A 58179-nucleotide genomic window follows, 5' to 3' on the forward strand; every position below is an offset into this window, starting at 1 on the left:
GGACAAGCAAGCAGTGCTCTTAACCACTGAGCAATCTCTCCAGTCCCAGAGGGACTTGTGATAATCAGGACAGTATCCCTAGCTTGCAGTTTGCCAGTTACCTACTCAGAGGGAGCCCGCAGGCCTAGTCTGTACTGGTCTCCTCTCCAGCAGGGGACTGCTTTGTGAGGAAGGTTCTGGAGAAAGGAGGGGTGGATGATGTCCTAGACTCAGTCCTTTGGTCTTCTCTAGAGTGACTTTAATTTGCTGTGGTGATTGGCCAGTGAGTGGGATAATCTGAGTGCATCCCGACCTCAAGCGAAGGCTGTACCATGACGCTGCTTCTTGGTTGTCCTATTTGGATTTGTTTGGTTTTATTTTGCTGTGTTGTATTTGGATTATTTTTACTTAAAAAATAAATTCGGCAATCTTACCAAAAGCAATATACAAATTCAACATGATGCCCAGCAAAATTCTTCGCAGGCCTCAAAAGAACAACTATTCAACTTCATATGGAAAAGTAAAAAACCCAGGATAGCCAAAACAATCCTGTACAATAAAAAAACTTCTGGAGGCATCACAATCCCTGACTTCAAACTCTACCACAGAGCTACATACTGAAAACAGCCTGGTATTGGCATAAGAACAGACAGGAGGACCAATGGAACTAAATAGAAGACCCAGATATCAATCCACACAACTTTTAACACCTGATTTTTGACAAAGAAGCAAAAAATATCAGATGGAAAAAGGAAAGCAAATTTAACAAATGGTGCTGGCATAACTGGATATCAACATGTAGAAGAATGAAAATAGACCCATATCTATCACCATGCACAAAACTCAAGTCCAAATGGATCAAAGACCTCAACATAAAGCCAGCCACAATGAACCTTATAGAAGAGAAAGTGGGAAATACACTTGAATGCATTGGCACAGGAGACCACTTCCTAAATATAACCCCAGCAGCACAAACACTGAGAGAAACAATTAATAAATGGAACCTCCTGAAACCGAAAAACTTCTATAAAACAAAGGATACAGTCAACAAGACAAAATGACAGCCTACAGAATGGAAAAAGATCTTCACTAATCCCACCTCAGATAGAGGTCTGATCTCCAAAATATACAAAGAACTCAATAAATTGGCCATCAAAAGAACAAATAATACAATTTAAAAAAAAATAGGGTACAGACCTAAACCGAACTCTCAACAGAGGAATCTAAAATGGCTGAAAGACACTCAAGGAAATGTTCAACATCTTTAGTCATCAGAAAAATGCAAATAAAAACAACTCTGAGATTCTATCTTATACCTGTCAGAATGACCAAGATCAAAAACACTGATGACAACTTATGCTGGAGAGGTTGTGGGGAAAAGGGAACACTTCTGCATTGCTGGTGGGGATGCAAGCTGGTACAACCCCTTTAGATGTCAGCGTGGCAATTTCTCAGAAAATTAGGAAACAGCCTTCCTCAAGACCCAGTAATACCCCTTTTGGGTATATATCCAAAGGATGCTCAATCGTACCACAAGGACATGTGCTCAACTATGTTCATAACAGCTTTGTTTGTCATGGCCAGAGCCTGGAAACAACCTAAATGCCCTTTGACCGAAGAGTGGATAAGGCCAATGTGGTATATTTACACAATGGAGTACTACACAGCAGAGAAAAATGACATCTTGAATTTTGCAGGAAAATGGATGGAGCTAAAAAACATTATTTTGAGTGAGGTAATTTAGACACAGAAAGGCAATTATCACATGTACTCATTCATAGGTGATTTTTAAACATAAAGCAAAGAAAGCCAGCCTACAAACCACAAACCCAGAGAACTTAGACAACAATGTGGACTCTAAGAGATACTTACATAGATCTAATCTACATGGGAAGTAGAAAAAGACAAGATCTCCTGAGTAAATTGGGAGTATGGAGACCTTGGGGGAAGGTTGAGGCGGGGAGGGGAGCAGAGAAAAATGTCAAGCTCAATAAAAATCAATAAAAAAAAAAGAAAAAAAATTTAAGAGCCAGGTACACACCCTTTAATTCCGGCACATGGGAGACAGAGGCAGGTGGATCTCTGAGTTCCAGGCCAGCCTGGTCTGTAAGAGTTTCAGGACAGCTAGGGCTACACAGAGAAATTGTCTGGAAAAACAAACAAACAAGTGTGTGGTACCATGGCCATCTTTCTTAAGTGGGTTTAAATGCAGGGCTTTATGTGTATAAGGTAAGTGAGGCATCCTCTGACTTGGCCATTGTCCCAGTGCCCAGCCCGAACAGAGGGAGAGGACTGGAGAAAGAGCCTGGAGGAGGGGCCCCCTGCAGATGTGGGGACACAGACCTCCTGTGAGGTGTAATTGGATCCCTCTGAGCTGCAGGGTTGAGGGCCTGTGTGGTCCTAACCCCTGGCCTGATCCTCCACCTCCCAGTCCCCTCCCCTGCCTTTTTACATAAGGCCTGGGCACACAGGACCTTGGGTAGAGCCCTTGCCATGGCCTTCACAGATCTGCTGGATGCTCTGGGGGGCGTAGGTCGCTTCCAGTTCATCTACACAACTTTGCTGCTGCTTCCCTGTGGGCTGCTGGCCTGCCACACCTTCCTGCAGAACTTCACAGCGGCTGCGCCCCCTCACCACTGCCAGCATTTTGCCAACTACACAGAAGCTACTACCAATGACTCAGAGGCCTGGCTGAGGGCCACCATACCCCTGAACCAGCATGGGATCCCTGAGCCATGCCAGCGCTACACAGAGCCTCAGTGGGCCCTTCTGAAGTCCAACACCTCCTCCCATGGAGTGGCCACAGAGGACTGCAAGGATGGTTGGGTCTATGACCGAAGCATCTTCCCATCTACCATCGTGATGGAGGTCAGAGGTGGGTGGGTGGCTTGGGGGCAGGGAGGCTGCTGCCTAGGGACAAGGTTTAGCATTGTTCTCTCCCTGATAGTGGGACCTGGTATGTGAATCCCGTACCCTCCGTGACCTGGCTCAGTCCATCTACATGTCTGGGGTGCTGGTAGGAGCTGCCTTGTTTGGTGGCCTTGCAGACCGGTGAGTGTTTGGGAGAGGTCCTAGTCACCTAGGGAAGCCCTCACGTTCTTCTGCGTTCCTTTTCACTCTCTCCTTCCTTTCTTCCCTTTTCTTTTTGTGTATATGTGTGTCTATATAAACGTAGTAAGTTTGTGTATGTATCCGTGAACATTTTTCCCTTCCTTCCTTCCTTCCTTCCTTCCTTCCTTCCTTCCTTCCTTCCTTCCTTTCTTCCTTCCTTCCTTTCTTTTTTTCTGGTTTTTCATGACAGGGTGTCTCTGTGTAACCTGGAAACTCACTCTGTAGACCAGGCTGGCCTTGAACTCACAGACATCCTCCTGCCTCCGCTTACCAAGTGCAGGGATTAAAGGCATGCACCACCACTGCCCAGTGAGATTTTTCTTTTAATTTTTTGAATTTCTGATCTTTCTGCCTCCACTTCCCAATGCTGGGATTACAGGCACAGACCTCAGGGTGTTTTCAAAATCTTTACCTTTCCCCAACCTGGACTCAGTCTCTGATTTTCTTCCACACGTCCCTCTATTCCTGACCAGCCTTGACCACCAGCACTGGGGTCCTGGCAGTTGCATGTGCTATTTACTAGGGTGGCTTTTACTGGGCATCTCATCTTCCCCTTGATTACTTGGTGTCTCCACCAAGGCAGAAGGGTCAGGCACAGGTTTTGCTCCCTTGTGGTCATCTGGCCAGCTTGGAATTCTCTAACCCCTCATTCTTTGGGCTCAGGTTGGGTCGCAAGGCCCCGTTGGTCTGGTCGTACCTGCAGCTGGCAGTTTCGGGGGCTGCCACAGCATACGTTGGCTCCTTCAGTGCCTACTGTGTCTTCCGGTTCTTAATGGGCATGACCTTCTCTGGCATCATCCTCAACTCCCTCTCCCTGGGTGAGTCCATTCAGGGGGAATCCAGAGGGACTGGGGTAAGGAGAAGGGGGATTTGCAGCCATCATAGGACATCTTTGTTAATTTTGGGGGTGGGAGGTGATTCTCATCCAGAAACCTCAACTCAAAAGCTCCACCCCGGGGTCTGGATTTAGAAGACCTGGGTTGGCAGATTGTGACCATGGTGGCAGTGGCAATGGACCCTGGTGGCCTCTCTTGGCTCTGAGTTTCAATTTACTAATCCGTGAACTACAAGGGTCAGGCTGATTTCATCTGAGTGTTACTCAACAATAGCCACTAATTGTCTTCAATGTGCCAGGCTTAGGAGGGGTCACATAGGTGACTGGGACACAGGGCTGTGAGATAGGATATCTCCAAGGGAGCCAGGTATGGTGGCTCACACGTGTAATCCCAGCACTTGGGAAATGAAAGCAGGAGAATCAGGAGTTCAAGGTCATCCTCAGTTACACAGCAAGTTTGAGTCTGTAAATAAGTAGGGGTGGGGGTGGGGGGCTCATACAGTCAAATGATCCTATTCTGGAAACCCAAACTCCAACTTTAGGGCAGGGTGCCATGGTGCATGACTATAAACCCAGCTCTCAGGAGGTAGAGGCAGGAGGATCACGCAGTTGAGGCTATCCTGGTCTACAAAGTGAGTTCCAGGCTAACCAAAAACTACAGAGGGTGAGACCCTGTCTATAATAAAGAAATAAAAAAATAGGCAGTGGTGGTGCACGCCTTTAATCCCAGCACTCGGGAGGCAGAGATAAGCAGATCTCTGAGTTCGAAGCTAGCCTGATCTACAGAGAGAGTTCCAGGATAGCCAAGGCTACACAGAGAAACCCTGTCTCAAAAAAAAACTGGAAAAGAAAGGAAGGAAGAAAGGAAGGAAGGAGGAAGGGAGAGAGGGAGGAGGGAAGGAAGGAGGGAAGGAAGGAAGGAAGGAAGGAAGGAAGGAAGGAAGGAAGGAAGGAAGGAAGGAAGGAAAGAAGAAAGGAAGGAGATGGTCCCGAAGACTACAGAAATCCCTGAGACTGTATGGCTTTAGGGAAGGTGGGCTCGCTAGTCTGCTTCATTGTAGAGATTTGAACTCCTGGGTGCTAAACAAATAGGAGTGTCCCCCTTCAGTGATAAGTGATAAACCGGAGCCTGTCGGTGGTCCTGGTGGAAGGCATCATGGGAACCCACCCTGGACACAGGGCTGCCACCAGTGTGTGTCTCTTAAACCACTTGGATTGCTTCTGAAGGCGTCATCAGACTCAGAAAGGGCCACCACCTTCACTGTCCATAGACAGATGGGCCTTTGACTTCAGGGGGGAGTAAGGTCTTGGGCTTAGAGAACCAGGTGTGCAGATCAGTATCCCTTTTCTGCTTCTTTCAGAACCAGCATTTGGGTGTTGGAAGATGCTAAGCATACATTGGGACCTCAGTAATCTAGTCCCATGTAACATGAGGGCCGGCTTGTTGGGGTTTCTGTCCCTCCCAGTACCCCAACAGCCGGCAAGCAACAAAGAAAATCACACAGGGACCTCTATAAGTTATAAAGCTGATTGGCCCATTAGGTCAGGCTTCTTATTAACTCTTATAATTTATATTAATCCATTATTCTCATCTATGTTAGCCATAATGGCTCCGTACCTTTCTCAGCTGGGCAAGTTACATGCTGCCTCTTCAGTGGTCTGCGCAGGAGTGGCAGAGGAACCTCCCTGTTTCCCAGAATTCTCCTGTTCTCATTGCATCACCTCTACTTCCTGTCTGGTTTTTCCACCTATACTGCCTGCCTGGCCAGTCAGTGTTTTATTAAAATATGATTGACAGAATACAGACAATTCTCCCGCATCATTTCCCTCTTTTTTTTAAAAAAAAAACAAAGGAAAATACCCATAGTCCATTTGTTGGGAATGTGGGCGTAGTATTTCAGGCTACTTTCTGCTGTGTGGGGGCGCTGATGATCTTATGGGGTCCTAAAGAAAATTTAGAATTATCATCAAGTCCTGACTGGAGTATCCTGTGAGTCTTGATCATCTCAGGCAGCAGTCTTGAACCTGTTCTGGATGAAGAACTCAGACATCTGGGCCATCTGTTCCTGTCGGAGATTTCTCAGGTGGCCTTCCTTGATCATACTGGATTTTTCTTAACTCAGAATGAATCCACAACCTAGCCAGCAAGTCCCAAGGAAAATCACACGGAGTCTACATTAGGTTATAAACTTATTGGCCCATTAGGTCAGGCTTCTTATTAGTTCTTACGACTTATCTTAACCCATTATTTTAATCTATGTTAGCCATATGGCTTGGTACCTTTTTCAGCTGTCAGCTTTACATGCTGCCTCTTCAATGGTCTGCACAGGAATGGCAGAGGAACCTCCCTGCTTCCCAGAATTCTCCTGTTCTCATTGTATCACCTCTACTTCCTGTCTGGTTTTCCCACCTATATTGCCTGCCTGGCCAATCAGCGTTTTATTAAAATATGATTGACAGAATACAGACAATTCTCCTGCATCAGTCACACCCATCTCCTTCTAGTACAGTCATGGCTTAGACCAGGTACCTGGGGTCCTTCAGTTCTTCTCATACTAGAATGGCCTCTACACCACACAAATGTTTGCATACTCATGTGCACATGCTCTTGAACACACACACGCACACACGCGCACACACACACACACACACACACACACACACACACGGAGGGGACATGCCAACAGAGGCCCCACACTCTGTCTCAGGACACCCAGCCTTACAATGAAGCCACTGTGGAGTCTGATGTCCTGTAATAACCAGCCACAGGCCATGTAAGAGTGTTGTCTAGGTAAATCTTGGTGTGGGGTTTAAGTTGCCACAGTCTCGAGGAAGGGACAGGTAAACTGAACAGCTGTGTGGCAGATGAGTCACTTAAGTTGGCTGCCTTTCCTCCACAGTTGTAGAGTGGATGCCAACCAGGGGCCGGACAGTGGCGGGCATCTTGCTGGGCTTCTCCTTCACCTTGGGCCAGCTTATCCTGGCTGGCGTGGCCTACCTGATTCGTCCCTGGCGGTGGCTACAGTTTGCTGTTTCTGCTCCTTTCCTGGTCTTTTTCCTCTATTCTTGGTATGTCCAGCAGAAGAGGGGATGGGTGGGTATGTGCATCTGTGTGGTTGAGTCCCAACATGGCATTTTATTTTGTTTTGTTTTGTTTTTTGTTTTTCGAGACAGGGTTTCTCTGTGTAGCTTTGGAGCCTGTCCTGGAACTCACTCTGAAGACGAGGCTGGTCTAGAACTCACAGAGACTTGCATGTTTTTACCCCCCAGTGCTGGGATTAAAGTTATGAGCCACCACCACTGGACTCTGACATGACTACAGAGTGTGTAGTGTCTGTGATGTACTGGACACAGAGAACAGAGTGTCGTGAAGGTCACAGGGGTCCTGGTACTCATGAATAGCTTTAGGGAATCTTTGGAAAACCTCTTTCCTTGGCATAGAGCTCTGGAACACACAAAATGATTTTGCCTGTATCAGTTCCACTAGACATTATGACAACCCCATGGCATTTGGTAAGAGGAAAACCGAGGTACAGCCCAGAGAGGGACCATGGTTTTTTTCAAGGTCACACAGTTAGAGAAAGAACGATATTCAATACCAAGTTTATCTTAGTTTTGAAGGACTCTTCAGTGATTCTCTGTATGATAAACTTTAATAAAAAAAAAAGGAAAATAGGTGGGCAAGATAGCTTAGCAGGGAAAGGCACTTGCCTTCAAGTTTAACAGTCAGAGTACAGTTTCTGGTACCCATTCACACAGTGGACTTTAAAAAAACTTAAGGAGAGAGTATTGTGTTAGGTGTAGTGGTTGCACACCTGGTTCTCCAACACTTTGGAGGCAGACCTGAAGGACCAGGAGTCTGAGGCCAGCCTGGGCTATCTAGAGAGACCCTGTCTCCAAAAACAAAAGAACAAAGGGATATTGGTGGCACACCTGGGTGTGAAGCAGGGGACCATGCCACCTGCCTTTAGGGTCTGGTAGAAGGCAATGAAGGTACATTGGGACTGCAGGTGGGAATGATCCTTGTGTTCCAGGTGGCTTCCAGAGTCATCCCGATGGCTCCTCCTTCATGGCAAGTCTCAACAAGCTGTGCAGAACCTTCGGAAGGTGGCCATGATAAATGGCAGGAAGGAGGAAGGGGAAAGGCTGACTGCAGAGGTAAGCAGCTGTGTGGGTGGAAGGCTGGGGTAGGTTTTTGTGGTAGTAGCTTCTGGTTACACTGGGACTTGTCAGTTGCCCCAGACTTACCTGCCATCCCAGTGCAGAGGCTGGTGATGCCCAGGGCAGGCGGAGTATGAAGCGTTGAGTCTGGGGGCTAGGGAGGTGGCTTAGTGGATAAAGTCTTTGTTGTACAAGCATGAGAACCCCAGCTGAATCCCTAGCATACTCAGGGGAAAAGAAGCCAGGTGTAGTGGTATACCCAGAGCTGAAGGCTAGGTGGGGGGGAGCAGGGACTCGCATGCCAGACGGCCTAGCTGGAACGGTAAGTTCCAGGTTCAGTGACAAGGCCTTAAACTTTAAAAAAAAAATTTAAGAAATACACACATAGCCGGTCATGGTGGCACTCACGTTTAGTCCCAGCACTTGGGAGGTAGAGGCAGGCAGATCCCTGAGATCAAAGCCACCCTGACCTACAAAGTGAGTTCCAGGACAGCCAGGGATACACAGTGAAACTCTGCCTCAGGGGAAAAAGGGAAAGAAAGAAATGTACTCTGCACACCAAGCACACACCAGAAGTGATTGTCAACATTTGCTTCACACGCCTCCCACATGTGAGTGCACAAACACAGGAACACACTCCTACACCACACATGAGGAGGGGGAGGAAGAGGAGGAAGAAAACCAGGCCAGCGAGACAGCCCAGTGGATTAGGTACTCGCTGACCTGAGCTGAACCCTCAGAACCCACACGAAGGAAGGAGAGACCTGGCTCGCACAGCTGTCCTCTGACCTCCACACACACTGTAGCACCGGTGTGCTCACACAGAATAAATAAATGGAACAAAAAGACTGCAAAAAAGAGAAAGAAATAGACACCAAGGTTTGGATAGACCCTGTAATTTGCGTCTGAGCACACGGTAGAGTTGTCCTGGAGACAGAGCTAGGCCTTGCACGTGCTAACCCAGTGCTTCAACAGCTAATTCCAGTCAGCTGCTTTTAACCACTACCTGATACTATCGTGAAGTTACCAGGAACTGAGTGTATCTCTAATGCTTCAGAACGCTAAGGATTGTTGAGGTACATGTTGCAATCTCAAAACTGCGCAAGCAGTCTCTCAGGCCATCCGTTCCTCAGTGGAGAGGAGGATAGGCCAGATATCAATCCCGAGAAACACAACTGAAGTTCTGCTTTCTACTGATAAGGTGTCCCCAGCAGGAAAACTGGGGTGCCATAACCCTCAGTGCCCCTCCCTGATCAGACATTCCTCATCCAGGTGGTAAGCTCCTACATCCAGAGTGAGTTCTCAAGTGTCCGTACTTCCAACTCCATCTTGGACCTCTTCCGAACCCCGGCCATCAGAAAGGTCACATGCTGTCTCATGGCTATCTGGTAGGTGATGGGCTCATACCCAAGACTTTGTCCTAAGATGGGAGCACACGTTCTGCTCTCATTGGCAAACTTTGTCCTGAAACAGTGCTGGTACAATGAGCAGGTGAGTGTGTGAATTCAATCTCACGTCACACCCTTTCAGCACCGGGTCCTTAGGGCTGGGGAGAGGGCTCAGGGATGAAGAACGCTTGCTCTACAAGTGTGGGGACCCGAGTTCAGATCCCCCGTACCCGTGTGAAAAGCTGAGCATGGCCAGGTGTGCCTGCAACAGTGAATATAAGGCATCAGAAGACAGAGGAGGACACCAGTGACCTCTGGTCTTTGTATTTGTATACATGGGTTAGCACATTGACACAGACAGGTGCATACATAAGCAAAGGACACACACACATAAAAAGGTCATCCCAGGGGCTCGAGAGATGGCCCAGCAGTTTAGAGTGCTTGCTGCTCTTGCAGAGGACCCTGGTTCAATTGCCAACACCTACATGGTGGCTCAAAACCATCTGTAAATCCAATTCCAGGGAATTTGCTCCTGTGAAGTGTCCACGTGAGTTATTTGGGAACTGGCGGGTGGGAAAGGAAAGTCTGCCAACATCTGCCAACCAGATAGATGTGGTGCACATGCATACATGCTGGCAGAACATTCATACATAAAAATATTATTTTAAATTAAGTTTACAGCTGGGTGCTGATGGCACATACCTTTGATCCCAATACTCAGGAGGCAGAGGCAGATGGATCTCTCTCTCTCTCTCTCTCTCTCTCTCTCTCTGTGAGTTCAAGGTCAGCCTGGTCTACATAGTGAGCTCTGGGACAGCCAGGGTTACACAGAGAAACCCTGTCTCCGAGAGAAAAAAAAAGCTTACACCTAGCACCTGGTACTCTGTGGAAGCACTGACTGGCAGCATAGATGAGACATTATAGTGGTCTAGGGTGTCCACATTTGAGCAGAATCTTACCTGCACACATGTGCACATACACTCACACATACATGCACAAATAAAAGTAAGCAAGACTTTTAAAAGTTAATAAAATAACAAATAAAATAAACAATTTAACATATAAATTTATAATTAATTTTTTTTTATAATTTAACAAATAAATTTTTGAAAGGGGGTCTCAGAATGTAGTCCAGTTCTGAGCACTTGCCCAGCATGTAAAAGCTGCTAGGGTCAATCCCCAAATGAAACAAAACGACAAACCAGGAAGTCTCATTTATTACACAAACTGAGAGGGGCAAGCTGAAAAAAGATGAATATCTTTTCCCCTCTCCTCCACATTCCCTGGACATTAAATATTTGAAGTTGACATTTATGAGGTGGGGAGGCAGACAATGATTTAGTTCTGATTGCCAGATGGTCCTTGTGAGTGTCAAAGTCGAGACATGCCAAGAACTTTCAGTATTTGTGACCCCTGACTCCTGACATTGTGTACCTGCTTTGGGCTCTGGGGATGCAGAGGTGTCTCCCACTCTGGAGGTGGAGAGAGCTTGATGATCTGACTCTGGGTCGCAAGGGAGACTTGGTGACCCTGAGACCTCACTGAAGTGTGTTATTACATCCCCCACATCCCCAGCTAAGCCTGCCCTCTGGTGTCCAGACATTTCCTCACCTTTCTCTTCCTGTCAGAAAGACAAACTACCAACTCCAAACTCAGAGGTTGAAAATCTTCTTCTGGATCCTTCTAGAAAGAATTAGCAATGGCCCATTCTTGTTAAGAGGCAGCAATCCAAAGTTCAGGCAGACGTGGGGGCCTTGGGTCTTGCAGCAGGATTCTCCAACCATCCAACCCCCCTTGAAGCCTCCTAGCTAGGGTAATTTCAGTTTGTACAGAAAATCTTGGCCGTTTCAGGGCTCCCCTGAAGCCCTGGAGCCTCACCAGGCCACATCTGGGTCCAATTGCACCATTTCTGGAGTGTGGAGAGAGGCCCCCTAGGCTCAGCTGGGGTGGGGACAGGACTCCTAGGGTCCCAGGAGGACTGGGAGGATGGAAAGGGAGCTGAGAACTGGTCAGCTTGCATAAATGTCACCAATCTCTGTTATTTCATGGCTAATTTACAAATTACAAAAGCAGTGCATACTCAATGTACCAAGAAAAGAAAGAAAGAAAGGGGGGGAGAGAGGGGGGAGGGAAAGAGAAAGGGAGAGAGGAAGGGAGGGAGGGAAAGAAGGAGGGAGGGAGGAAAAAAAAGGAAAGAAAAGAAAGACAAGACCCTGAGGAGTTAATGGCTTGAATTTTGATCTCAGCACTGTTATTTACTGTTTGATTCTGCCCGTGTTAACCTCTGGGTTCCTCAGTTTCTGCATCAGTCACGTGGCTTTTATAATAATACCCATCTCCTAGTGCTTCTGGAAAGATTAGAAGAGTGAATGACTTAGAAGGAATACCTGAGACAAGCGTGAATGTTCTCTGCTGGGTTTGGTGGTGCATGCCTTTGAACCCAGTACTGCGATCAGATGTAAGCGGATCTCCGAGATTTCAAGGTTAGCGTGGTCTACACAGAGAGTACCAGGCAACTCAGGGCTACATAGTAAGACTCCATCTTAAAAAAAAAAAAAAAAAGTGACTGTCCCCTCATTCTTGCCCTTCCCTGGAGACTGACCCCGCCAACACCATGTATACACGTATGCATATACACTTATGTTCCTACAAAAATAGATTAACACTCTGTTCTGCTACTTGTTTTTACTTTAAATAACATTTTAAAAATCATATCTGAAATACCTTTCATTGTTAAGCAAGGCCATGGAAAATATGGTAGATTTGTAGTAAATATTTGATAAGTCAGAGAATAACAAGTGAACAAAGGAAGGAATGTGAGAGCTTTGTCAGGTACAGGGATGTCAGACAGGAAGGAAAACATCTATCTAGTCCGCTCCTGCTGTGCTGGGACCCAGCTTGACGTGACTGCAGCCATCCTGAATGTGGCCCCGTTTGCAGCCACCCCCACAGTTCCCCAGCATGCATCTAAACTTAGTGGGGTGAACAAACTTGATTGGGTAGTCAGTCACGCATTTAGTGCCAAGCACTGAGTCAAGGACCGCTCCTTACCTGACAGTTGATACGAGAATGTTTTTTGAGACTGTCCGAATACATCCCAATTGGCCCTGATCCATTTTGGCATAGATTAGAAAAAAAAAGAAAAAACTGAACTCTTCCTCTTGCCCCTGGGTACCAAGACATACTTCCATCTGCAGGTCCGTAATAAACTGAAGCTTGCCAGTCCTGGACTATTCTGTCTCTTGGCACCTTCTATTCTTAGGAGCCAGTTCTCAAACACCAGGTATTTCCAGAACATTGCCAATACCTGTCCCACCTGGATGGCACTCCCAGTTGGCCATGATCCAGTCTCTGTGGGAAGACCATTTCGAGAACAAAGCCACCCCTTATCTTTCCTGCTAGCTGTGCCAACAGCATGCCCTCAGGAATATGAAAATGAACCTGGTGGCATTTTCCTGGTTGTTCTTTGGCTTTCTCTAAGGCCACTATGATCTGGCTTCACTTGCTTCAAGCAGCACCTATGAAGCATCCACCCTGCAGGCCGAAGTGCCGGCCAGAGGCCGCTGGGGTCCCCACACGCCTCTCACAAGGCTGAGTTGAAGGAGTCTATCTAGCTCAGCACTTTGGCAGAGTCTTTGCGGAAGAATTCATTTGGCAGGGTTCTGTTCTCTGCAGCTGTAGGCTGGATGTCTCTGCTGGCCATCTCAGTTCCCAGAGACCACCTACGTTCCTGGCCGGGTGACAGTCTCCATTTTAGTGGAGACTCTCACATCAGATTGCTCTCTGCCTGGGTGAAGAGGCACACCCGTAGCCTCAGTATGGGGGTAGCGGAAACAGAAGAATCAGGGGTTCAAGGTTAGCCTCTGAAAAATAACAAGTTCAAGTCCAGCTTGGGCTTTATGAGACCCGATCTCATAAGACTGAAAGAAAAAATGTGTCTTAGGCTCTGAATCTCTAGCTCTCTGCCGTTGACCTGTGGGCCCAGGTTTAAAGGATTTGTGTGATTGGATCAGCTGCCCTCACCCACCCCATTGTCTTCAAGTCAACTGACATTAGAACTTCATTACACAGGCAAAATTCTTTCAACACATTGGTGTTTGGATGACTAGGTCAGGGTTTGTGTTAGCCCTGGCCAGGAATAAGGTGGACCACATTAGACTTACGCCCATTCAGTCAACATTTTTGTCGTTTTGGTTGCCTGTTTAAGACGAGGGTCTCTCTCTGTAGCCCAGGTAGGCATTGAGCTCTGGATTTTGCTGTCTTGGTCTCTTTGGTGCTGGTATTACAGTGCATGCCACCCTTACCTTGCTTTGAAAGCACATACCAAAATGTACATGGCTCAGCCTGATAGATTTTCATGTTTGATCCGGAAACAGAACACAACTAGGTACTTGACTCTTGCCTATAATCCCAGAACTTGGGAGGCCAAGGGAGGAAGACTGCTGTGATATTTAAGCCAGCCTGGGCTACATGGTGAGTTCCAGGCCAGCTTGAGCTATGTTGCAAGACCCTGCCAGAAAGAGAAGAGGGAGTGAAGAGGGTTCCATCAAATTAGGAGATCCTGTCTCAGAAAATAAGGTGGCAATACTAAATGATAGCTCAGCAGGTCGAAACACTCACGCAGCAGCCTGACATCCATCCCGGGAACCCAAAGCAGAAGGAGAGAACCGACTCCCCAGAAGCTATCCTCTGACTTCACATGTGTACAGATGCACAGACTATAACCAAAATTAATTAATAAAATGAAGACAGCGGGGAGAGTGGTTGAGGAAGATACCACACACATGAATGCATATGCACACATATGCCACACAGTCACACACACAAATAAACAAAGGTAAGCTTTTGAGACAGGGTCTCATTGTGTAGCTCAGGCTGGCCTTGGCCTTCCGAGTGTTGGGACTACAGGCCTGGGCTGGCCTGAGCTATGCTCCTGTGTTATGTAACTGTATCTGTCTTCTATCTTTATTTTTTAGCACTGGGCTGGCCTGAGCTATGCTCCTGTGTTATGTAACTGTGTCTGTCTTCTATCTTTATTCTTTAGCACAGTTTCAGTGCCAGCACTGAAGTTACACTGACAGTGGAAACCAAACTTAGCCTGATCTCAGAGGAGAAGATGGGGAGAAAGAGATGTAGTTAGGAAAGTGTCCCAAAGTCAGAGGCTTAGGGGACCAGGAGATGCTGCTGGAGGTCAGGGGATTTGAACTCCCAAAGGGGAGGATCCCCAGGTCACACAACCTGTATCTCTTTGCCTTGAGTCTCAGCGGAGTAGGCCATTCTGCTGCCTTTCCTAGGTTCTCTAACTCTGTGGCTTACTACGGCCTGGCCATGGACCTGCAGAAGTTTGGGCTCAGCATCTACCTGGTACAGGCCCTGTTTGGGATCATCGACATCCCAGCCATGCTGGTCGCGACTACCACCATGATTTATGTGGGACGCCGGGCCACAGTAGCCTCCTTCCTCATCCTAGCTGGGCTCATGGTCATCGCCAACATGTTTGTGCCTGAGGGTGAGTCATCATGTCTGCCCTGTGGTAACCACACAGACACGGATTCCAGAAACAGCGGAAGTCCCTCTGGAGTCTGACCAGCAGCATACCTGTTATTCTAGCCCTTGGAAGGCTGAGGCAGGGGGATCAACAGCTCTAGGCCTGACTGGACTACAAAATGAGACCCTGTGACAAAAGGAATGAAAAGGAAACTTAAGCCACCATGCCAAAGAGGAATTGGTATAATTGATGCAGAGCTGGTTTGGGTGTGGATGACTCAGGTGCCCCCCCACATGACCTCAGGATGCATGCTAGCTAACACCAACCTAAAGCTGGTACCACAGTTTCTTTGAGTATCTAATGTGGGACATTTGAGTCAGGGTTTGCAATTCATACAGGCATCAGGACAAACATGCTAATGACATACTAGAAAAGCTACGTGAGCCCCAAACACTTTGCACTAGTGACATATGCCCACCCAACAACACATCTGCTCAACTGTGCAAAGCAGGGCTAGTATTTCCCTTACTGGCAGGATAGAGAAGCTGGGAGATGGACGGTCTCTGTGGCTAGGTCACCTACCTGGATCTGAGCTAAGGTCTGAATCTTGTCTTGTCTCCATGGTAGCCACGGTGACAGATACAAATAAATGAGGAAGCAGAGGTCAGATGGGGCAAAAATGGGACTTTGGTATCCCATGCAGAGACCTGCCCACCTCTGCCTTCCAAGGACTGGGATTAAGGCATCAGCTCATGGCTTTTTCTTGTACCCCTGCTTTTGCCCTGAGCTTTACCCACTGGTCCTCTTCCCAATCCCAAGGTCCCCCAACCTTCCATCATACCCTTACTCCAGCCTCCGCTCCCCACAGCTCCACCTTCCTTCTTGCCTCTTTAGATCTACAGACCCTGCGGACAGTGCAGGCAGCATTGGGCAAAGGCTGCCTGGCCAGCTCCTTCATCTGCGTGTACCTGTTCACAGGAGAGCTCTATCCCACGGAGATCAGGTGGGTATGAAGAATGGCACCCAGGCAGGGGTCTACTCTCCTCTATGACACCCACAGGGTCTGACCCAGCTGCTGATAGATCTACACTTCTCACAGGCAAATGGGAATGGGCTTCGCCTCTGTTAATGCCCGCCTTGGAGGCTTGGCAGCACCCCTGGTCACCACACTTAGTGAGATCAGCCCCGTCCTTCCGCCTGTGTCCTTTGGTGCCACTTCAGTCTTGGCTGGAATGGCCGTTGCCTGCTTCCTGACTGAGACCCGAAATGTGCCGCTGGTGGAAACCATCGCAGCAATGGAAAGGAGGTGAGTGCCCTTCGGCACAGCAGAACGGGGACAGGTGGTTACCCTTAACCGGAACCCTGGAAGTCAGAGGAATCTTCCACGACTGTGCACAAAATCCCACCTCTGCCTCCCTCTACAATGGCTTCCTCCCAACCAGAATAGGTCCAATGATGAAGAAGAAGAGAAAGACTAGATTAGACCAGGAGACATAGGAAGGGGAGTTGGAGGGGCTCAGGAGGCAACACAGTGGTTTTGCTTGCCCAAAACACAGGAAACCCCAGAATCACATAAACCAGGTATGGGAGCACACACCATTAATCCCAGCACTCAGGAGGCAGACACAGGTGGACCTCTGTGAGTTCAAGCCCAGTCTGATCTAAATAGTGAATTCCAAGTCAATACCTAATGAGACCCCGTTTCAAACAGACAAAACAAAAACTGAAGAAAAAAAAGATTTGAACATTGAGATTTTTCTAAAAATGAAACCTGTTGGGAAGAGTGGGCAGAGGAGTGGGCATGCGGGCAAGTCAGGAAATGACTGAAGCAAAAGTTTCTATTTGCCTTTGAGCAGAGTCAAAGAAGGTCGATCCAAAAGAGACACAGAACATAAGAGCGAAGAAATTTCTCTTCAGCAGCTGGGGGCTTCTCCCCTCAAAGAAACCATTTAAGCTGCCAAGAGCCTGGCACTGAGTTGGCTAGAGCTCAGCCTGTGCCGGCAGGGAGAGTGAGTGTCCAAGTCCAAGTCCCCCTGGAGGACCCTGGTGCAGAACTCCACACAGAACCAGAGACATCGTGGACTTTCCTGCAGAACCACACCCAAGCCCAAGCAGACCGCAGAAGCAGCATGCAGGGACTGAAGGAAAGCCTGCCGTCTGCTGCAATGAGGGCCACTTTTCAGATCCACCAGAGATGCTAGGTCTTTGCACGGTCACAGCGATATCAGCACTCTGTGGTTTCCCTGGCTAATTTTCTCGACTCCCCTGCAAAATTTCAGAACCGCTTCCCTCCTTTAGAGATTATGACCAGTCCTTCTGACTTTATGGGAGAAAAGCTCATTTTTCCTGGGAGCGTGGTAGAGGGATGGGCCGTGTCTCCACAGGGTGGGTCTTCACGCCTACAGGGGGCCCTGCAGCTGGTGAACTAGCTGATGAGCCAACAGTGAGGCAAGCATCAGGAATGCATGGATATTCGCCCGTTATTTACAGCCCAAACAATAGCACTTTGCAGAAGTTAGATCTGGTTCAGTCTCCCAGAAGTCATAAAAGGAACAGGAAATGTTCCTGCCGCTCACGGTTTCTCTCTGACTCAGGTCTGTATACAGTCCACACCTCGACCATATTCCCATAGCCTTGACCTGAAGTTTGCTCTGTAGATCAGGCTGGGCATGGATTCACAGAGATCTGTATGCTTTTGTCTCCAAAATTCTGGGCTTAAAGGTATGTGCCACCTCACCAGGCCATATTTTAAATTTTTATTGTATTTTTAAAGATTCTGTTTCTCTGAATATATGGTAGCCACCCAGACATAGAGGACATGAATTCAAGAGACTGTCCTGCCCAGAGCAATCTCAAGAAATCTGACCCCTGACTGCACAACAAATCCTTCCGGGGGTTAGCAGATTAGACCAACAAACAAGGTTCCTTCCAGGTTCTGTGGGTCAGGAACTCATAGGATCCTCATGACACCCTCTGGCTCAGGGACTTCTCTGAGCCTGCTGGCTTCTCATGGACCAGAACTGCTTCACAGCGGCTGCTAACTCCAGTTCCAGGGCCTCTGGTGTCCTCTTCTGGCCTCTTCAAACACTGCACTCTGCCTGCCTGTCTCTCTGTGTCTCAGGTTCTCTCTCTCTCTCTCTCTCTCTCTCTCTCTCTCTCTCTCTCTCTACACACACACACACACACACACAAAATTAAAAATTTTAAATCACTCTGGGCAGTGGTGGCACATGCCTTTAATCCCAGCACTCGGGAGGCAGAGGCAGGTGGATCTCTGTGAGTTTGAGTTCAACAAAAGCTAGTTCCAGGACAGCTAGGACTGTTATACAGAGAAACCCTGTCTCAAAATATTAAAAAAAAATTAAATCATTCATGGTCATTTGTGCCAAAACACTAAAATGAGTTACTAAGACTTGCTCCTGGTAGGAGGAGGGAAATGGACTCTATGTTTTCAAGAGAGGGGATTCAAAGAATCTTGGAACGTTATCTTTAAACCATTATGACAAAAATTATGTAATCAATTCTTGAAAGATGCTGTAGTGGCACACATACAGCGCTCAGGAGGTGGAGGCAGGAGGATCAGCAGTCCATGGCTTGTAGTTGGCCTTTTACTCTTTGGGGGTCCCACCACCCAGCTCCCAAATAAATACACAGAGATTTATTCTTACTTTTGAATGCACAACCTTAGCTTGACTTGTTTTTTTGCCAGCTTTTCTAACTTAAATTATCCCATTTCTCTTTAATTACTTTTTGCCTCCAGACTTCTTACCTCTCTTTATTCTATATATCTTTCTCTCCTTCTAACTTTGTGGCTAGCTCCTAGTGTCCTCTTTCTCCTCCTTTTCTCACTCTTCCCTCTTCTCATTTGAGCCTAGATTTCTCCTTCTATTCTCTCTGCCTGGCAGCCCCACCTACCTCTCTCCTGCCTCACTATTGGCCATTCAGCTCTTTACTAGACCAATCAGGTGTTTTAGGCAGGCGAAGTAACACAGCTATACAGAGTTAAACAAACGCAACATAAAAGAATGCAACACATCTTTGCATCATTAAACAAATGTTTCACAGCAGAAACGAATGTAACACATCTTCAACGAATATTCCACAACAGGGGCTCCATAGACAGTTTGAGGCCAGCCTGGGCTACAGCAGATCCAGTCTCAAAACTAAAAAGAAACAATATGAAAGCCAGATGTGGCGGTGCATGCTCACAGGCCCTGCTCTCTGAGCACACCTGTAAACTCAGCACTTGGGAAGCCCGAGGTAGGAGGATTACAGGTTTCAGGCCAGAATGGGCTACATAGTTAGTTCCTGTGTCAAACATAAAAAATAAAGAAATCTGCTGTTTTCCAATTGCTTTTCACCTAGTCAATATGCTAGAAAGGCTTATGTTTAATTTCTTCAACACATTATAGAACAGAAGTCATTTTATGTAATTCAACATATTCAGAATATTATCACTTAAACATGTCACCAGTACAAGTTTTTTTGGAGATAGAATCTTTCCATATAAGTCCTGGATGACCTAGAACTTGCCATGTAGAAGTTGGCCTTGAACTCAGAGATCCACCTGCCTCTGCCTCTCAAGTGCTGGGATTAAAGACGTGCGCCGCTGCCCTGTTTTATTATTGTTCTTTTGTTACATTCAAAGTAAAACATGGGTGTGATTCCATTTTTGATGGAGAGGGTGGCACAGAGGTTTGTGTAGCTATATCTTTGATTCGTTGGTTCATTTCATTTTTGTGGGCACTCTGAGGTCTGCCAACATCCCCTACCCTCAATTTCATACTTACCTGACGAACTAGGATACTGACGTGTGTGGGTCAGATGACCTGTCCAGGGTCAGAAAGGACTCAAACCCAATAGAAGTGCAGGGGGTGCAAATCTGTCCCCTAATCGGTCAGCTTCCCCAGCTGGTGTGCAGCTGCTGAGGGTCTGGCAGGAACCAGGTGTCAGGGCAGAACAGGGAGTATTCCGACAGAAAAATACCAGTCCAAATGTGAGCAGGATGCAAGCCCAGTGGGAATGAAGATGAGGAAGAAGAGGCCCCAGGGCCAGGCGAGATGACCGGGGAAAATGTTGAGAGATGAGACAGGAAAGGAGGAGCTGGAACATTCCGGAAGGGTCCAGGGAGGGACAGCTCGACAGTTGTGGAGAGGAAGAATTGGAGAGGAGCCCACTAGGAGGGTTGGAGCTGATGGGTCACACATGAATTTGTCAGAGGTTACAGTGGCCTCAACAGAGAGTGAGCTTGTAGGGGCTGGGGACGAGGCTTAGCCATAGTGTGCTCCCTTGGAGTAAAGATGACGGGTGCAAAGCTGAGTGGAGGGCATGCTTGGTGACCTCAGCTGCTGCACCCATCCCTCCTAGCTCCTACCTACCTCCCAGCTCGGGCCTACCTCAGGGCCACAGAGGGTAGGGGCATAAAGTTATGGCTTCCTTCCTTCCTTCCTTCCTTCTTTCCTCTTTTCCTCTCTTCCTTCCTCCCTCCCTCCCTCCCTTGTACTTTTTTCCATGTGGTGGAGGCATAGGCCTTTAATCCCAGCACCCAGGAGGCAGGGGCAGGCAGATTCTGTGACTTCTAGGCTGGCCCGATTTACAGAGCCAGTTCCAAGACATTCAACGCTACACAAAGGAACCTATGTCGAAAAACCAAACCAAATCAAACAAAATAAAAGCAACACACTACTTTTTCTAGGCATGATGGTGCACAATTTTAATCCCAACACTTAGGAGGCAGAGGCAAATGGATCTCTGAGTTCAAGACCAGCCTGATCTACAGAGTGAATGCCAGGACAGTCTGAGCTACACAGAGAAACCTTGTTTTGAGACAAAACAAAACAAAACACTACTTTGGGGGCTTCAGAGAGGACTCAGCATTTTAAGAGACTTGCTGCTCTTGCAAGGACCCAGGTTCAATTCCCAGCATCTACACGGTGGCTTACAACTGTCTTTAACTCCAGCTCCAGTGGAACAGATGCCCCCTTCTGGCCACCTCAGCATCAGGCATGAACGCAGCACACAGACATACATGAAAGCAAAACACTTATATGCATAAAATAATAAAATAATAAGAGTCAAAAGAAGCATGACTTTGTCTTATTTGTTTATTCATTCATTTCTGAGACAGGGTCTCCTGAAGCCCAGGCTGATGTTGAACTCCTTATGTAGCTAAGGATATCTTCTGGTCCTCCTGCCTTCATTCCCAAGTACTGGGATTACAAATGTGCCAGCATCCTCATTCATCAGATGCTGGGGGTCAAACCCAAGGCTTGCTAGGCAAGCACTCTTCCCCTTGAGCTACAGCCCTCATCTCTATGAACAACTGCTAATTGGTCCAAGGTTCATGACCTCTCATTATCAAGAAAGTCTTGGTGGCAGTGGTGGCTCACGCCTTTAATCCCAGCACTCGGGAGGCAGAGGCAGGTGGATCTCTATGAGTTTGAGGCCAGCCTGGCCTACATAGTAACTTCCAGGACAGTAGGACTGTTTCACAGAGAAACCCTGTCTCGAAAGAAACAAAAAAGTCTTAAGTCTTAGGTATCAGGTATGCAGTAGCCCTGACATTAAACCCAGCTGCTGTGCTATCTGCTGCCAGTGCTTTGGCTACTGGTGTGAACAATTAGTAAGACTTTGTTTTGTTTTTCTGTTCAAGTCTTAGACTGTGACCCAGGTTGGCCGCAAACTCCTGACAACCTGCCTGCCTAAGCCTCTCAAATGTTGGGATTGCAGATATGAGCCACCATGCTTAGTTCAGTGAGACTTTTTTTTTAAAAGAAGTTTATTTACTTTTGTTTCAAGACAGGGTTTCACTGTGTCGCCCTGGCTGTCCTGGAACTCACTCTGTACACCAGGCTGGCCTCAAACTTGGAGATCTACTTGCCTCTGCCTCCCGAGTGCTGGGGCTAGAGGTGTGTTCAGGGTGTTTATGAGCACCTGAGCAAATGTGTGCTTTATGTGCACGAGGAGCCTGCGGAGACCAGTCCCCTAGAACCAGAGTAATTGGTGGTCGTGAGCCACCACATGAGCGCTGGAATCAAACCCAGGTCCTTTATGAGAGCAGTAAGCATAACTGCCAAGTCATCTCTGCAGCTCCTATTTGGTGTTTTTCTGTTTGTTTGTTTGTTTGTTTGTTGAGACAGAGTCTCTCTACAGCCTTGGCTGGAACTTGCAGAGATCTCCTAGCATGCTCTCAAAGTAATGGGATTACAGGTGTGTGCTACCAGGTCCAGCTTCAAACTGCTTGCGCTTTCTTTGTTTTTTGTTTTTGTTTCTCGAGACAGGGTTTTTCTGTGTAGCTTTGGGACCTGTCCTGGAACTCACTATGTAGCCCAGACTGGCCTCGAACTCACAGAGATCCACCTGCCTCTGCCTCCTGAGTGTTGGGATTAAAGGTGTGTGTCACTACTACCCGCTGCCACCATCACACTGTGACAAACTTAAAAGGTTGTCAGGGCTCGATTCTATTCTTAGCGCATGTTGACACAGGTCACTTGACTAAGCCAAGCCAATGCAAATTTTGGTTCAAAAAGTTAGGAAATATATCAGGGGGAGAATTCACTCCTCATTTTACAGACCAAGTCAGCGGCTCTCAACACAACTCCTTTGGAGATTTCAACGGCCTTTTCACAGGGGTTGTTTATCAGATAGTCTGAATATCAGATATTTACATTACGATTCATAACAGTAGAAAAATTACAGTTATGAAGTAGCAATGAAATAATTTTATGGTTGGGGTCACCACAACATGAGGAACTGTATTAGAGGGTCGCTGCTTTATAAGGGCTCCCCTTCAGTGATCCGTCCTCCGGTTACCCACTTCTGAATTTCGGCCTGGAAATCCTTACTAGTCAGCTTATCACTCAGAAAAACAGGCCTATTCCTGTGGATGACAATCACAGCAGCAATAACAACCATATTCCCTACGAAAGACCCTGTTCGACCAGAATAAACCAAGGCACAGCAGGATGGAGATGCTGGGATGGGGTGGGAAGGAGCCAAGGCGCCCTGCGTGCTCGGCACAGCAAGTTTCAGCCACTGCAAGATTCGGACGAACAGCGCCTCCTGTCCAGGAAAAAAACGACAAACAAGCATCGCGGAGCTTCGCAGAGCAGGCGACCCCTGTCTACAGCAGTTCAAGGCCCGGACTCTACTTTCCGCGCGGAGAGGACAGCGGGACCGTTCTGCGCAGCCGCAATGGGGCGGACCGGGGCGTGCACGCGGAGGGCGGGGCTGACCCGGTCCTCGCGCAAGCGCGCGCAGGCCAAAGCGTTTGGCGGGTTTTTCCTGCCTGTGCTCCTCACTGAGGAGCTAAGCAGTAGTTTCGGCTGCAAGTTTTTCTCTCCGGAGCTAGACCTTTCGAGTTTTCTTTTTGTTGACGCGTTTCTCTGTGACCTGGTGGCTGGGGTCTTCTGAGGGCCCGCGTCCCTGTTACCTTCGCCCAAAGCGAAAGGACAAGCTTCTGCTGAGCAGACTTGAACTGAGGTAGGAGCTGAGGCGCCGACCCCGCGCCGGGACACCCCGCCGGGACACCATGGCCGTGTCCACCCAGCAGCTGGCGGAGGAGCTCCAGATCTTCGGCCTGGACTGCGAGGATGCCCTAATGGAGAAACGTGAGTCCCGGACCGAGGGGGTCCCTTCCAAGTTCCATATGCTCGTGGGGTACCGCTCGGGTCCTGATTAAACGACAGGTGACATTGCCAAAAGGAGACACTAGAACCATTTGCAGCTCACATCTCATTATCTGTCACTTTGTGGCTTTTCTCATCAGAGTTGTTTTTCAAAGACAGGGTTTTGCTTCTGTAGCCCTGGCTGTCCTAGAACTCACTGTGTAGACCACTGGGCTGTCCGGCCTCGGATTCTCAAAGATCTGCTTTGAGATCTGCTTCCCGAGTGCTGCGGGATTAAAGTGTGCACCGCCATGCCTTGGTCAGGATGGTTTTAGTGGTCTGTGCAAATAGGAGCTCCTCCAGGTGGATCCCTATTACTTTATTTTCGCTTTGGAAGAAACTTCAGGCTTCTTGACTCTTTAGATGGATAAACACAGGCAAGGAGAATGAGTTGTCTAAGCTGTGTACCAGTCCCTGTCTCTTGCTCTGGAGTCCGTGCCTCACCATACTGGTTCCTAGAGTCCACGGGGAAGACCTAAATCACACATCTCAGTGAGTCGGCTTCAGAACAGCACTCTATACCGTCACCTGAGCCACCCGTCAGCACTTTGAACTTCTGGTTTTGGGAACTAAAACCATTGTGTAAATGGACTTGCCTGTTATCCCAGCACTTGGGAGACTGAGGCCGGAGGGTCTTAGAGAATGCAAGGCCAGCTAGAGCTGGACACTGAGCTCCTGTCTGCTTTGCTTTTAAAGGTTAAAAGAAAAAAGAAAAAAAAAGCACAAGCTAGTGTGTAATGCACTTCTTTCATGGAGAATGAAATACTCCAAGTCCTTGTGAGGACTTAAAACAAATCTGTTCTTGCTTTTTAAAATTATCTTGAGACAGGGCCTCTTTTTGTAGACTAGGCTGGCCTCAAACTAGCAGAGATCCACCTGCCTCTGCCTCCTGAGTCCTGGGATTATTTATGTGAATGAGTGTGTGTACACGTGTGTACGGTTACACCAAACGTATGCTGAGCCCTCAAAAGCCAGAAGAGGGAGTCGGCCTCTGGAGCTAGTTAGTGCCGCTCTCACGCATGTCGGAGCACACACTACATACTGGCTGTAACTTCCCTGCCACCAGTCCTGGGTGGCCTTTGGAGTCTCTCACCACCACTTCTCAGCCTTTAAAGATTCATTTTCTCTGGGCAGTGGTGGTGTACGCCTCTAATCCCAGCACTTGGGAGGCAGAGGCCAACGGATCTCTGTGAGTTCAAGGTCAACCTGGTCTACAAGAGCTAGTTCCAGGACAGGCTCCAAAGCTACAGAGAAACCCTGCCTCAAAACAACAACAACAAAAAATTCATCTTCATGTGAATGGCCACGACTCAGCTAGAATTGCGTTCTGCTACATACATCACTCCCGTGTGACACTCTTAGTCCTCCTGGGTCGCTCTTAATCTATTGACTGGTTAGCTTGCTCCAGGCATTCTCTGTCTTTGCCTTCCATACTCTGGGATTTACAGACAGGCCACCGCGCCCACTGCACTCCTGTCTTCATGCTTGTCTTCAGTGCTGTGTGACAAGCACTTTACCTGTCGGGACCTGTCCCAACCCTCAAGTATTTAAATGGCCAGACTCCCTCTTGGCTCTGTGATCCCTTTTCCCGCAACTTCATTTTTCTGCATCGCTCCTTTGAGCATCTAAGGTACTGTGCACTTTCTTGTTCTATCTTCACCCCAGTAGTGAGCTTCCTGTGAATAAGACAAAAACTTCTTGCTCACTGCTGTGTTCCCAGGGCCTGAGAATAAGCAGTAACTGGATAACAGTTGACTACTTCGCCTCAATATGAAAGCAAAAAAAAGTGAACTAGGGGGCTGGAGAGATGGCTCAGAGGTTAAGAGCACTGGCTGCTCTTCAGAGGTCCTGAGTTCAAGTCCCAGCAACCACATGGTGGCTCACAACCATCTGTAATGAGATCTGCTGCCCTGTTCTGTCTCTTGCCGGTACAACACTATATACATAATACATAAGTAAATCTTTAAAAGAAAAGAGAAAGAAAAGAAACGAGCTAGGTTCTTCCTTTCTTCCTTGCCCGATTTCTCTCCCTGCAGTGGCAGAGCTGTGTGTTCTGTACAGACAGACTGAGGAGGGAATGGTAAGCGAGCTTATTGCCTTCTGCACCAGCACGGGGAAAGTGTGCCTTACTCCAGAGATCCTGAGCTCTTTTGAACATGAGGTAAGAGCAAATGTGAGTTAACTGATGTCTTTCTGCTGCATGAAGGTGTGACTATAGGAAAAGATGCAGGCTCGGGTCCCAGTGTCAGCTGGATCTTTTACTTTCTTTCTTCCCTTTGTTTGTTTCTATCATAGTGCCTTTCAGTTCTGTACGTTTATTTATGTTGTGTGTGTGCATGTGTCTATGTATGCACACCTTGCTACAGAGCTTAGAGGACAGCTATGAAAAATTAGTTGTCGCCAGATGGTGGTAGCACATATCTTTAATACTAGAGAGACAGTTGGATCTCTGAGTTTGAGGCCTGGTCTACATAGTAAGTTCCAGGACAGCCAGAGCGACATTAATGAGACCCTGTCTGGAAATGAAAAAAGAAAAGTTAATTCTCTCCTTCTACTAAGTGGGTTCTGGGATTCAGATTCAGCTTAGCATTAACTATTAGGCTTAGCAGAAGTGTCTTTGCCATGTTACTTGCTATTTTTGAGCCTTAGTTTTCTTCCTCCTGTCCAATTCTGATAACCTGTGTTTTTAATATGATTGTTGTAAAAATTGATGGCAGGTGTGAAAGAGAGTTATTACTAGGATTATATGTTGTCAGCAGTTACTGGAGAAGCTTTTTAACTTTTATTTACTTTTATTATTATTCTAATATGTGTATGTGTGCATGAGTGCAGGTGTCTGCAGAGGCAGATCCCCGGATCCGGAGTTACAGGCAGTTGTGAGCTGAGTGTGTGTACTAATCCTGATCCTACTTTCTCCCAAATGCTAGCTTGATAGGCGTGATCCGCCATGCTCAGCCTGTCATCTTTTTGTTTGTTTTAGAGACAGAGTCTCACTGTGTAGATCAGGCTGACCTTGAACACACAGATCCACCTGCGTCTGCCTCCCAGTATTGGGATTAAAGTTGTGCACTACCATGCTACTTAACACTTTTTGGAATAGTTTATCTTTGACTCCGTGAGAATGGGGTGATACTGGAATTGAACCAGGACCTCTTGCATGCCTGGCAAGTGCTCTACCACCTGAGCTATATCCCTTTTTTTTTTCTGCTTACATTTGGAATGCCTGCTACTTCTTCAAATGGGAAATGCCCTTCCTATTATCAGACTATGGAATAATCTATTCACCGTCTGCTTTTATTCCATTCCTCAGGTTCTAAACAAAAAATTATCCAAAGCCTGGCACAGTGCCTCCAAAGATAGTGGCCATGCAGGAGCCAGAGACATTGTTTCTATACAAGAGCTGTATCCTTTTATGCAGAAGACCTTTGCACTAAGCCACATATATGTATTTTGTAATTTCTCAACAATTGTATATATAATTTAAAAACAATTTTTTAAAAATACCTAATGTTCAGAGTTTCAACTAATCTCATGTAATTGCTCTCCTTGACTAGTGTTTTCAGGATTGAAGCGGAGGAAGAAGAGGAGACCCTTTTGAACTCTTACACCACACCCTCTAAGGTGAGCATGTGATGTCTGGAAACTGCATTCTACAAGTAACATTCTTAAAAACATGTCACAAAGCTGGGCTTGGTGGTGCACACCTTTAAACCCAGTACTTGGGAGGCAGAGGCAGGTAGATCTCTGTGATTTCTAGGACAGCCTGGTCTCACCAAAGAAAGTAAGTTCCATTTCCCTACTAAGGTTCACAGTCTGAACAATATGTGTGAGGGTATGTCCACCTCGGTCCCATCTGCCACTCCTGCCACATTGGTTTTCTTGTTCGTCTTCAGGCATACCAAACATACACTCACCTCGTGGCCTTGTGCCAGGGGCAGCTAGCCTGTCTAAAGTAGCAGCTTCCTTCCTCTTTCTCTTCTGTATCCATTCTCTTGCTTTATCTTTCGCCGCGGACCTGAATTTTGTTCCATCATTCCGTTACAGAAGCTCCCAGATCATGGATGCTGCTTCGTTCACTGTTCTTTCCCCAGGGCCTGGCCCATGACAGCTGGAGAATTCATGTGTTAGAGGAATCTATTTGGAAAATAGCTAGAGAAAATGTATCAAAACCCCAAAGTCATATAAATATATGACTTTGTCTTACTCATTCTTCCTGGTGAAACATCTCCTGAAAACTGGGAGTGTGGCCCGGGAGTACATGTTTAACGTGTGCAAGGCCCTGAAGTCCATTCCCAGCAACTCCCTAAGAATATCTAAGAAAATTATCCAAATCTTGGAAAAAGCTATATGCATGATGAGGTGCATCATAGCATTATTTATAATCACAAGAAATTAAAAATAACCTGTAATCTAGCAGTAGAGAAGGAGGCAGAGAAATTAGTTATGAATTCAATCATAGAACAGGACTAAGGATAAAGATTGTACCAGTGTAGGAGGATGCATATAGAATTTAAAAATAAGTGTGTAAAATGCTGTAAGTTTTCTTTGTTTGTTTATATATTTATTTTGGTTTTTTGAGACAGGGTTTTTCTGTGACTTTAGAGCCTGTCTTGGAACTAGCTCTTGTTGAACAGGCTGATCTCGAACTCACAGAGATCCGCCTGCCTATGCTTCCTGAGTGCTGGGATTAAAGGTGTGCACCACCACTGCCTAGCTGTGTAAGCTTTATTTTTAAATCAGGGTAACTTTTTGTTGAGGCAGGGTTTTGCTATGTAGCCCTACCTGGCTAAAATAACCATTCCTTCCTTAATTGTATCTTAATATCTTTCAACTTCATATATAAATTAAAATAGTTGCTCTAGCTGAGCAGTTGTGGCACATATGATTAATCCCAGCACTCAGGAGGCAGAGGCAGGCAGATCTTTGTGAGTTTGAGGCCAACCTGGTCTATAAAGCGAGTTCTAGTACAGCCAGGGCTATTACACACTGAGAAATCCTGTCTCAAATAAATAAATAAATAGATAGGTAGGTAGATAAATAAATAAATAAATAGATATATAGATAAATAGCAAATAGTTGCCCTAGCCAGGCAGTGGTGTACACACTTTGAATTCCAGGGAGGCAGAGTAGCAGGATCTCTGAATTCAAGGTAGTCTGGTTTGCATAATGAGTTCTGGGACAGTCAGGGCTATCTAGAGAGACACTGTGTCCAAAAAAAAAAAAAAAAAAAAAAAAACCAAGATATTTTAGAGGAGCTTGCAGTGTATGTGTATGGTTATTTTAGAGGACCAGTGGGAGAGCTCAGTGAGCAGAGACACTTTCAGCGCAAGCCTGGTGACCTAACTTTGCTCCCCAGAACCTACAAAAAGGTGGATGGAGAGAAGCAACTCCACAGCATTGTCCTCTGGCTACACTTACACCAGGGCACCCGTGCACACACTCCAGTAATAAGTAAAAATAGGAAAAATAACTTTTAAAATCTAGTTTGTAAGCCAGGTGTGGGGGCTCACATCAGTAATCCTAGCGCTTGTGAGAAGGGGGCAGGCAGTTCTGGAGTGGAAGGATAGCCTCAGCCACACTGGGTTCAAGACCATTGTGGGCTTTAATACCTGAGACTATCTCAAACAAACAACCCAGAGGCTGGAGAGCTGTCTTGTTAGTTACACGATCTCGCTGCTCTAGGAGAGGACCCAAGTTCTATTCTCAGCACCCACATCAGGCAGTTCACAGCTGCGTGTAACTCCAGCTCCAGGGGTCCTCCCCAGGCACCTTCACCTGCATGCACATGCTAACATACGCATAAATAAAATAAAATCTTTAAATAAATAAAACCACCAATATTTGAAAGTCTAATTTCTGATGCAGTTTCTGTGTTTTTGAGTCAGGGTCTCACTCTGTAGCCCAGGCTGACCTGGAAGTTGGATAACCTCTGCAGTACTGCTTCCCAAAGCTAGGATTTCAGGTATGAGCCATCGTGCCTGTCTTAGTGATGGTTCTGAGTCTGTTCTCACCTTGGGTCCCATAGACTACCAGCTGATAGCTTGATGATGGCATTTCCTTACACGACCAGCAGGAAGAGCCCTTGAGTCAGGAAAGTTCCTGCTTATGAACTGTAGCCCTTGGGCTGGGCTTCACATTGTCTTTGGTGTTAACACACCCCATTATCCAAGGTCTTGGGAAGGAGGTCCTGTGATTGGTTTTCATCCTTTACCCTGCACTTATCTTTGACTTCTTATTGGTGAACACAAGAAGAAAAAAAAAGTAGTGGAAGAAAGAGAAGAAATGAAAAAAAAAAACAAAAAACCAGATGTCACCATTAGTGAGGTGTTCGCTGACTACTCTCTCCAAGTATGAGCTCAACTACCTTATCTGCCTGGAGTTATTCCAGGCTTTAATTTGGAAAATGTGTGGTAGACTGGGCCAAAAGAAGTGTAACAGAGTCCCATCCCCTCTCCGGAGAATGTGTGCACGCAGGTCAGAGTCATGCATTGCCAAACTCGGGCCTTTTCTAAAAGCACAGAGCGATGGGGATGGAGATGTGCGTGCTGGTTGACAGGTCAGGTGGCTGGGCTGGCCATCTCCTTTGGGAAATGTTTGCATTCTTTTCATGACAGCCTTCAGAGTGCAGATAGTGTCCTGGTGGGTGTTGGGTTACTGTTGGAGGGGGGGCTCCTGAGGATCCCGGGCCACTTTGTCCTTTGTAAGGAACTGCAGCAGCTCCACACTTAATTCACAGCTTGGAGCCAGAGTGACTGGGGTCTCGTTTGTTCACCTTGTTTCTAGGGTCCTCATAAGCGAACTAGCAGCACCCCAGAAACCCCCCTAATGAAAAGGAGTGTCTCTACTCGTAGCCCGCATCAGCTTCTCTCCCCATCAAGTTTCTCCCCAAGGTATGTATCATAATCGATCCAAGTGCAGAGAAAGCTGCGCCTTTCTCTGTGGACAAGGCGAATTGCAAGTAACTTATTAACTGCCCAAGGAGTGGGCCGTCCGCTGCAAACTAGCTGGAAAACCCGTGGTTCTCCGCCTTGTGGAAAGTTACTGTTCTGTTTAGTAATTACGGAAACTTGCTTTCCACCCACTTCTCTGGGGCTCATTTCCTAGATGGGGAACTGATATCTCCTATTGAAAACAGCCTGGCTATTCAGAAACTCAGGCATCTGGCGCGTCTGGTCAGTCAAGGCAAATAGGCTCTCACCTGCTCCTACTCGTTTGCGTTTGCTTGGGTTTCCTTTTGTGATCTGAAGTATTTTTAAAGGAGAAGTATGTGCCTTTGTTCACAGCATTGCGTAACCTGTCGTCCCATGCTTAGGTGACAGCTGACTTGGGAGCGTTTTTCTCATCGCTGCACCTTTGCCTTCACAGGCTCAGTTGATCTTCCTCATGGCTGCCACCACTGTCCAGAAAGGTGCAGAGATCACGTGTGACTCTGAAATCCATAAGTGATAGGTCTCCATTAGAGAAACCCATGGATGGGTGCTCGGCTGAGGAGACGTGATTATAGAGCTCTCCCATCAGGATGGGGCTCAGGAACAGCATGTCAGCCATTTAGGGAACTACCAGCCTCTGGGTCCTTCTAAACCAACTAGAGTGAAGGTTTCTCGGTTCTCTCACTTTAAAGAGTCAGTGACGGGCTGGAGAGACTTGACTACTCTTGCAGGGAACCCAAGCTTGGTTCTCAGCCTCCACATTGTTTCTCCAGTTCCATTAATCCACGAGCTCTCTGCCTCTGCAAATACCAGGCACGCAGATGGTGCACATTCAGGCAAAATACTCAGTGCATATAGAATACAGATCTTAAAAAACAGAGGGGCAGTGACTGAAGACTCTATGGTTATTGACCATGGGTGGTTATTGAATCCTCAAGGACAGTTCGATGTCACTGTGGTCCACCTGGTTTGGAGAGATCTCAAAAGTTCCCAAAGTAAACTTTCATGACTTAAACAGGTGCCTCTGAAACCTACGAGGGTTCAGATAGTTGTTGCAGAGCCAAGGTGGGAGTTAGCCTCTCTAAGCAGGAAGGTCTTTAAATCTGTTTCTGTGGCCATGTTTATGGCTGTCCCCTGTGAGCATCTGATGATGCTGGAGGGCTGCTGTGATACATGCCCCTTCACGGGTGGAGCCCAGAGGAACTGGTCACTTCCCTGCCTGGTCATTTGTTTAATGTACACTTAAGAAAGTTGACATCAGAGACTCGTTTTGTAATTTGTGAAAGCAGCCTGTAAATGATGTAGGTAAAGGCAGCCCTGGAGATAAAGGTAATGAGCCAAGCTCGTTCTCTGTAGCTCTTCTGCAAAGGAGGGATGTTGGCAGCAGTTCCGACCATGCACCTTGGGAAGTGAGCTCCTACAGAGTTAGTGTGCCAAGTGTAGTGTGTTTCTAGACCTTTCCGTAAGTAGTGTTCAGAAGCTTCAACTACCAGCCTCCAAGTATTTGTGGATTTCCCGCTCTGATTTGTCAATCAGAGTGGGCACAGAATTGGCCAGTGCAGCCTTGGAGTGAGGGTAAGGGGTGCTTGCTCCCTTTTAACCGTTCGTTCATTTGGTTGACCTTTATTTTTAGTGTCATTTGTTCTCTGAACTAACTGTACTGTGAGGTTTTTATTTATCTATCTATTTATTTATTTATTTTTGAGGTAGGATCTTATGTAGCTTAGGCTGGCCTCAAACTTGGCTGAGATTGGCCATGAGGTCCTGATCCTGCCTTGGATTTCTGAGTGCTAGGATTGCCGATGTGTGCCACCATGCCTGGATTCAGCTGTATGCAGGTGTTTGTATTTGCTCAGCAATCTCTGACCCAGTCACTGTTTCAGGATCAAATGATGGGTTGGTAACCATGGGTGACTCACAAGAAGAAAGGAAAATAGTTGAAACTTGCCCGTGCGGTCACTTCAGAGTGCCTTTTGTTTTGCTTCATTTAGTGTTTATATGTTTTTGTCTTTAAACTTGTAAACTTTTGTTTTCTGGTGTTCCTCGGGGCCTCATTCCCAGAATTCCTGAAAGGTCAGAGTACTCGCAGTCCCTCCACGTTGATTAGATCTTTAAGACAGTTTGCTTTTTCTCCAGTCCTCCCAGCCTCGCCTCCTCATGTTCCTTTCTCAGGTACAGCAGTAATAATTCACTAGTCCATTCTGTTCCCGGCAGTGCTGCCCCTTCCCAGAAATACAGCTCCAGAACCAACCGAGGAGAAGTGGTCACCACCTTTGGCTCAGTACAGGGCGTGTCTTGGTCCGGGAGAGGAGGCTCTGGAAGCGTCAGCCTGAAGGTCATAGGGTACCCGGAGCCACTCACAAGCAGCTACAAATCCATGTTTCAGCAGCTCTCTGATATTCGTGAAGGTAACTGGTTTCCTCTGGGACAGTTGAGTGGGTTTAAAGCCCATGGAGGACTGAGAGAAGTGAAGTAACAAAGCCTGGCTCAGCTGGTGGAATAGTTCCCTGGTGGCCTTTGATTCCAGAAGTTGGTCAGTGTTCCTATGGCTGCTCTTTCAGTGAAGGGGAAGGATGCTGGGTGATGCTGTAATTTCCCTAGTTGTATCACTTCACTGAAAAAGGCGCACAGCCACCTGTGAAGGAGCTCAGCTCTTGAGTTGTGAACACTCGCCGCTGCTTCCTTGAAAACCAAATTAGTAATCATGTCTAAAGGTGGCCTGAGGTTCAGACTGGACAGATGTCCGTGTTCCTCCATCCTGTAGGATGATTGTGATCCTGGACGGTGTGCTCTGTCTTTTCGTGCCGAGGGAATTTCTTACTGACAGCACTGTGTCGCCTTTGGGTTGCAGTTCTGACCTGTAAGATAGAAGAGCTTGGCAGTGAACTGAAGGAGCATTACAAGATTGAGGCTTTTACTCCTCTTCTAGAGCCAGCACAGGTAAGAGCCGTCTGAAGAGTTCTCACTAATTACCACTACTCTAATTCCTGATGAAACCATGCTGACTTTGAACTGAGAAGCCTGCCAGTGTCTGCCTCGAGTGCATGTGCCACCACATCCGTCTCAGACGATCACGACTCTCGGGAGTCAGTGAAGGAGCTCATCTCCACTCTCCAGTGTTCTGGTTCATCAGCCTTGGTTGGCTCTGGTGAAAACGGGTCCCTCTAAAAAAACACACGTGATCCCCGCTGTGTCGCCAGACTTCCTTTCCTCCCTTGTGGACTGGGTCTTATACACATGCAAAGATTGAAACCTTTCTCATTGGTGGAGGACATTGCCTCTGAAGAGCCCCTGCCTGTAGAAGTGTCTGGGTTTGCCAGATGAGAGCAGGAGGCTGAAAATTATCTCATTGCCTGGACGATTCCTCTGGTTTGAGCGCTGACGCAGATCGGTGGCTAGAGTGACATCATGCTTTAGTTCTGGTCCTGGTACTTTCTCTGGAGCATTGCTAGCCTAAGAGATGTGTTCTATATAATCCTTGATTGAGTGTGCCTTTGTCCTCTGTTTGCCTCCAGGGAAAAGCAACCATACATAAAATTTTGTTCTTAGCTGGGTAATGGTAATGCATGCCTTTACTCCCAGCACTCAGGAGGCAGAGGCAGGTGGAATTCTGAGTTTGAGGTCAGCCTGGTCTACAAAGCTAGTTCCAAGACAGCCAGGACTGCTACACAGAGAAACCCTGTCTTGAAAAAAAAAGAAAAGAAAAAATCTTTGTCCTGTAGGAAGTTTTGGAGAAATTGACAGGAAGTGTGGGGGCAGGGCCACACATGAGGGAAAGATTAGACGTACTCAGTTTGCTCTCAAGAGTGGAAGCCCTACACAGGAAGCCGTTAGAGATTTCAGTTCCGTCTATGAAGAGCTTCCTGTGGAAGTGGTAAAGTGATGTCCCACATGGTGTCTGGGTACTTGGGAGCCCGAGGCAGGAGGATTGAGAGTTCCAAGATAGACTGACTATGTTATGTAGCAAAACCCTGTGGAGAGGCAGGAGCATGCAGGTACCAGGAGGTACTCTAGCATGGCTGAGGATTTGGCTCTGGAGCCAACTTCTGGTCTTCAGTCCCAGCTTCACTGTTGTTTGATCTTAATGAAGTTAATTATATGGCCCCGCCGCTTGTTCCTGGGTGTAGCCAGAGCTACGGTGGTTGTGAGGGTTGAATGAGTTAATACATGTCAGCTGAGAACAGTGTGTGGCAGACTCAGTGAATGTGATCTATTAATAGCTGTGGTTTGCCAAAAGTGCTGCGGGCTGCAGGGCTTGGGATTCTCCAAGACTGGGAATGCTCACATTCAGGCAGCCTCTCCCAGCACACCTGGTAGGCAGGAGGTGGACTAGACACCCCTGAAGGGTCCTTCCATTCTTAATGGTGATTCTGGGATCACCTCCCAAAACATTTCATTTGGGGTCTCGCTGTGCCATCATTCTTGTGTTACTCTCTTTCTTTGGTAGGAGCCTGTCATCCTGCTGGGCCAGATTGGATGTGACAGCAATGGGAAGCTGAACAGCAAGTCAGTGATTCTCGAGGGAGACCGGGAACACTCCTCGGGCACTCAGATTCCAGTGGATCTGTCCGACCTCAAGGAATATTCTCTCTTTCCTGGGCAGGTGAGACTGCGGAGCCTCTGGGATGCAGACCTGAGAGCTTGGTTTCCATCTCTGTTACTGTGAGATTGGGTTGTATAGGGCCACTGTCTTAGGAACTGTTTTTTCCTCTCCTTGGTCCAACCTTAGCCCTGAGTCCAACTGCTCAGGTTCAGATCCCAGCTCCACCTCATGAGGTATGTGGCTGTGGGTAAGGTACCAGGGAGTCTTCATCCACAAAATGAAATACAAATTCTTACTTTCTGGGATTGTTGTGAGAATCAGGCCGTTTGTACAAAGCGTAATTGTGACTGATAGATCCCCCTTCGTTTATTCTCTCGAAAATGCCAGGATCATAATTACCACAGGTAGCATATCTCAGACGCTCATTTATCTCTCCTGGTCAGCGGTCTTGTGTTTCTTGTCTTTCAGGTTGTCATTATGGAAGGATTCAACACCACTGGTAGAAGACTTACTGCCACCAAACTCTATGAGGTACAGGATGGGCCCTCTGCCAGTCCACGCTTGCTCCAGGCTCAGTATACTTAGTTCTGGTGGAGGAAACTAGTCTTTTTCAGTCTCTGAATGTTTGCTAGTAGCTTTTGTTTCTAGACTTGGAACTCACTTCCAAGCTGTAACTTAGCAAACTGTTTAGAGAGCCAAGCAGCAGATGTTTTAGACCATAAGGTCACACATGTGTCTGTATCATTATAGTGCCAATGCAGCCATAGGCCACACATAAACAAATGACTCTGGGGAAGTCCCATCAAAACTTCATGTACAAAAATGGCTGCAGTTGCTGGGTGGGGTGGCACATGCCCTTAATCCTAGCACTTGGTACGTAGAGGTAGGCGGATCTCTGAGTGAGGACAGTTTGATCTACAGAGTGAGTTCCAGCACAATGATACACAAAGAAACACTGTCTCGAAAAAAACAAAAAATAATGGCTGCAGTCAAATTTGGCCTCAAGCTGTAGCTTACTTATCTCTACTTTCAACTAAGGTCCTTACAGATTTCCATAGGATGCCAGGAAAAGTAGTGAACTCCTTTCTTCCACCCTTATCCAGCATGCCAGTGACACAGTCACCCACTTTACATGGGATGGCCAAGTGTTTTGTGTTTTCCCATTGCCTGGTCTGCTTAGTCATGGTGAGCTAGAAAAGTGGCAGAATCTGGGCTCTACCTGTGATTCTCAAGAGCAAGGCAGAGATATGTCCTCTCTCCTTGCTTCTCACAATCCTCCCACTGCACCTGCAAACACGCGGAGTCATCCATTACCAGAGCGATGGCGGGAACAAGACCTCAGCTGGGCTCTTTCTGTTCCAGGGTGTGCCACTTCCATTCCATGAGCCCACTGAAGAGGATGGAGGTAAGTTTTGGTTCAATTTTTTTTCTTGCCAACAATGGGGGTGATAGACAAAGTCCCAGACAAAGTTGCCCATGTTCAAGGAAGCAACAGAAGCTGTGTGGGAGAGGCATGCAGAACAGTAAGACCACAGCTAATCAGTGAACTTACAGGCCTTTTCTGCAAGAGCCACTAGGAGGTCCGAACCTCCTGAGCACCGACAGTGGCATTATCTAGGCTCTGGTGATAAAGTAAACACCTGTAATCCGGATGCTAACAAGCATGTGAAGGCACTTGGAAAGGGGAAATGATATACACATTATAACTCAAACTGGGTGTCCCTGATAGAATCCTGGAGGAGAAAGGGACACTGTTGGAAAACCTGGTTTAGTCAGCAGTTAACATACTGTTAATCCCAACAAATGTGCTATATTATAGGAAATGTTCATGTTAGGGGGCTCTGGGAAAAGACAGAATTCTGTGCTCTCTTTGCAAGTTTGTACAATTCTATAGTCATTCCACAATAAGGGTGTCATTTGAAGAAATAGTTTCTGGCCAGACATACTAGTGCACGCCTTTAATCCCAGCACCCAAGAGGCAGAAGCAGGTAAGAGGCAGAAGCAGGTAGGTTCCAGCATTCAAGTCTAGCCTGGTCTACATAGGGAGTTCCAGGCCAGCCAAGGCTACATAGCATGACTCTATCTTTTTAAAAAAGAAGACGGTCCAGTTGGTGGTGGCACACACCTTTAATCCCAGCACTGCTGAAGCAAAGGCAGGCAGACCTCTGAGATCAAGGCTAGCCTAGTCTACAGGGTGAGTTCCAGGATAGCCAGGGCTACACAGAGAAACGCCGTCTTAGGGAAAGGGGAAGGGGATTGCAGAACAAGTGACCTGGATGGGAAAAAGCAAGATAATAAAAAAATATTTGTGAGCTGGGCAGTGAAGATGCATGCCTTTAATCCCAGCATTTGGGAGGCAGAGGTGGAGGCTGGCCTGGTCTACAGAACGATTTCCAGGACAGGCATCAAAGCTACAGAGAAACCCTATCTCAAAAAAACTAAAAAATAAAAAATATATTTTTTTTAAGTTAACAAACTTTGTTTTAAAATTCTCATAAACTGGGGTGGCGGTGTTGCTGGGTAGGTAACACATGTACAGCATATGTGAGGCTCTGGCTTTGATCCCCTGCTGCCACAAATGAAAAAGAGGATGGGAGTTGGAGAGGTGGCTGAGTGGTTAAGAGCAGTAGCTGCTCTTCCAAAGGTCCTGAGTTCAATTCCCAGCACCCACATGGTGACTCACAGCCATCTCTAGTGGGATCTGTTGCCTTGTTCTGTCTGATGCCATCATCTCTCACACAGGCATACGTGCAATAGAATATTTTTTAACAAAAAAGAGGAGGGGAAAGGAAAGTATTTCTAAACACTTTGTAAGCAGAGTAGAACAAACACCAGGAAAGATTTCAATAAATGCCAGTGCTGGCATACTGCCAGTACCCCACACACGTTGATGGCATATGAAGTCATTCTTAGATGTCCTGGAGTCAACTCATGGCATTGTACGTAGTCTCAAAAACTATCTCTGTGGGGATAAAGATAGGTTCTTCCTGGTCTCAGTCCTGAGGCAGCCTGAATATCACTTCCATGATCCGGCCTATGAATATGTTACTTTACATGGTCTGAGTAGCGTGGTAGTGTGCACCATTAGTCTTAGTACTTAGGAAGCAGAGGCAGGGAGATCTTTGTACGTTCAAGTCAAGCCTGGTTTACGTAATGAATCTTTTGGACGGGATTATACAGATGGGTTGAGTGCAACCACATGGGTCCTTATGCACATAGATGGCAGAAGGATCAGAGTCGGGACAGAAACCTCAGACCACTGACTTTCGCTTCAAATCTGTCAGAGCCCTGCTGACACCGTGACCGCTACACTACGGTGACCATAGCTGTAGACAATAAATCGCTTTAGCTTTTTTTTATTTTTATTATTGTAAGATCTATTTTGTTTGTTTGTTTTTATGTGTGTTGTGTATGGATATGTTCACTTGTGAGTTCTGGTACCTATGAAGGCCAGAAGAGGGTGTTGGGTCCCCAGGGCAACAGTTATAGGCAGTTGTGAGCTGCCTGATGTGGGTGCTGTGAACTGAACTTGGGTCCCCAAGAACAATAGCAAGCACTCTTAACTGCTGAGCCATCTCTCAATCCCTAAAATAATTTCTTACAGAACCAGTATGAAAGTAATTGCTACATATTAGAAAATTTGAGGGATTTTGGAGGTTTGTTGTATAAGCTACAGGAGCTAGCTCAGACTGACTTTAAAAACTCAAATCCAGATAGTTCTCAGGCTGTACGGAGGGGGGGCACAAGCCTCGCAGCTTTAGTGTCCAGGTAGCATGAGATTCCAGCAGAGTCGCCAGTGTCTGGCCCTCCAACAGCCTGTCTTCTGAGCCTTCCTTCTCCCACATCCTCCCACGGCACTGAACCCACAGATGGTCCTACTTTCTGCACAGTGTGAGCACATGTCACCTTGATGGAATATTCCTCACTGACACACTGCTCACACTGCCCAGTTTTTACTTGGTTCACTGTTCCTGGGGAGGGATGAGGGCCTCACCTTCAGTCCTCAGACCTGCACTCATGGGACTTAATGTGCATTTTCCTGCCCTTCATTCTCTCTCCGTCCAATATCAGTTTTCTTCTTTCTCCTCATGACCTTGCAATGCCTTCTGTCTCAGATTTTGAGCAAACTATGGTTTTAGTTGCCTGTGGGCCTTATACCACCTCTGACAGCATCACATACGACCCCCTGCTTGATCTGATCACCATCATCAACCATGACCGGCCAGATGTCTGCATCCTGGTAGGTCCCCTGGGTAGTGGTATGCAGGGAGGCTGTAGGGGTGGGAATGAGTCAGCCTTGGAAAGGGTTGTAATGCTATTCTAAGTTTTTAAGAAACATTGATCTGTCTCATTTTACAAAGATGTTTTATTTTTAACTCTTTCCTTATTTTTGGTGTTTTTTGTTGTTCTTTTGTTTTGAGATGGGGGTCTCACTACATAGCCCTGACTATGTAGACCAGGTTGGTCTCAAACTCACAGAGATCTGTCTGTCTTTGCCTCTCAAGTGCTGGAATTTTTTAATTCTCAATCTGTACCTCTGGAGGTATATACATAATCCATAGCCATCACTAAGTCCTGAGGGCCAGCAGTATTGTCTTCTTCCCTGACTTTACAGCATTCTTGCTCTGTCTTGGTACTCTGAGCCTAATCTAATCTCTTTTTATGGTAACATAGTGGTCTGTTGTTCTTGCTAGGTGTAAAAAAACAGAAGAGAGCCCAGTGTCATTTGGGGCAGCCACAGGGGTTTTAGGGCCCTGGGAAGCCCCCTGAGGGAACAGGATTCAGATGCTCCTTGGTCCATCTGCCACCTTCCCAGGCTCTCCAGGCAACCTTGGAGGGACAGGTGTACCAGGAAGGGAACTGCTTTTAGACAGTTTGTCTAAAAGCCTTTGCAGACCTGGAAGATTCTGATTTGTTCTTTGGTGCTTTTGTTTCCCCACCTCTGCTCATTTGCAGTTTGGACCTTTCCTGGATGCTAAACATGAGCAGGTGGAGGTAAGTGCCTGGGGAGGGAAGGGAAGGGAGGGGCTGAGTGCCTGCACTCAGCCTAGACTCTGAGTTTCCTCTTTTGGAGTTTATGTCTGCAGCAGGCTTCCATCAACCCTATGGCTAACGAGGGAAACTTTGTCCCTGGCCATATTCATTAAATACTTTGAACTTGAAGGCTCTATTCCACTAGTACGTAAGACCATCTAGAAGCCAGGGAGGGAATTGGAAATAGGTGGTTCTTTTGTCTACCCCAAGTCACTACTTAGATGCAAAAATAGTAACAAAAGCAGATGGACTTCAGCCGTGGGTCTGGCGGTCTGGTCTCAGTGCCCATGAAACTGACATACTAGCCTCTTCACACAAGAGGCAGGTTCTGTGGAATCCTTTATTTGGCATTGCCCAAGCTCACAGCTCTTGTCACAGGTCCTCTAATACATAAATCACAGTTCTTCCCAGGACCTTGGTCTAGGGCCTGGGCTTCCTGCCCTTTGTTTGCTGGGTATTTCACCTCCATAAACAAGATTTCAATGCAGGCTTCATCCTAGACTATTCAGTGTACATGCAAGAGAATTAATTATTCCCTTATGTAGACACAGCTTCTTGCAGATGAGCAGCCCACCCCACCCCCATGCCTGGCTCCATCTTTCTCATCGTCACATCTCTGTCCACTCCATGTCCCTCGGGGTCATCCTGCAAGCCTTGGCACGTCTCCAAGTGCAGCTCCTTTCCTTTCTTGCAGAACTGTCGGCTGACAAGCCCATTTGAAGACGTTTTCAAGCAGTGCCTGAGAACCGTTATCGAAGGAACAAGAAGGTCAGTGTTCCAGATGGAGGCCAGACCTGGAGCTTTCTAGGTTCTTCCAGGACATGCCAGTAGGAAACTGAAGCTGCTTGGACCATGTTTGTTCCCATCCGTTCTGTCCTTTTGGACTTAGAGATCAGATAGAGCCCTTGAACTCCTGTGCTCAGTGGGTAAACAGGCGTCTTTGTAAGTCAGATAAACAAACTTGGAAGGACAAACTTCAAACTTCACACACTCTCATCCTTCCTTCGGTCTTTCTCTTTACTTCCTTTTCTCACTTCCCCTTGTGTAAACTGTTACTCCATGGGAATATTCCCAGGGTGGTTTGGGGAAGAATTTGATTGGCAGTGAAATTCTAAGAGGCCCCAAGCCTCTCATTGCATGAAGGGAATGTTTTGGGGTAAACCCAACTTTCTTCCCTGAGTCAGTGCTTCCCAATGGTGGTGAATGGCCGCCAAGGGCTAGAGTGATGGACGGAGAGACTCCAGTGAGGGTGGATCCTGAATCCTCAACCTAGTTCAGAAGACAGGACTGAAAGGCCACAACACTGACATAAGCACTGTGGTTCTAGTGTGTGCGGGCCTCCCAGTCCCAGGAAGAGTTTAGAACTAGCTGCTGAGAGTCATCAGGGAACTGGCCCCTCAGCCAAGTCAGAAAGAAAATGTCGTAGTGGACAGTCTCCTGGGATTTGCTGCCTGTTGCTGAACTCATAATAAACAAACATTCCTGAGGCCGAGATTTAAAAACAGGCCTGTAACAAAAGTGGTTTTTAAAGGTCTTCCTTCCGCCTTCAGTCCTGAGAATAGATCCCAGGTTGATTAGTTGTAATACAACCTGCTGGCATCAGGCCTGGAGCCGGGAGACTTGAGCCCTCAGCTGCTTCCATTCCCCTCCCCTCTCGAGTGGAGGGTTACATATACCTTCCCTCTTCTCACAGGTTTGTTAGAGCCTCAACTGAGTTCATGAAACCAGGGAAATGCTGAGGTCCTCGAGAGATAAACCCCTAGCCTCCCAAAGCAGGGACAAGCCCTGGAGCAGCACCCAGCACTGACTGGTGCTTCCAACATGAGTTTGGGTTCTGATTTTGGTTCCTCATCCCATGTGCTATTGACAGCAGTGATACAAACAAAGAATAGACCAAGCATTGTTACCCTGGGAGCCAGTACCCAGCACCACCAGGCACTTTCATCTGTGGCTAGTGTGAGCTGCAAAGCAGGGCCGCAGCCCCACCCAGCCAGAGCTGTATATAAATGGTGCTAGGTCAGAAATGCAGAGCACCATGCTCCCGGTAGAACTCAGCAGATGTGAGTGAGGCCCTGGTAGCAGCAGAATGCCCTGGTGCACCTCTCTGCTCAAGAGACAGCAATGAGACACTCCCACCATCTGATGTATGAAGTTGTGCAATACTGCACATAGTTGAAATTTTCTTCCTGGCCCCTCCCCCTGTAACCAGCTCCAAGCCTTGAGCAGAGGCTGCTTTCTCCTTAACCGTTGCTCTTCTGAAGCCAGTCCTGAACAGCAGTCCGGTCCCGTGAAGACAAACAGCTTAGCCTCAGTCCTTTTACCTTCAGATTTCCACTCCTGGAGACCTGGAGCATACTTTCCGCTCGCTCTCTGGCTTGTTCACCAGATTTGAGCACCCACATAGTGGACTTGGACAATGGCAGCGAACTTGGTGTCGAAGAGACTGAATGATATGGAAAGTACCTTTCCCAAGATTATGATGCCCAATTACAGTGGACCAGTCCCCAGTGTCTGGTCATATGTTCAAAGTCCCTGTGCAGGGTTGGAAAGATGGCTCAGCAGTTAAGAACTATTATTGCTTTAGCTGGTGGTGCTGGCACAGGCCTTTAACCCCAGCATTTGGGAGGTGGAAAAAGGCGGATCTCTGAGCTCGAGGCCAGCCTAGTCTATAGAGTTCCAGGACAGCCAGGGCTGTTACACAGAGAAACCCTGTCTTGAAAAGACAAAAAAAAGAAAGGAAAAAGAAGTATTGCTGCTGTTACAGAGGGCTGGAAGTGGCCTCCATCACCCACATCAAGCTGCTCGCAGCCCCCTGTAACTCCAGCTCCGGGAATCTATATCCGTCCCACGGTTTAAGCACAAGAAGGAAGCGACTACAAGTGAGAGCTGTTGGCTGGCGCCAGGCTTGCCCTCACAGCAGCAGTTGATGCCTGCTTGGTTTACAGTGGCCCTTCTGCCAACGATAGACAAGGGAGCCAAAGAACAGGTTTGCCCTTTTCTCTTTTGTGTGGTTGTAGAAACAGTTGGCCCTTGGAACCACAGCTTTTTTTCTCTGCTCCATGTTGTAACCCTAGGGGCTCTCCTGTCCCCATCAAAGGAACGGCTGCCTCTGCTGTTGCTGTGCGGTATTTCTTTGACATTAGTTTCCTGAGGAGTAGAAACAGTGTGACTTCCTGAAGTGAGTGGGGAGTGAGTGTCCCTCCAACAGTCTGTCTTCAGTGTCCAGTAGACCTAGCTAGCCCTTTGCTGCCTGAACAGTTTGGTTTGAGGGGCAGCCTTGGGATCTGGCCTCACTTGTTTGACCTGAGCCGTGTCTGCAGAGAACCGTGTTGTCCACAAGCCACCTATACCCGTAGAGTGCAGTAAAGCTTACGCTCAGTCCAGTCCCGAGCCTTCCTCCTTAACAGGGTCTCACTCTAGTTCAGGCTAGCCTCAAACTCGGAACAGCCCTCTCTGACCTCCCCGGGGCTGGGGTTGCCAGTGTGTGTCCATGCCCAGCTCTAGATCTTAGTTCCCTCCCTTTTCCCACCAGACAAGAGTTCCCCTCTGTAGTGGGAAGCCACACAAAGCAAGGGACTGTGTGTCCTGAGCTATGTGGACCAGCTCCAGTTGGACATGTGTATGTGACAGCAGATTGCCTTTCCCTCGCAGGGGCCCTGGGAGACAGTGTCTGCTCAGAGTGGAATGCCGCCCAGGTCTTCCTGGAGGGCTGCTGAATGAAGGACATGCTTACACCTTTAGCCTGTGGCCCAGTTCTGCTGACTCATCTCTTGTTCCTCTTGTGCTTGTGTTTTGACAAAGCAGCTCCGGCTCCCACCTTGTCTTTGTCCCGTCTCTGAGGGACGTGCATCACGAACCAGTATACCCACAGCCACCTTTTACCTTCTCTGAGCTGCCTCGAGAGGACAAAAAGGTACCAGTGAGCAGCGGTGGGGTGAAGACGGCCCTGTGGGGAGGCTCTCTAGCTCTTATATGCAGATGTTCATGTCAGCGGCTTCTCATTTCAGCGCGTGCAGTTTGTGTCGGAGCCCTGCAGCCTCTCCATAAATGGAGTGATGTTTGGCTTGACATCCACAGACCTGCTGTTCCACATCGGGGCCGAGGAGATCTGTAGGTAAGAAACATTCCTTGGCAGCCACAGACACCTGGCTCCTGACGCCACCAAGACGCCGCCCCCCACCACATCATGCCACTTGGCAGCCTTGACAAGAAGCCGTGAGAGCCACACTTTATACCAAAAACTTAGGCCTTTCCTTGTCTGCTGAAGGTAGCAGTCAGATAAATGTATTTGTTACTGTCACGAGTTTGCCATGTCTGAGACCCCAAAGAACCCAGTCTGTTGTGTCTACATGAAACACGAGGCAATGGAATCCATATTTTTGGCTCCAGTCCCTTTTTCTTTACCATCTCGTTTGTGACCTGAGTGCTCGAGTGTCCTCTGTGGACTTACCGTGATTTATCAGGCAGTGAATTTATCAGGCAGAACCAGACACTGCCGGACCTGGTGTCTAGGCTTGGCAGTCAGTTCTTCCGTCAAAGCTTCCTTGCCAGGAGAAGGATGAGCTGGAAGTTCAGTGGGTGTATGCTTTGGCTGTGGTGTGATCTTTGAGGTTGCCTGGCTGTGTGTGGCTTCATGGTGCAGAGAATGTGTCCTCTTGTACAAGATGGTGCAGCTCCAGCGCTGAGGCCTCCTATATCCTGATTCCTGGGATTCTTCTTTCCCTCTAAGCCCCATGCCCTGCTGCCCTGTCCTGGAAAAGAGCCAGCCGCTTACAGTGTGTCTCTACGCTTCCCCCGTAGCTGTGTCCTTGCTGCTTAGCTTCTCTCTGGTTGGCTTGAGTCCTTGGGTCCTCCCTGAAGAGGACTGACTGAGAAACCTGGTTCTGCCCTTCTTTCTAGCTCTTCTGGGACTTCAGACAGATTCAGCCGAATCCTCAAGCATATCCTAACACAGAGAAGGTGAGCGTGCCAGCCCATAAACATGGGCAGTGTGGAGACTGGGAGTGGGGCCTCCCCGGGTTCCTGCATTGACTGCTACTAGAGTCTCTTTCATCTCTGCAGCTACTACCCACTCTACCCGCCCCACGAGGACATGGCCATAGACTATGAGAATTTCTATACCTACGCCCAGCTTCCAGTCACCCCTGATGTCTTCATAGTACCATCGGAGCTGAGGTACTTCGTGAAGGTAGGTTTGAACTGGCTTTTTTGCAGAGACATCAGAACCTGACTTTTCCTTCCAGATTACCTGGCACTTGCTCGAGCTGGGCCTACTTAATGGGACAGTGTCCGCTTGGGGCCAGCACAAGGGCTGATTGTTGGGCTCGTGGGGTAACAAATAGTCTAAGCATGGAATGAAGCAGGAACAAGCCACATGTACCCACCTGAGTGGAGCCTAGGTGTCAAGGAGTGAGGACTTTAGGCCATGTCAAGGTGACCTGGGAAGATGTTGCCTGCCTGCCTTTCCCTGAGTTCTGCTCTGACCTCCCCATGAGCTCAGCTAGTAGTACCTTGAAGAGGCTCTTGATCTGATCCACACACTCAGCCGCCTCAGGCTGGAGTCCCTGGCAGGGAGTCTACCACACCAGTTTTTTAAAGCTGGGTCCAGTCCAGTCTTAAACAGTGGTTTGTCTGCCTCTCAAGGGAAGGAGTCTTTGAGGCGGCTAGGTCTGTGCAGCCCGGGATGTCCTGGGGCTCTCACTTTCCTGCCTCGTCCTCCTGAGTGCTGAGATTACTGTGACGCCCACTCAACTCCTAAGTCTTTCTTCATGTGGAAGAAGAAGAAACTGTTGGGATCAGTTTCTTCCCCAAACATAGGAACTCCTTATCTGCCAGGTCTTCTTGGCGTTCTCTGTTCTGCCCTAGAGAGTCTCTAGTTACAAGTGAACACATTTGCCTGAGTGGTTGCCTTCGTTTCTGTTTTCTAAATCTTGGTGGAAGATTCTGACAATGTCACACCCAGTTGAGAGCCTCCAAACCCAGTGTTCTTTCTTTCCCAGGACATCCTTGGCTGTGTCTGTATGAATCCTGGGCGACTCACCAAAGGACAAGTGGGTGGCACCTTCGGCCGCCTCTACCTCAGGAGGCAGCCCGGGGCCACGGACAGTAAGGGCAGGCAGGGCCTGAGTGTGGCCGCGCAGGTCGTCAGAATCTGAGTCTTCAGCCTAGGTCGTGTGGCCTCACAGACACCAAGAGCCCAGGTACGACCCTCTGATGACCAGACTATTGGCGCCCCTGACAAGGATAGGGACAGGACTGCAGGGCTGGGGCCCCTGTGCCGTCGGGCCTAGATCTGAATCATGCATCTCACCTCTCTTCTTGCTTCACAAGGGACGTAGGGTATCAAGAAGTGAACCATCTATGGAGATAGCCTGCCCAGAAAGGCAGGAAAACTTCATGATTTTCTGTATGAATCAAACACAGCATTTGGAGAAATAAATATAATTTTTCTAGGATAACTGATTTTAATCTTTCTTCTACTTTTTTTTTTTTTCCTGAGTAGTGTCCTAGGAATGTTGTCTACTTGACCTATGTCCAGAGAAGGCAGAGCTTTGGTCACACTGGGCTCCATCCAGCCCCTTGGAACTCTCCCAGCCCTACCCTGCATCCTCCCAAAGTCCTCAGACTACAGTTGCTGAGGAAGAAACTTGGCTTTGGCTACAGAACTGGGCTGCAGAGCAAGCAGCTGGCAACCTGCCTGACTCTCCCTGTGCCTCGTCTCAAGCGTGTCTCACACGCTTGCTGTGGTCTCCATCTGGAGGAGGCAGCCCTGATGAGCCCTTCCGTAGCTGTAATCTCCAGTCAGTCCACCCGCCACTCTGTCAGGTTCGGCAGTAGCCTTGCCTGTAACCCAGAGCTCTCAGGTAAGGTCAGGGATCCCAGGACATCCCCACGCCCATATGTTCTGGCATCGAAGAAAGCGTGCAGAGAGTAAAACTTGGCGCAGGTTTCAGTCCCACATAAGCAGGCTGGCCCCCTTTGCATGCCAGAGGCAAGGTAGGAGCACCCAAGCTGCCAGGCCCTAGGAAGTGTGAGGGGTAGCAGCTTTGAGTGACAGAAATAGGGGACCTGACAAAACCAGCCTGTGCTCCTCACCTCTGATGGAGGAGGCATCAGGGAACAGTTCGCCCACCATGAGAACATCCTTCCACCTTTTGTGAAAGTGCGTGGGAGGCTGTTTTTAATCCCAGCACGAGGAAGGCAGAAGCAAGCGGATCTCTGAATTTGAGACCAGCCTGGTCTACATAGTCATTCCAAAAAGAGTACCTTTGAGGAAAGACTTAGAAACAGTCCTCAACTTGGGGGAAGTGATAACCCTTGTCCTCTGGCTTCTAAACAGGAAACTGTTTTTGATGGGATTTCTCTGTGCATCCCTGGTTGTCCAGGAACTCACTCTGTAGACCAGGCTAGCCTCAAACTCAGAGATCTATCTGCCTCTGCCTCCCAAGTTCTGCAATTAGAAGTGTACATCACCACGCCTGACCCCAGGAAGCATTTAATGGTCCACATTACAATGTGACTGGTCAGCCTCAGAAGTGGCATGTGTGGCACAAGAGCTTTGTGTCTTAACCAATCCAAACATCAACTCTCCGCCTGCCCTGCCCTTGTCTTAGAAACAGGGCTGGGAAGATGAAACCATCAGGGCCACGATAAACAAGCTCTAGCTACATCCTAGGGAGCTGCAGAACTTAGCAATTGTCTTTTGCTTCTGATGGCTTGTGGGGAATAGTAGTGCCCTGCCACTGTCTGCCCCACAATAGGCAGGCCTGCCTTTCCAGACTTGGGAAGGTTTGGAGACTTGGCAGTGGGAGGTTGCAAGTCAGTTCGAGACCCAAAGGCAATGGAAAGAGAAATCAAAGGCTCCTTGCCACTAGACTTGAATGGAAGTCTACTCTTGCCTGGATACCAGTCGGATGGGCTAGAGATAATCTGGGAGGGTGTTTAAGACCCAAATGAAAAGGAGGTTGTGAACTCAGAGCAGATACGTCTGGCAGCCATGCCTCTGCCACCAGAAGGTTCCTTTTTACTCTTGTCAGGAAGTTGGTGCCAAATGAGTGCCAGCTTACTTCCTTGGTCCTCACTTCAGCTGCATGGCCAGTCTCCTGCAGCATGTCGTCCATAGCGCTCGCTGCGCCTACCCGTGAGCATGTGATCTTTGAACTGAAGTACTGGTGATGGAGGGTATAGGCTGGCAGGACCCCATCTGCCTTCCCACTTCCTTTGGTGGCATCCCCCCACTTCTGATCTCCAGTGTGCCCTTGACACCAGAGCTCAGGACAGATAGATGGTTCTGAAGAAACAGTTCTGCCTCCTACCCAGGGCATTTTCTTCACTCCCTGGGGAAACCACCACCCTGTCTCCTTTCAGGCGTGGCTGCCCTTTAGGAGTCCCTTTTCTGGGAGGGGAGGGCAGAACTGCCGAGGGGAACAAAAGCCCCTCATAGTGCCCATTCGTGGGAACTTAGTTGAGTGCCAGGAACAAAGCTAGGGAATTGGAACCATGAGGGGCATCCAAGGGCAGGACAGCTGGGCCAATGCCAAAATGCTGGTCCTCAGATCCTTCCATTCTGTCCTGTTTTCTAGAGTCCCCCTGAGTGTAGGTTTCCTTCCCTTGGCCCCGGGCCGGGCAGAACCACTTGACAACACTGCACACACACGTTGGCTCGTTCTCCCACATGAGAGAGAGCATATATAGCAATATATAGCAAACCTTTTATTTGTTTTTTAATGCTTTATTTTTATTTGGTGTGCATTGATGTTTTGCTTGCATGTATGTCTGTATGAGGGTGTCGGATCCCCTAGAACTGGAGTAACAGGCAGCCATGAGCTGCCATGTGAGTGCTGGGAATTGAACTCAGGTTCTCTGAAAGAGCCCTCTGTCAGCCCCGTGGAGGGTTGTTGTTTTTTTTTAATGCAAAAGGATTTATTTTGATGATTTATAAAAGAAACCTTACATGGCAACTCAACCTATATTTACAAATTTAAAAATAAATGTATATAAATGTATTTACACCATGTTACATTAACCAAGTGTTAATTAAAATGTTACAGGTAAGTGTTGAACAGGTACAAGAGAACATAAGGCAGGCATTCGATGCTTCGGTACTTCTTAAAGTATGTCCAACAACCAGCAGACCCTGGGCAGCAGAAGCTGCTGGAAACTGGCTTCAGGAAGCATGGGAAAGTTGATTCTCCAGCTTCACGTGCTGTGCCCCACATGGAGTTTTTAAAGACCATTATTTTATGTGTATGTACCCGTGTGTGTGTGTGTGTCATGTGCAGGCATGCAGGAACCTGTCTCAGTCAGAAGAGGGAAGAAATCTGGAGTTATAGATGATTGGGAGCTTCTTTGGGGTTGGTTGGTTTTGGGTTTTCTTGAGACAAAATCTTCCTTTGTATATCAAGCTGGGACTGCAAATGATGCCCATATATATTCTTTTAGAAAAACCCAAATTGAAGTTTGTGACATATCCCAAGTAACAATTGTTTTAGTTTTAAAACTAAGCCACTGGATTGGCCAGGCATAGCGGCATGATGGCGTGCCGCTTTAAGGCTCGCTGGAGGAAGAAGGCCAGCCTTGGCTGCACACAGCAGAAAGGACTGTCCAAGGACCTGTGAGCTCTGCTTAATGTATAAAGCTCCAGGGGCTGGGATCTGAGTCGTGAATCTGTCTTCTTATCTGGGTTACACACTGGTGCACTTAGCTGCTCCACTAGGGTGACTTAAGAGGAGTCCTGGGAACCAGCCCAGCGCTGTGCCTGAGAGAAAAAGAGAAGGGAGGAATGTTGGCGTACCAGGAACTGATCCGGTAGGATCTGGGCCTGGGAAGTGTGGCTTAGTGGTCACTATTCTAAATTCAGTTCTAGGAGCCTGGCAGGGGTTGGGGGTCTTGCTGTAGATCCAGCCTTAAAGGAAGCTGTTGGCAACATTTGAACTTAAAAGTCAACAGGGCAAAGGTCAAAGTTGGATGGGCATGGTAGGTATGGGCAGATGCAAGGTTCTCACTGGGAAACCTCCAAAGATGTCCAAGAGGAAGGACAGACATCCACGGTGGGCTCTGTTAGCTGTGCTCAGGCAACTGGCCACCTCTCACACACCCAGGATTGCTTTGCTCACTGTGGGAAGACCTTGGAAATGCCTAGGGTCCTAGAGTAGACTGCCCTCAGACCAGGCTGGGCCACAGCCAGCTCCACATTCCCATCCCCACCCTCCTCCAGCCCCAGGCTCCTCTCAGCCCACAGCCTTCCTGACAGCTGAGGGCCTGCAGCTGCCCCAGCTCAAGGGCCCCTCAGAGGTCTCAAGGACAGCTGCTGCCCATGACCCCACTGGCCATGATTCCTGGACACTACTCTTTGACAGCCCAGCCAGTCCTGTCTCCACTGCTCACTCCACCCTCCTGATCATGCCCAGGGGTTCCAGGGCTGTCCCAGCACACAACAGGAGCACAGTCATGATAGAGAGCTTCGGCAGCAAGAGCAGTCCCCAGCCCCAGTGCTATTCAGAGGAGGCTTTTCCACACAGCAGAAACAATATAGAAAGGGAGAACTCCCTTCAGGCCCATTTGTCCAGCCTGTTCTGACAGCTCACTTACCGGAGAAGGGCCAGAGGTGACCTCTCATAGGACAAACAGAGATGGAGAACCGTCATTCCTGACTCCCAGCAGGTTTCTCCTGAAATCTACTGTTCCCATGAGGGCCTGAGGCCCCGTAGAACATTTCTGGTAACAGAAGTTGCCCCTAGGGATATGTGTCACAGGGCTTGGAGTCACCCCCATATCCTGTTCAAACTCAAGATATAGCTGATGCTGGCATTAACTCCTGGTCCTACCTCCTGAGTACTGGGATTACATGGGTGTTTATTCAGTGCTGGGGCTCGAACCCAGAGCCTCACTCATGCTAGGCAAACACTGCCAAATGAGCTACATCACTAGCTTTAATTTTGTTAACATTTATTTATTTGGGTGGGTGTGTACGCCGCCGCAGCATGCATTTGGAGATCAAGAGGACAGCCTGGGAGAGTTGGTTCTCTCCTCCCACCAAGTGGGTTCTGGGTATTGAATTCCTCCCACCAAGTGGGTTCTGGGTATTGAATTCAAGTCATCAAGCTTTCTAGGCAGTGCCTTTACTTGCTGAGCCATCTTACCACCTTTTTTCTCTTTTAAGATTTATGGGTGCCAGGCAGTGGTAGCCAGATTATTAGAGAAACCCTATCTCAAAACAAAATGAACAAAATTATTTTAAATTTATGTATGGAGGCTTTGTGCATGTGAGTGCGGGTACCCTAGAAGGCCAGAGGCGTCAGATCACCCTGGAGCTATAGTTTCAGGCAGCTATGAACCATCTGAACGTGGATGCTGGGAAGTGTACTCTGAAAGATAACAGATTCTCTTGACCATTGAGCCACCTCTCCAGCCCCATCCCGTCCCTGCCTTTAATAGCAAAAGTCATCACAACTTTCCTGCCACTTAATTCCTGAAGTGTTCCACAGCTTCTCACTTATGCTATTCACTCTTAACCCCCAAGGACAAGGATGGTCTTGTTCATAGTTGTCTCTCAGTTCATGTGGCATGACACATACCACCTCTCGAGTGCTGGGATCACAGTCTTACACCACTAGGCTTGTCTGGAATTAAACTCAGGGGTCGGTGCATATCCAAACCTCAGCAAACAGTCTGCAGAATGTAATGCCAACAGAAAACAACAGAGGCCCCACAGAAAATTACTTAACCCATCCTCTTGAGTCATCCACCCCCAACAGTGGGTCCTGCCCTCCTTGTGACTCCCATCTTTGCCTGCAAGATTTGGGGGCTCAACTTGTCTAAATATTTAGCATTTGTGTAAAACAGATGAACAGGGCTTGGCTTGCTCAGCCGCTCTGGAAGTGATTCTGAAAGCTAGTAATGCCATAGTTTCTGGGAGAAGTCGGTGTGACAGAAACTGACTCTTGAAACTTGTGAGTTTTGAGCCACATGAAAAGATGCCTTGTTGAAAGATAATCTAAATAAAAAAGAGAGATGTGAGTGGATTGGGCATGGGAATGCAACCTGTCATCCCAGCGTTTAGGAGGCAGAGGCAGGAGAATTGATACAAATTCAAAGCCAGACCACATAGGGAGTTTCTTAGTTATCAGCTCTGTTGCAGCAGCAGTGATAAGTGTTGACCAGAAAGCTAGTTGGGGAGGAAAGGGTTTATTTGGATTATATTTCCACATTGCTGTTTATCAATGAAGGAAGCCAGCAGGCCTGAAGGTGGTAGCTGATGCAGAAGTCATAGAGGAAGTGCCTCGTGGTTCTCTCAGTCTTCTTTCTTCCTTTCATTCCTTCCTTCCTTTATTTATTTTTTTATATACTTTTTTATTTGAGGCAGGATTTCTCTGTGTAATAGCTGTGACTGGCTGTCCTGGAACTCACTCAGTAGACCAGGCTGGCCTCAGACACATAGGGATCTGCCTGTTTCTGCCTCTCAAGTGCTGGGTTTTAAGACATGTGCCACCACTGCCTGGCCAGCCTGCCTCCTTAGAAAACCAGGACTACCAGTGCCCAGCCCAGGGATGGCTCCACTCACAATGGACTAGGCCCTCCTCCATCAATCACTAACTAGAAAAATCCACACAGTTGGATCTTAATGGAGGCGTTTTTCCAATTGAGATTCCCTCATTTCAGACAATTTCAGCTTGTGTCAAGTTGATATAAAACTAGCCAGCACAGTGAGTTTGAAACCAGCCAGAGCTAGAGTGAGACCCTGTCTCTAAAAATCAAAAAGAAGGGCTGGAGAGATGACTCAGCAGATTAAGAGCACTGGCTACTCTTCCAAAGGTCCTGGGTTTGATTCCCAGCAGCCACATGGTGGCTCACAACCATCTGTAATGAAATCTGGTGCCCTCTTCTAGCATGCAAGCAGAACACTGTACATAATAAACAAATAAAAAGGCTGGATAGTGATGGCACATGCCTTTAATCCCAGCGCTTGGGAGGCAGAGACAGGCAGATTTCAGTGAGTGAGGCCAACTCAAAGTGAGTTCCAGGACATCCAGGGCTATACAGAGAAACCCTATCTCAAAACAAACAAACAAAAAAAGATTAACCCTGTCTTGAAAAAAACAAAACAAACAAAAAGATTATTCTGATTGTGTCTGTCTTAATTAGGTGTCTATTGCTGTGAAGAGATACCATGACTACAGCAACTCTTATAAAAGAAAACATTTACTTGAGGCTGGAGAAGTTTAGTCCATTATCGTCATGGTGGAAAGCTTGCCAGCTTGTGGATAGACATAGTGCTGGAGAAGGAGCTTAGAGTTCTGCATATGGATCTTCAGGCAACAGGAAAAAACTGAGACACACTTTCTCCAACAAGGCCACGCCTCCTAATAGTGCCATTCCCTATGGGCTTATGGGGGTCATTTTTACTCAAACTACCACAGTGGCATACCTCTGTAGGACCCTTGTCCTTCACAATGCTTTCAGCAACTGTTATGACTATCTCTGGCCTTTACTAAGCAATGAGCCTTTCCTTCTCAGTGGCAAGTGACAGAAACCATACCAAAACCCCCCAAAAACTGGAATTTGTTAGCTAATGTAATGGAAAATGCTTTGGGTATAGCTGGGACCAGGAACACAAGCAATATCATAGATTTGTTTTCTTGGTTCTGTTTCTTTATTTGGAGGAGCAGTGGGATAGGCTTTGAATAGTCCAGGCTGACCTTGAACTCCTGATCCTCCTTCTTCCACTTCCTGAGTACTGGAATTATAAGTGTGCGTCAGCACGGGAAGTCCCCCTGCTTTCCCTATGTTGCTCTTATTCTCCAGCAGGCTCTTCCTTAGGGTTGCAAAGCTGGTCACCAGCATCCCTAGTCTTGGCCTTTGGAACTCTCACAGTCCCAGCAAGTTCCCAAGGTCCTGTTTACTGTTACTCTATTTCTGCCCCTGAACTATTGCTATGGCTCAGGCTGGCCAAGTACAAGCCTCAAACCCATTTTTAGAGTTTGAGGTGTGGGGTCAATCACCCTGGAGACTGCAGAGTTGGGAGGGGACCTCCAGAGCAAGAGTGACAGGCTGTACAAAGAGCCCATCTCTTACTCTAGTTTGCTTTCTGTTGCTGTCATAAAGCAACCTGGGGAGGAAAGGGTTTATTTCAGCTTATACTTCCGAGTCACGATCTATAGCTGAGGGAAGTCAGGGAAGGAACTCAAGAAGCCACAGAGGAATACAACCAGCTAGTTTTCCCATGCAGCCCAGTCCCACCTGCTGAGGGATGGTGTCACTCAACCAATAGTCATGACAGTATGATCTGAGCATTTCCTGAACTGACGTTCCCTCTAGGAATTAGAGGTGGCATCAAGTTAACAAAGTAGCCAGTACGCCCTCTTACCTGTCCGCTTCTACGCCTCGCTCTGTTGTGCACCTCATCTCACACACACTAGGTCACAGCCTGTGTGAGCCTAGTCCTCTTGGTCTTAATCTCCCCAGACTTCCTCCTGGTCCCCACAGAATGTTCGTTCTTTTCTCTGCCTAGCAAACTCCAACTCATCCATTAATACCTGCTCACATGTCCTCCTTTCCTTGAAGTCTTTTTGTTTCTCCACCCCTGGCAGCAAATCCATCTTTGTAGTTCAAGATTCTTTTTTTAAGAACATTGGTGTTTTACTTGCATGTGTGTCTATGTGAGGGTGCCGGAACCCCTGGAACTGGAGTTCCAGATAGGTGTGTGCACTATGTGAGTGCTGGGAATTAAACCCAGGTCCTCTGGAAGAGCAGCCGGTGTTCTTCTTCTTTTTATTATATATATAGTTTTTTTGTTTGTTTGCTTGTTCGTTTTGTTTTGTTTTCGAGATAAGGTTTCTCTGTAGCTTTGGTGCCTGTCCTGGAACTAGCTCTTGTAGACCAGGCTGGCCTCGAACTCACAGAAATCCACCTGCCTCTGCCTCCTGAGTGCTGGGATTAAAGGCATGCACCACCACTGCCGGGCTGTATATAGTTTTTTGCCTGCATGTATCCCCTGAAGGCCAGAAAAGGGCACCAGGTCTCAGTATTGATGGTTGTGAGCCACCACATGGTTGCTGGGAATTGAACTCAGGAGGCCAGCACTTTTAACCTTGCAGGCCATCTCCAGGCCCTGTGATTCTTTGGTGTGTGTGTGTGTGTGTGTGTGTGTGTGTGTGTGTGTGTGTGTTTTCATGGTATACATGTATGTGGAGATCAGAGGACCGCTTATGAAAGTTGTTTGGTTCTTCTACCATCCACCCTGTGTTCTAGGTATTGAACTCAGGTTGTGAAACTCGGTAGCAAGTACCTTTATTCCCTGAACTGTATTACAGGGCCCCTCTTTTGCTCCTTTGATTGTCAGCCACTGACTAAGTCTCCCTGGTGGTGATTCAGAACTTGATGCTGTCCTGGGGACTTTGTGACGTCACATCCATGCTAATTTAGAATTGCTGTTCTTTCGTGATAGGTTATTTGTTCCAGAGGTTGACCTAGCTTGCCCACTGTGTCTTCTCTAGTCCAGCAGGTCCTGAGGTAAAGATCACTTGCAGAAATGGCTATTTGGGCCAGCCATGGTGGCTCATACCTTACCAGCAGAGGCAAGCAGATCTCTGTGAGTTTGAGGCCAGAGCCTGTTCTACACAGTGAGTTGCTGGACACCCAGGGCTATGTAGAGAGACCCTGTCTCAAAATACAAACAAACAAGCAAAGTCTTTTTAGTTTGGCATGTTGGCACACACCTGCACTACCTCAGGGACAGAGGAGGGAGGGAGGATTGAGAGTTTGGGAACAGCCTGAGATGGAGAAGGCTTTTCATGGTAATGACAAGGGACCTAGGAAGTCCTAAGCATGGGAAGTCCTGAAGGCAGGCTCTGCTCATTGTGTAATATATTTCCTAGTCCAGTGACAGGCATGGGGCCAAAATACTTCTGGGAGGAAGTGCCTGGGCTTGTCCCTACTAGGACAGAACTGTCACCACTCCGGAAAACCCCATGACATTGAGCTAGAGGCCAAAATGCAAACCTAAAGGAAAGTCCCCCTACCACCCAGTTCCCAAGGGTAGAAGCCACCATCTGGGGGTGACTCTATGGATGACTGCTCACCTGGAACCCCAGCCTTGGATGGCCAAATTCTCCAAAATGGGGTGAAAAGGGAGGAGGGGAGGGCAGGGCTTGGCAGGAGTCCTGGGCAGGAAGGAAGCACTAACAATCAAGGAAAAACACAGCCAAGGCTTGGGTTGGGCTCAGGTCGCAGGCACCGCAGGCAGTGCTGAGCTGGGACTTCAAGGCTCCCAGGGGTGGACCCAGCTCCTTCACCACCCCTAGATACCCTGTGATGACCCGGGAGGGGAGCTTGCACCCCTCGTGAGACCTCCATCACCCCTTCCCAGCGCCTTCTCTCGATGCCCCCAAGATGATCGCCCCTGCCATCTCCGTCATCCCACCTACCTCTCAGGATCCTGTGTTCCCAAGCGGCAGAGAGCTGGCTGCAGCCCAGTGCAGAGGAGAGGGACTCCATGCTGGTGTCTTCGTTCTGGTCAGCCTTTGGGAATGGGGGACTTTCAGCTGTACTCTCCGGGGCCCATCAGGTCAGGGTCCAAGATGAGTGCAATTTCCAGGAAGAAGTGGCCGGGAAGGGAAGGAAGGTCTGAGTCAGTCTCTGTGTGGTCATCTCCGTGGGGGAGGAAGCTGTAGGGCTGGACCTAGTGGGCCCATCCTAGGTCAGGGAGGCTGTGAGCTGAGAGGAAAACCGAACCCCCTCTTCTAGTGTACCCATCTGTGCCTTCTTGGGACCACCGTGTCCAAGAGCCATCCCAATGGACATATTCCATAACCCAACTTTGGATGTCCAGCTGGAACACAGGGTCCAGGCTGGGAGCTGCAGACACTTCTCTGAGTGTCTGACAGAAGTGCAAGCCACCCAGGCTGTCCCCAAAGAATTAGGCTGTTCTAGCTCCACTCCTGCACACGTAGCCTGAGGAGTTGTGTAAAAAGCCAGTTTAGTAACTGAAATCTTATTTATTTAGTTTTCTTTTGTTTTGAGACAGGGTATCACTCTGTAGACCTGGCTGGTCTGGAGCTCTATATGTGCCCCAGGTTAGCCTAGAAATCATGACAATCCTCCTGTCTCAACTTTGTGAGTATTGGAATTATAGGCACATACCACAGTACCTAACCAGAAATTCCATTCTATAAATGATTAACAGTGAGACTCCAAATGGCAATGCCAGGTATGTATGGACAATCCCATGTATGCACAATCCCATGTACGCACCATCCCATGTATGCACAATCCCACCCACTGGGAGTCTCCTCAGGGACTCTGTGTCTCTGGCCCGTTCATAAATGGAGGAAAAGCTAAGCTGTCCTCTTCATTGTACAGGGCAGAACCCAGTCAGGGTCAGCCCATCCTGGGTGCAGACTGGGTGAGTCATTGTCTTGCTCGGGATAACACCAAGAACCAAGGAACCATCCAAGCAGCATGAACAGCTGGCGCTAAACACTTTTCCCATCCAGGGTGACTGAAAACAATTCCCAGAGCACAGGTGGCAGCTTCGGTCTGCTCTGCTGTTCTCTACATCGTCCCTCCAGCCCCGACCCCCCACTCACCCCGCCACAGACACTACCCTAAAGAGCCCCGGGCTGCTCACTGGCAGTGCAGCACTGTGCAGGAGAGCTTACGTCCCCCCCAACCCTCCACTCCTGTTACTTCCTGCTTTGTTGCCAGCTCTGGTCCTGGAGGCTGGAATGTCTGAGAACATCTGGATGCCAGCTGGCATCTGTGAGGGTCCTTATATAGTTTCATCCCCTGGCAGGAGGCAGAAGAAAAAGTGGGTGGGTGGGGAGAGAGGGAGAGAAAGTGGGCTTGCATCCTCCAGCCCATCCGTGCTGGCACTAAGCCTTTTGTGAACTTAGAGCGCTATGATCTAAACAGCCCCCAGCAGGCCCCACCTCCCAACACTGTTGTTGTGGGGAGTAAATTTCCAATATCTGCCTTTGAGGGGTATACTCAAAATACAGCCTTCACCCATATGACACTGTGGCCCAGGTTCCTTTCCAGGACCGTCCT

The 58179-nt window shown here is 47.9% G+C and overlaps 2 protein-coding genes across 4 annotated transcripts; both read left to right on the forward strand.

Annotated features, from left to right (window-relative positions):
- The first annotated feature begins 2361 nt into the window (after positions 1-2361).
- LOC125415765 (solute carrier family 22 member 20) lies at positions 2362-21017 on the forward strand. The gene is made up of 10 exons (XM_048458280.3): positions 2362-2847; positions 2927-3030; positions 3754-3908; positions 6826-6994; positions 7960-8083; positions 9359-9474; positions 14769-14983; positions 15857-15965; positions 16062-16268; positions 16819-21017. Exons 1-10 carry the CDS (start codon positions 2473-2475, stop codon positions 16913-16915), a joined length of 1671 nt encoding a protein of 556 aa, XP_048314237.3. The 5' UTR covers positions 2362-2472; the 3' UTR covers positions 16916-21017.
- Positions 21018-23202: 2185 nt separating this feature from the next.
- Positions 23203-49139, forward strand: Pola2 (DNA polymerase alpha 2, accessory subunit). 3 transcript variants are annotated; one of them, XM_048457962.3, is made up of 19 exons: positions 23203-23571; positions 25665-25789; positions 26939-27030; positions 27192-27249; positions 30412-30518; positions 32772-32965; positions 33409-33497; positions 35005-35160; positions 35569-35631; positions 36463-36505; positions 39216-39340; positions 40057-40095; positions 40829-40902; positions 43939-44047; positions 44142-44248; positions 45034-45093; positions 45196-45322; positions 46134-46334; positions 46637-49139. In XM_048457962.3, exons 1-18 carry the CDS (start codon positions 23493-23495, stop codon positions 46287-46289), a joined length of 1803 nt encoding a protein of 600 aa, XP_048313919.1. In that variant the 5' UTR covers positions 23203-23492; the 3' UTR covers positions 46290-46334; positions 46637-49139. The 3 variants fall into 3 exon arrangements, with proteins under 3 accessions (XP_048313919.1, XP_048313918.1, XP_048313920.1); XM_048457961.3 differs by lacking the exon at positions 46637-49139 and having other exon boundaries at positions 46134-46592; XM_048457963.3 differs by lacking the exons at positions 23203-23571; positions 26939-27030; positions 46637-49139 and having other exon boundaries at positions 27183-27249; positions 46134-46592.
- The last annotated feature ends 9040 nt before the right edge of the window (positions 49140-58179 follow it).

This window comes from Myodes glareolus, chromosome 7 (genome assembly GCF_982192425.1).
Source record: "Myodes glareolus chromosome 7, mMyoGla1.1, whole genome shotgun sequence".
In the NCBI taxonomy this organism is placed as follows: domain Eukaryota; kingdom Metazoa; phylum Chordata; class Mammalia; order Rodentia; family Cricetidae; genus Myodes; species Myodes glareolus.

Bases quoted from the DNA above. Each gene is read 5' to 3' on its own strand.
- LOC125415765 (XM_048458280.3), top strand. From the start codon at position 2,473: ATGGCCTTCACAGATCTGCTGGATGCTCTGGGGGGCGTAGGTCGCTTC. The intron at 3,031-3,753 runs GTGAGTGTTTGG...CTTTGGGCTCAG, and splicing joins TTTGGTGGCCTTGCAGACCG to GTTGGGTCGCAAGGCCCCGT. The intron at 14,984-15,856 runs GTGAGTCATCAT...TTGCCTCTTTAG, and splicing joins CAACATGTTTGTGCCTGAGG to ATCTACAGACCCTGCGGACA.
- Pola2 (XM_048457962.3), top strand. From the start codon at position 23,493: ATGGCCGTGTCCACCCAGCAGCTGGCGGAGGAGCTCCAGATCTTCGGC. The intron at 36,506-39,215 runs GTAAGTTTTGGT...CTTCTGTCTCAG, and splicing joins GCCCACTGAAGAGGATGGAG to ATTTTGAGCAAACTATGGTT. The intron at 44,249-45,033 runs GTAAGAAACATT...CCTTCTTTCTAG, and splicing joins GGGGCCGAGGAGATCTGTAG to CTCTTCTGGGACTTCAGACA.